This window comes from Pipistrellus hanaki (assembly GCF_964339955.1).
Source record: "Pipistrellus hanaki genome assembly, chromosome: 12".
NCBI classification, from domain to species: Eukaryota; Metazoa; Chordata; class Mammalia; order Chiroptera; family Vespertilionidae; genus Pipistrellus; species Pipistrellus hanaki.
This window is the reverse complement of record NC_140514.1, coordinates 11,849,968-11,910,915: the sequence shown is the minus strand read 5'-3', so window position 1 is coordinate 11,910,915 and position 60,948 is coordinate 11,849,968. Positions and strand designations below refer to the sequence as shown.

Genomic DNA, 60,948 nt, shown 5'->3' with positions numbered 1-60,948 from the left:
TGAATCTCATCCCATTGTCCCATTAAGATTTTTTGTATATGAATTTGAGGTTATATGATGTTCATTGGTTCAAAGGAAAGGCTGCCTGAGGAAGGCACGTGGATTTGTCCAAGTTTCTGGAGGTTTGTGGGATTCTAGAAGGACAGACACTGTCAGCACGTGAGGTTATACCATCTGTCTAGTGAGTTGGGACATAGCACAAACACTTCCTGAATCTATTTAATCACATACATGATAAAGACAGACCTGAAAAGACCCTTTATTGTGGATTAGTCACTTGGGCCTTGGGCCTAATAGGTCTAAATTTGCTTATCATTATGTTTAAAAATAACATTTTTGATCAGATTTCTTCCAATGTATTCAGTGTTCTTCCAAACACCATTCTGATGAATCACAGTGTTGTCATCCTGTGGCTTTCATAGATTCCTGTTCTTCAGGGCATGTTCCATGCTTCATGTGAGAAGAGTCCCCTGAGGGCTTTCTCTTCAGACTCTCTGAGACCAGGGTTTACAGTTTCCTGGTACATCGGTGATGCACTGGAAAGAAAAAAACAGAGAACTCACTGCCAGGGTCTTCCCATAGCGTATGCCCCATCCAACCCTCTGAACATGCCACCTCCCACCACTGCCAGCCACCATTCTAAGCCCAAACACCACTCTGCGGTCCCAGCTGTTAGAGATGCCACCTGGCAGGACCCCTTAATTTCCTAGTCATTCCCTTCTTTCTACTGAGCACTTTTCATGTGGCAGGCACTCTAGGAGGCTCTGGAGGTACAGGGATGACCAAATTCAGAAGTAGACCTTCTAGGACACAGTTTTTCCAATGCATAGAACCAACTGCTCAGTCAATTCCCCTGCAGGGACTAAATTCCTGGTGAGTTATAAGATAGCAAAGGGGCTCATTAAGTCACTGAGTCGTGCATTAGATTGCTTGCAAAGAGCTAACTTAGCAACCTGTGCGGTTTATAGGGAGCCACCCAGCACTTGCCCTCTCAGGGAATGGGTTTGGGGACCTGTCACACTGGGGCCATGGTGGAAGTACTGAGCTGTGGGAAGGTTGCTGCCCACGTGTGGACATCCTCCCTGCCTCCTAACTCGCACCCCACAGCTAACGCTATTGGCAAACCTGAAGGATGACCAGACTACAACCGCATCAGCCTCTGGGATGGCAGATGTGCCTGCCCGAGGGGCTCTCCTTTCCCTCCTCATCCCTGGAACACTTTGGGTCCATAACTACCTTCTTCACCTCTAAACCCCAAGGGCCTATCAAATTTCCCAACAGATAACCCAGAAATACAACTTGGGGGTTGGGAAGAACCTGGTTCTGCTACCTCAACAGAGGCTGCCGTTGCAATTTCAGAGCCCAAGCTGCTTTGGATGGCCTAACAGGAGAAAACACTGCCCTAGCCTGGCCTCCTGATACCAGGCATTGTCCACTATGAGCGCCAGATAGGGCCTTCCCCAAATGATCCCAACTTCCATGGAATTCCTGTTCTATTCTGCTACAAACATCTCAAAGCTGGTAGCCCACATAATGAGATCACGTGGTTTCCTGAAAGGCTCAAAGGTTTTCAAGGGCACCAGTGTGTCTCCAGGATCTGCGTGGCACGTGGTAACCACAGAACAACTGTGGGACCTCACACAGTGTTTCTAATAAAGAAGGGTTAGGATTAGGATTAGGGTTAGGGTTAGGGTTAGGGTTAGGGTTAGCAAAACACATGCTAGTGGTGGACACTAGCAATTAGGGTCTTCTGAAGCTTTATCCATCACCCTCATCTTCATGGAAAATAATGAAATTCGTGGGTGTATAGACTGCCCTTCCTCCTCTAAGGAGGCCCAGCTATAAGCTGCAGCTTTAAGGGGAGTTATTATTCTTTTCCTGCAAGTTCAAGGGTGTGCCTCAACCAGAGTGTGGAGGGTAGCCTAGGCCGGTGTGTGGTTGTGTGGTTGAAAGAGAGCCTGATACCTCTGACCCCCTGCAGAACTTGCCCCTGCAGTTCACGGGCCTGTGCCCTGGCCTCCCCCACACTAAGTGGGTGCTCCAGAGCCATCCTACCAGGGTGGTGAACTTGTCCACGCAGGCATTGCGGATCTTCTCCGGGGTGGCAGGGCTGTCTAGCCGGAAGAGCTCCTTCGTATTATTGTCTCCATGCTGAGCTCGGGCTGCACGGATGGCATCCTTGATGGCAAAGAAGATGGAGGCGGCCAGGAAGAGAGGAGGCTCTCCGACAGCCTGGGGGGACAGCGTGGGGGACAGGAAATGAGGCTGAGAAGCCCCAACCTCCACAGCAGGAGGGCCAGTGATGCTGTAATGCCAGCCACTAGCAATGACAGGCCTCAATCAATCAGGGGCCCAGAACACTCACTCTAGTAAATGACTGGACCTTGTGGGCATATTTCTTTGAATTCTTACTCTGTGATTCCTTGATGACACCATGCAATTGTGAGATTATCCCTCCCCCCAACTGGTGGGCAGAGTTATGACATTGCTGGAATCTGTCACAGAGACATTCCCAAGACATTGAACCACCAATCAGCACGTGCCAAATTGCCCTGGAGCCCACCCATTCCTGTTCAGCTCTGGGTCCCTTTCCTGTTCCTCCCCTTAAAAAGACCCCCAGACCAGCCACATATTGCTTTTTCCTCCATGTCCATCTGGAGTCAGCCCAGCTGGGTCCCTCTCCCTTCCCCACTCCTTCAATCCTGATTTCTCTACCTTCATAATGAGTCCCACTCAAATTACTGGGGAATAAACTTTACTTTAAAATGTCTTGGTGGTCAGTTTTCTGCGCTTCAAACCTTACAAATTTAATGTGCCATGAAATGTAATATTCAATAGTTACAGTTTATAAACAAACAAAACCCGACACAAATTTTAACCCTTTCCTCACAGTGATGAGCTTAGGGAAATAATCAATCTGCAACTCTGACCCCACCACGTACCAGCATCATAATTATATGCACAGCATATATGAAAATATAGGCACCATGACAAACATGAATTAAAACACTTTCTAGCAGATGTGGTTTTGTCCCCTAAAGCACAGATCAGAGACTGTGTATCAAAATCGCTGGGAACACTTGTTAAAAATGCATGTTCCAGGGCCTGAGCCCAGATCTACAGAATCAAAAATTCTAGGGGTGGGCCACCCAGAACTGATTTTTGAAAATATTTTTAATTGATTTCAGAGAGGAAGGGAGAGGGAGAGAGAAATAGATATATGAATGATGAGTCTCATTGACCATCTGCCTCCTGTACACCCCACACTGGGGATCAAGCCCATAACCCTGGCATGTGCCCTGACCGGGAATCGAACTGTGACCTCCTGGTTCATAGGTCAATGCTCAGCCACTGAGCCATACCAGCTGGGCCAGAACTGCATTTTTATCATGAGCCAGTGGCAGGGATTGCAAAGTGTCCCAGATGCTCCCATGGTAACAATGCCCATGAGATGAGCAAATGGGTGGATTTCATTGCTTTCAAATGATCAACTGTCCTCCTTAGAACTAGGACTAGATCAATCAGCTTGATTAATTTTCAACCATTTTTTCATATATATTGAGGAGGATGGTTATCATCCTTCAGGCATGTTAGTCAAGTCTTAAAGTCACGAGGCAGCCCCTGAAGGAGATGATGGGGTGCACAGAGGGACTGCCCCGTCTTCAGTGAAAGTGCTGGTTCTCATAGGAGACAGAGGTACTGTATCTGTGAGATTGTGTCTAGGACCAAACCTCAAGGATGGATACCTGAGATGAGAATGTAGGTCAGGGTTTGGTCCATAGGATTGGGTTAAGGAACTCCTCATTGAACCCAAAGCAGCGGGCTTCTACCACACAGAGGAGCTGTCATGTTCAATCCAGTTCCTGGGTTTTCAGGCAGGACTGCCCACCCCTCCAGCATCATCACCAAAGCCAATATCAAGCCCTCTTCTCAGAGGAGCCCCCTTCACACCCACATGGTTGGGGGTGGAGGAGAGAAGGGGGACGGTCTGTCACCATCTGGGGCCTCCCACAGTGCAGACACGAAGGCAGCCCAAGCCCGGGGCACCAGTACCTTGGATGCGTAGATGGCCTTCTTGTTGGGAGAGTCACGGAGCAGGGACACCCTGAACTCCGAGGGGATGCTACCAAATGCTGGGATCTTGTAGGTGCCGGGGCCGCGGGTGAGCAGGGTCCCCTCTGGGGAATAGTGCAGCTCCTCCAGTGTGAAGAGGCCCAGACCCTGGACAAATGCGCCTTCCACCTGCAGGGCAGATGGACATCGTGGACACACCGCCTCCCCACTCCCCAGGCACAGGTCCTGCTTCCACCGTGGAGACCAGACCACATGAAGTGGGGCCTGGAATGATTCTGGAAACAGCCCTGCACTGCTTACCTGGCCCCCGACCACCCGGGACCACCTCTCTGGGCCTCCACCAGGCATGGGCACTGAAGCTCAGATTTGGAACTCGGTGGTGATTCTGGAAGCCCATGCAGTGGTAGCACAATCTCACGTGAAAACCTGCCACAGGGCAGTGCAGATGCCCCTCCTTGTCACTGGCTAATGAGTGCTGAGTGTCCCTCGGGGCCCACGCTCCTCTCTATGCTAAGTGGGACCTGCACTTCTGAGCAGCCCCGGGAGAGAGGAGGAGATTTTTGATAGTAGAGTGCAGGCTTTTTGAACTCCCAGCCCCGCCTGCCCTCTGGGAAAAGGAGTGCCTCTGCTCTAGCTTACAGGTCTGTTTGGGGATACCTGCCTCGTTCTACTGGCCCACAGAGCCTCACTCTCATAGTCAGGTAGTGCCATGTAACCAAACAAGAGTGTTTAAGGTAGACCAGGTGCTAACCATCTTTGTGTTTGTGCAGTGCCCAGCTCAGCACCTGTGCAGAGCAGGGGCACCCCTCTCCCCATGGTTGTTCAATGAATGAATGAAATGACTGACTAGTGATGAGGTTTCTGTATACTAAGTAATTGTCCATTCTAGAGAGATATTCATTCACATTTTCTACCAGGTGCTCAGTACTTCTGGTCCTGATTCCTCCCTCATTCTCCTCCTGTTCCACCTCCTCTGTCCAATGTTCTTATATTTTCCAAAAGTGTTTTCCTTGGCCATCCCTTTACCCCTCTTGCTCAAACCCAGGCTTCGACACATTGCTGTCCTGGGTAGGAGAGAAAGGAGGAGGGGAAAGCTCACTAACCTCAGACCTCACTGCCTGCACATCGATCCCAAATCCAGATCCATCTGTGCATGTGTGTGTGACTGTGTGTGCATGTGTATGTGGCTGTATGTGAATGTGTGTGTGCATGCATGTGCATACCGGTGTTTTTCCCATTCATCTTGTTCTCGAGGTGTGAGAGCCCTTTCTAGATCCATCCACTAATTTGCCTCTGCCTTTTCTAGATCCATATAAGCATCAGTCTATGGAAGACACTCCTGGTCACATGTTCAGACCCATGTAACATCAACATTGGACAAGATACTGTGGCTAGTGGCCCTGGGAAGGGGATGGGGCACATCAGTAGCCGAGTCCATCACCACCCAGGTTCCCTGTGAGTCTTACCTGCCCTATGTCGATGGCAGGGTTCAGACTGCAGCCAACATCCATGACGATGTCTGTGCGAAGGTTCTACGGTGGACAGGGAAGTAAAAGCAGCTTGAGAAGAAGGGGATGTGTGGAATGACAGGTGGGTCTCGATGAATCTTAGACTATGAAGTGCCAACCCAGATGGTACTTCCACAAGCAGCGTGCTTTGAGCACACTCAGGCAGTCCCCAGTCTCCACTGCAACCATCACTGCTGAAGTCTGAGTTCTTAGGAGCAGCTGGGGAAGGGGTGTGAGTGACCAGGGGCTCGGTAATCCAAAATAACTGCACACACACTCACATAGGAGTGGGAGGGACAGGTTTGCAGGTTCCTGGGACTTTGAATCTAAGTGAGGGTAGTTCATGTGAGGAAGGAATCAACACACTACGTTCCATGGGCTGAGGCCAGCTGGCCCCCTGACTTTGTACAGCCTGTGAGCTAGTAATGTTTTTACATCATTAACTAGCAGACAGAAGTAAGAAGAATATGTGGTGATGTGAACACTGCATGAAACCCACTCAGTGTGCATCAGTAACACTTTAGGGGCCCACAGCCTCGCTCGTTTGTTTCCATAGGTCTTGGCTGTTGCTGTGCTGCAGAGATAGAGTTCAGGCAGTGTCTCTGTGGCCCCAAAAGCCTAAAGATTTACTCTCTGGTCCTTTAAAGGGAGTTTCCCATATCGTGATATAAGGCATTATTTTCCCAACCACAGAGTTTGTCCTTGGTATTCCAATTGAGTTGTTTCTCTTCTCTCTCCCCACCACCCTTAGTACTGAAGTTTTGCAAACATCTTACCTTATGGTCCCCTGTTAAGCAATCAATTTCCACTTCCGAGCAAGCCACCCCATAGCTGAAGTAGTGGAAGGGGGACCCTGAGTTGGTCTCAAAACTGTAGCCAAGATTGGGTGTTCTGGGAGAGAAAAGAGAAGATACTGCATGTGTATTAAAATAAATATGCCCCCCTCCCGCTCCCCAAACACACACAAATGGCTTGTCCCACTAAATCTTAAGACCCAAACGCTTTATTTGTTTCATTCAGCTGTTCTTCACAGTAGCCCATGCGCTTTGGACATTTTAACCTGTGAATGAAACCCAGGAATTCCAGAGCACTGATATCTTTTGCCAATGGCCCTCGGGTGAATCACTCCGTACAGCTGAGCGGTGATTAGAGTCAGTGTGCTAGTCTCTACATGGTGGAAACTGAGAGAGTCTCCCAGCTCATGAAGGATGAAAAAGTCACACTCCAGAGGACTGATGAGCTAGAATTCAAGATCTCAGAACCGAAGGCTCCTGAACTGACTGACTCCTGGGCTCTTCCCCTCAGGCTCACCTGCCCTTCTTCCTCAACGTGGAAGTTAACAAGATCAGTATCTCAGGCCAGCCTGGGTGCCTTTTTAAGCAGCCTCTTGCCTGCATTACTCTTCATCTATTGGTCCCTTCTAAATTTCAGCAAATGATTTGAGGAAAGTGTTATTAATAAAAGCAGATGGCCTCTTATATTTTTTTCTTCTTCAACCCTATCTTATATAATCCTATTTTGCATGAGTCCCATATACACGTGTGTGTGTGTATGTGTGTGTGTGTGTGTGTGTGTGTGTGTTTTCACACCAGAGTTCATAGTAGTACCTACAGTATTCTATACATCACACAGAAATCATGTGAGCTAATGTGATCAGAATCTGCATGAGAAGAACACCAATGCGGGGCTGAGGGAGAAGGCTTCTCTCAGGAGAAATGACCTCTGGCTTCCCCACCTTTATCTAGGTGTTTCTGTATAGAACCCATTTGTTAACTCCAAAAATGGAATGTGAATTTGTGAGAAAACCTGGACTAGCTTATGTTTGTGTATGCCAAATATTATGTAACCCAGGGAGCACTGTCAAAACATTACTTTGCCTACAAAATAAAAATATATATTTACAAAAAAGAACTTTGGAACTAAACATTGAACAGTTTGCCAAATCCATTGATTTATGAAAGGAAAGGTCCTGTTTAAACTTCCCAGAGAAAGCTAAAACCTTGTGGATGACAAGTTGATATGATCCTGTCTTTTTACAGCTTCCAAATCAGATGGGTCAGGTCTCTAACTCTTCATGCAGTTACTGAATTTTGAAGTCACAGAAGATATGTGGTCTTTTCTAAATCTCACTTTAAGTTCTATTGAATTCCACATCTTCTAACAAGACCATGTGCTCTAAATCTTCCTCTCATTCGCTTTTTTATGTTTTTTATCGATTTTTATAGAGAGAAGGAGAGAAATAGAGAGATGGAAACATTGATGAGAAACATCAATTTGCTGCCTCCTTCATGCCTCCTACTGTGTATTTAGGCCACAACCTGGGTATGTATCCAGATCAGGAATCAAACTGGTGATTTCTTGGTTCATGGGTTGATGCTCAATCACTGAACCACACCAGCCAGGCTTCCTCTCATTCTTTTGAAAAGAAAAGAAAAGAAAAGAAAAGAAAAGAAAAGAAAAGAAAAGAAAAGAAAAGAAAAGAAAAGAAAAGAAAAGAAAAGAAAAGAAAAGAAAAGAAAAGAAAAGAAAAGAAAAGAAAAGAAAAGAAAAGAAAAGAAAAGAAAAGAAAAGAAAAGAAAAGAAAAACCCAATGCATAGTACAAAGTAGCATGCGTAGGTAACTCAGAACATAGGACGCCTATGGTTGTGACAGGGAAGTGCTGATGGAGGAGTAGTTGGTAACTGTCCCATTCTGTCATAAAGGAGGTTACAGGTTCAGAGGGAATCACTGATTTCCCCAAGGGCAATAGTCCACTAAGACCAGAATTAGAATAGGACTCTGATATGGCAGCTCATGCTTTTGCCTCCTGAGCATATAGGTTGGTAATCCTACGTATTTTAGAGCACCTTTACATTGAAATGAGTGGAAGTACACTGAAGAGATCAGAGTTTTGGTAGAACTGTTCTCTCCTGACCATAGGATGATAGAATTCCAGATTAGGAAGGACCTGAGAGGCCAGAATGACAGTACATTGCGAGATGGGTGAGATCACACCATACATACTTGTAAAACCCAGTAGCAGACAAGCTCACTGCATCCTGGTAGGCAGCCGTGACCTGAGGAGAAGAAATGGCCATCAGGAAGGGGAAAGCATGGTTTCCAGTAACCTTGACCCAGCACTAAGCTTTTGTATGCTCATTCTCCTTATCTGGAAGTTGATCAACCCTTGACTAGTGACTCTCACTTCCACATCTCACCTCACAACACACCCTCACCGCCACCCCCTGCATTAGGACCTTGATCTTAAAGCCCTGGAGCTCTACAATGGTCTCCTAACTGGTCTTTCCACCTCAAGTTGCTTCCCCAACTGCTGTATAACCCAGCCCAGGTGAGTGATCATCTTAGCATACTGCACTGCCCATGTCACTCTTCTATTCCATAGCTTTCAATGACTCCCCATTGCCTACAGAGCAAATACCTGACCTTAAGGACTCTAGTCTTCTCTGGAGTAGCAGACATGCCATTGCCACTCCTCTAATTGCCTTGCCTCGGTCTTTACAACAGCAACTCTCTACAATGTTTATTTGATACCTATATTCTTATGGGTACTTTCCTATTAATAAAGCTATCCATCTATCTAAGCATCCACCCTAATCTCCTTAACTACATACATTTTCTAGGGTATCCCTAACACTGGCACAGCACTAAGATTTAATTCATTGTTGATATAGTTTGCATCATGATTATTGTAAATAATCAAGCTCTTTACTATGTACAAGATGCTATTGAATAATTTATACACATCAGCTGATTTAATATTTAGTACAACCCTATAAAATCAGTATTATTATTATTATCTTTATTTTATAGATGAGAAAACAGAGGCTTAGAAAGGATCTTTAGGATCCTTACCATATGTATATGGAATCAAATATATGCATATATAGTGGTAGTGGTAGTAATAGCTTATTTTCAATACAGTACAGACACTGAACAGATTTGGAGCCTATCATTCCTGATCATGTCTTTTTGATCATGGCCTTTTTTGAGTTCATCTGCTTATAAAGAACACTGGGCTACGCAGCTAATGGTTGAGGACAAAGCTCAGGTCAACAGATTGTAAAGGCTGTTGTTGAAAACATTAACATCACCTTCCAAATCTACACTAAAACCTAAACTACCCAAATCAACCTACCTCCGTGAGGTATTTATGTGTGTGGTGTTATGAGTGTGGGAAGGGAAGGAGAGGTTATAGGAGGCTGAGTAAGATGAAAAACACCAATCAGCTGCCTCCTGCACGCCCCCTATTGGGGATGTCAGAAAGAGTTCATTTTTTGAACATATTGTACTATCTGAGCTGGTTCGTGTGCAGTCACATATTATGTTACTGCTGTGACCAGTTCTCCCATTCTGACACTGGGGGTGGTAAAGCAGGTCCATATTAATAGTTCTGCCTCTTGGAGAAGCTGAAGTCTCCCACCTGAGAGCCTTCCTGCAGCTTCCCTCCCAGGGTTACTTAAATGCAGTCCTCCCAACCAGAAATCAGAGAACTGGGTTCATTCTTATTAGGAGTGCTTGTTGTGTGACTCCCTAAGCCACAGGAATATATAACCCTTCTACAATGTCTTCCTCCGGCTCCTTCACAGATGGAATCTCAGTGGACCCGGACTGCAAAGCTGGGTAAGAGGAGAGGCTGGTAGGGGTAGACCTCTGAGAGAAGGAATTTGAAGAAAACCCAGCTGATCAAGCCTGTGGACAAATGAGGTGTGGGACCAGGCAGAGAGAAGAATTCTCAGTGAGTTGTGTTCACTGAGCCTGTCTTCTCAGGATCAGGGTAGACAAACCCCCAATTCCCACAGAGCTGTCACAATCCTGGATCAAACATTTTCCTCAGTGACTTCCCTCAATGGACACCAATGAGCAATGGAACCCAGCAAGGGTAAGCATCTATTTGTCCTGTGAAAGCATGCAGACTCCCTCAACTTCTCCCTGCTATGTGACTATTCCTGCTCTTCATTTCACTCTCATTTGCAAAAGCAACTTGGAGAAGCTCAGACTTACCCAGTCTTCCCAGGAGCCACTGGGATTCTTTCTCTTGAAGGGCTCCAGCCTCTTCAGGATCGTCTGACAAGCTTCCTAAAGAACACATACACCACACACCAGACCCGTCAGCCCTCTGCATGCCCCGGCACAAGGAAAGCCTGACAGCTTCCACAGAGCCACCTCCCAGGAATGCTGTGCCCAGGGCACCACTCAAACAGCCTCGTCACCATCTAAGACAGCGGTCGCCAACTGGTGGTCCATGCACCACTGGTGGTCCGTCAGGTCCGAAAGCTTGGCAACTGCTGGTCTAAGACATCACCAAGGCTAGGGTGAAAACCACTAGACCCTTCCCAAGAAACCACAGTTCGCCTATGCTTGGAGAACACTTCCTGAGCCAGTTCTCACATTGACAACAGATAAAATTCTTGAGGGATCTCTAAAGAGGTACTTTCTCACATTTGATTGATGACATCCCCCACATGGGAGAAGACGCAGGTAGGTCTGACCTGGCCAACTTTATTTCAATTTCAGCCCATTGTCAGTTGGCCAGTTTTCACACCAATAATATGTCTTCCCAGAATCCCCTGTGTTTCCTCAACTCTCCTCCCCTTCCTCCCCTCATCCTTCCTGTCTCTGATGGAAGTGGTGGTGGTTCTCTCTTTCAGCTTAGCATTTGGAGGAGCTGGGTTCTCCTCAGTAAGAGAGCCCAAGGCATGGTCACAGCCAAGAGCCTGCAAGGACCACTCCAGCTCCCACCCCAGGGACTCTCTGGGCCCAAAACCCTGGTCTGGCCCTCAGTTCCACTGGTTCCTGAGGCTCCTTACATAGACGGCCTGTCCATTGATGTCAGTGCTGACAGAGGCGGCCGTGGGAGAGGTGTTGGGCACCGTGTTAGTGCTTGTCTCGCTGATGTAAATCTTAGAGATGGGGATTTTCAGAGCTTTGCTGGCCACCTGTGAAGAAAGACAACATAAATAGGGTAGAGAAGATTCTTTGAGAATGTTCCTTTAGGGAAAGTGAGAGCATGGGGCTTGGCTGCCTTTCCCCCAAGACAGGATTCGGGTTCACAGGTACAGGCAAGGAACCAATTCTGTAAACTATAATTCTGCTGAGGCTGGAATGTTCCCATGTCTGCCTGAACTTGAAGCAGCACTTTATGGAATGGTTTGGATGGAGAAAAAATTTTAAACCTCATGGTGAATAAAGTGCCTTTTAACAAGTTGGTAGTTACAGTAGAGTGCTGGGGATGTAAATTACAGCTTAGGGAATATGGTAAATAGCATTGTCATAACTATGTATGGTGCCAGGTGGATATTGGGAAAATCGGAGGGAACACTTTGTAAAGTATATGATTGTCTAACGACTATGCTGGACACCTGAAACTATTACAAAATGACATTGAATGTAAAGTGCAATTGAAAAATAAAATTTTTGTCAAGTGCCATTTAAAGTTAACCCTTATATTTAAAAAAAAATCCCATTTGGCCAGTCCCCAGGAGCCTAGCAGGTTTGCCCACTCTAATCCAGCTCTACCATCCATCTCCACTGCAAGGCATCTCACATGTGCAAAACTAGCTACACTCAACACCCACCTAACACATAGTCACAGAACCCTAGCATGTTGGTGACAGAAGTGACCTCAGATAGCACATGAGGAAACCCTTACTCAAGGTCACATTTAAATGGGCAGCAGAGCCAGGGCCAGTGCCTAGGCCTGATTCTGTTCCCAGAATATCCCATCCCTCAGTTTCTCCCAGCATCTCCCCTACACAGACACCACAGACCACTCACCTGGACCATCTTGGTGTGGAGGCCCTGGCCCATCTCAGTGCCCCCATGGGTCAGCAACACGGAGCCATCTGTGTACACATGAATCAGGGCTCCTGCCTGAAGGGAGAGAAGAATGCCAGCCACAAAGGTAGTCAACTTAAGTTCAGCTTAAGACTTGAAACAAAAGGTACTGCAGCCCAGGGAAAAGGGAACCAGCAGCAACATTTTGGATTTAAACCCCTGACAAAAATTAAAGCAGTATAATTCTCATGGTTTAATTAGGCAGCCCTTCCACACTTTGCAATTTTTTTTTTTTAATATCTCTCTCTACCTCCCATCTTCAGAGGGAAGGAGTTTAAATATCTTTGTCCTCCCTCTGTAAATGAAGAAAGGGGATCAGAAAGCTGAGTAACTGTCCATGGTCCTGCAATCAGGAAGGGTAAGAACTATTATAGAATATGGCCCCATGTCTCTGAGTCTCATGCTGTCTCGTGGCATGCTGGACAAATAAAGGATATGCAAAGTTATTTACACAGCAAAGAGCTCCTCCAGTCAGCTCTGTTACGAGAGGCAGTTGGCTTTTCCTTTCAAAGAATGGGAAATGGGGCCCCAGTCTCCTGGAGGTGGACAGAATTATATAAAGTAATTACCTGATTCAGAAAAGAAAGAGTGAAGGCTATTCCAAACTTGGTAGGAATTATGCACAGACCTCTCTTTTTCCAACAATTCTCCCTGGAGAAAAAGAGAACATTCTCATAGAATCTTTTCTATCATATTTTCATCTGGTGGAGCACGTTTTCTGCCAATAACTTAAAATTGACATCAGGCATCCTCAGAGCTGCCCAGATAGTCACTGTGATATCTGCATTGTATAGACAGCATGAGAAAGGCAGGGATTTGGGTTCTGGGTCCTTCAGTGCAGCCGGAGCCAGCCCAGCCCTGAGCATCTGACATGAAGTATCATCACTCTTCTTCCCCGAGGGGAATTCAGATTGGGTCAGACTGTCCTGGTGACCTTGAACTGTGATCATCCAAGGGAGGGACTGTGGCTCATGGATGATAATGATAGCACCTCCTCTGTGCTTTATATTTGGTTTTCCCAATAATTTAGTAAAGAAGACAGAGCCAGCCTAATTACCCCCACTTTGTATATGATGAGGCCCAAGGAGGTGGAGTGACTGTCAAGGTGACATTTATAGATCAGTGTTAGAGGCAGGTGCATAACTGTGGCATTCTCAGTCCTGGGCTGGTGTCTAGAGAATGTGGTATGACCAGGAGGGAAACAAACATGTAAAGACACCACACTGAGGGATTATGACATTGGATGCAGGCTGAGCTCACCTGCCCCGGGCTAAGATCACTTCACAACCTTAAAGGAGTGGCTATGGGTGATTTGGCAAATACAGCAACCTCATAAGTTATTCATTAAATTATTAGCTTTGTATTCTGAGTTCAGCAAAAAGGCTGTAGAATATAAAACTCCTCCCCTCCCAGCACTTACTTGTTGAACTTGTCCACCTCACTCCTCCGAGCATGATACTGAGAGATTGCTAGACATTCATCCCAGCACCTGGGCAAGGTGAACCCCTCAAGCTTCTGGTTGAAGTGTGTCAGGTCCCCTTCTTTGTACATGTTCTTCATCCGCACCTTCCCAAGGAGAGAGACACTGAGGCCTTGTTGGCACAAATCCTACAGGTAAGCTTCTGGCTCCTCTCTTCAGCCCCTGTCTGTCCTCTGCCCCCAAGAGAAATACCCAAAACACAAAGTCCCTGTCCCCCGAAAAGTAGGCTAGCCCACTCTGACCTGTGCCACCAAATTCCCAGCTTACTTCCTCAGCAGGCAGCCCGCAGGTCACTGCGACTTCACTCATCCAGTGCTCGGCAACGAGCAACCCCTGCGGCCCCCCGAAACCCCGGAAGGCCGTGTTGGAGGACAGGTTGGTCTTGCACAGCCGTCCAGTGCCCCGGATGTTGGGGATTTTGTAGGCGTTGTCCATATGGAATAGAGCTCGTTCCATTATCTGAAGCAGAGGAAGCCAACATGGGAGAGAACAGCTTTTTTATTTTTTATTTTTGCATTGCAAAAAGTTTTATTGGACAGCATTGTTACAGACAAATAAAAATGAGCAATCTGGGTATGCATGTTTCAAATATATGATCTCAAAAATATAAGCTTGATAGGAAAAAGGAAGTAAGTTGTAGGAGGACAATTGGAGTATCCTCCCATTTAAATAGGATGAAAAGGATGGATTACAGTTGCCTTCAGGAAGGGAAGTATGTGGTGAGAGATGAAGTGGCTGGGGGACTTCTCATATATGTCCTTTGCATCCTTTAAATTTCAAACCATGCAATTGTATCATATATTTAAATATAGTGAGAGAGCCCTAACTGGTTTGGCTCAGTGGATAGAGTGCCTGAGAACTAAAAGGTCCCAGGTTAGATTCCGGTCAAGGGCATGTACCTTGGTTGTGGGCACATACCCAGTAGGGAGTGTGTAGAAGGCAGCTGATCGATCTTTCTCTCTCATCCCTAAACAGGGATGTCTCTAACTCTCTATCCCTCTCCCTTCCTCTCTGTAAAAAATCAATAAAATATATTTTTTAAAAAATAAATAAATATAGTAAGAGAATTCTCCTGGCCCCCAACCAATTCAAGATAAAGGTCCAATGTACGTACGGTCTGTTTGGACTTTGGCAAAACCATATGTATTAGTTATTTATTGACATCTTCCCATCAGGTTATCTATAAAAAAGCAATCCTATGTTTCTTCTCTGTGATATTCTTATCAGCTATTTAATGAACATGTGCTGATATTGCCATCCCTATCCTTTCCAGTTGTACACTTTTGAGGAGTTAATTTCCACCAACCACACTTTCCCTGAATACATACCTACTTTCTGTTCCCCGTCCTTCCCATATAGTTAAATTTCTATCTATATTTTAATGTTCTGATTACTTCTCTTGCTTGTTAATATTTCCCCTGGAGTTTATAAATTTTGTCTTTATTTTTCCATTTGCTTAGTCCTCTGGGCATTTATTATTAACTTAAACTTAAAATATGCTCATCAGTTGGGGGAAACTGCTCTAATTACTTCTCTCTTTTTTTCCATTCTTCCCTTTTGAAATTCTACTATATGGATCTTCTGGACTGGTTTTCAAATTTTGTTGTATTTTCTCTCCTACTTTTCCACATTATTTTCTCTTGGGGGGGGGGGGGGGGCAGAGCTCCTCCATGTTCTTTCAAAACTTCTGCTTCCACAGTTATGATTCACAAGAGTTCAATTTTATTCTCTGACTGGTCCATTTTTATAGCATACTGTTCTGCCCTTAAGGTGTAATAACTCATCTCTCTGAAGCCATAAATGGTAGCTTTTATTTGTTTCATTTAGGTGTGGGTTTTATTAGGTTTTTTAATATAAATATTTTTTTTATTTCAGAGAGGAAGAAAGAGAGAGAGATTAGTAATGAGAGAATATCACTTATTGGCTGCCTGTTGCATGGCCACACTGGGGATCAAGCCTGCAACTCAGGCATGTGCAGTGACCATGACCGGGAATCAAACGATGACCTCCTGGCTCATAGATAGATGCTCAACCACTGAGCCACACTGGCCAGGCTATTTCACTTGGGTTTTAGCTTACTTCCTCATGCATAGTTTCTGTTTCCCACAGGTTACTTTTTGTGTCTAATTACTTCAGTCCTAGCCATCCTAAACAATTTTTGTATGTCTCAGTTCCCTCTTTGCTTTTCCTTTGCATGCTATCAAATTGCACTTTTATTTCCTCTTGTCCATCATTATCTGTCTCCCTCGCCATGCCGGGAATTTCCTGAGGGCAGAAACAATGCTATATGCTTTTTCATGTTGCCACCCTAGGCAGTTGATAAATATTTGCTGGGTTGAATATGAAAGCTTGTAAAATCTTTGGGGACAAGTACTACATCTTTTTCTACCTGGTTTTTCTACAACCAAGAAGCCAGTGTTATGAATTGTAAGAACACTAAAAATGTTTCCTTTTTGAACAATCTTTACAGCAGAGCTGAAGTGTGAAGTTTCCTAATTGAGCAGATTAGAGAGTCCCCAGCAGGGAGGGGTTGGGGAGCTAGTAAGAAACTTCTGCTTTTCCTGAAATGTTTGACTTTTTCTCTTTTTAAAAATATTTTTTATTGATTTCAGAGAGGAAGGATGAGAGAATAGAAACATCTCTCTGAAAGAGAATCATTGATTGACTGCCTCCTGCACACCCCCTACTGGGGATGGATCCTGCAACCCAGGCATGTGCCCTTGACCTGAATTGAACCCAGGACTCTTCAGTCTGCAGGCCAGTACTCTCTCCATTGAGCCAAACCAGGTAGGGTTGACTTTTCTTTACAACAAGAATCTATGCACATGTAACTAATATGGTTATAAAATTAAGGTTTAAAAAAAAAACTTTAAAAGGAGTACCACCAAGGTAACTTAGTTTTCAAGGCTGACAAAAATATGTCTGTACAAGACTCTTAGGAGAACGCTCAAAGCAGCTTTAAACACAAAAGCTGAAAACTGGAAATAACCCAAATGTCCATCAAGTAGTGAACAGAAAACCAAATATGGTCTATATCAAGAAATATTGTTCGCCAATAAAAATGAATGGAGGAATGATGCATGCTGTAACATAGATGAACTTAAAAACATTATTCTGAGAGAAAAGCCAGATACAAAGGACTGCATGGTGCATTATTCCAGTTATTTGAAAAGGAAAACCTACAAAGACTGAAAGTGGATTAGTGGACATCTGGACCTGAGCAGGGGAACAAGAATAACCTCAGATGGGCAGAAGAGGTCATTGGGAGGTGATAGAAATGTTCAACACCTGGATGGTGATAATGGTGCATGACTTTAAAACCATGAAATTATATCATTCAAATGGATGAACTCTGTGGTATGTAAGCTATTTTTCAATAAGTTGTTTTTTAAAAAATAACAACTCCTTATTTAAAATTCAAATAACCCATCCAATCACTGTTTGGTGTGTCTTCCTTCAGACTTTTCCATGCATATCACTAGACATACGTGCACACACAGACAATGTCACCATACTATATATGAAGTTTTGTAACTAACTTTGCTTGCTTGTTAGAATATCTTGCACAAGAAGGATGAGTTTCCAATCAGAGAAGAAAGGTGATCATTTCTGTGCTTTAGAAATTAACCAAGGATGGAGAATCTGAAGGCAGGAACCAATTGGGAAGCTTTATAGCATAAAAGGCAAAAATGGAGGACGTGTGTGCCTGGCTGTATGAATAGGTTGGTATGGGGAGAGGGGCATGCCCTTAACCTTCTAGTCACCCCAAAGTGCAGGAAGAGGCCCTACTTACACTCTGAGAGAGATCCAGGGAGTTCCCGGCATTGCTGTAGTGCTCCACCTCCAGGGCCACAATCTTCCCTGTCTTCATGAAGCCAACCTGATGAGAAGAAGAGTGGTTTCCCAACAGTCCCTTTGCTCCATCTATCTCTACCTCCCCCCTCCCACCCACGCTTCCTGGAGGAAACAGAAAGAGTAAGACACCACACCATGAAAGAGGGGGCACATAAGACATCATCAAAACCAGAAGAAAGAAACTAATATCTACCCAGGGATGGACCCAGGGCTCAACCCTGAAACACCTTCTTCCCACCTTCTCTCCTTTCCACCTGCACCTGGCTTCTAGTCCTACCCCTGTCAATCTCTCCCTCTTATCTCCCACTTTTGCTACCTGGAGGATAGAAAATACAGTGTGGGTAATGGCAGGGCAGGCAGGGAGGGCTGGGAAAGTGACTGGAGTCTCTCCTCAGAGCTTTTGGCCAGCAAACAATAAAACCTACAATTTTACAAGAGCTTCAACATGCTCTGACACCCCTCACTTAACGCAATCATCGAAACAAACTCTTAAGGGTCATTTGATAAGTGAAGAAACTGGGACCCCCAAAGACCAAGTGACTTTCTTTAAGCCCATAAGAATTAAGAGAAATATAATCCCTTTGTGGAAGTTCCATCATGAAACAATGAGAAGAGTTCAAAGTGTGGGGTTCAAAGCCAGCTTGTGGAGAGAGAAGACGCCCAGGTTCACAGAGATAGACTGCAACCTGAAAGTTGGCACTGGTATGCAAGGGGACTGGATGCAGGGTGAGAATAGGAAGTTGTCATCCACGGAAGCCTAGAAAAGGCCCGTCTTACAGGGAAATTGGGCAATGCCCAGCCACACGTGATCTGGCAGAGCAGGTGCCCACTCTAACAACTGGTGTCTCTAACAACTTGTGCCCGTCCAGGCCCTGGGAAGTTTTGTTTCTTGTTGTGAAATACTAACTAGTCATTCTGGTTTCCACAACCAGCTGTGAGCATGTTAACACTAGGCCATCCTGCAGGAAGATTTCCCTAGGTCTGCTGATCAGTCATGTTTCTGAACCTGAGTGGACAAAGACTGAATTCTTGAAAGCTGTGACCACTACCACCACCACCACCCTGTGACACGGGCAGGCCTGCCAGCGTCCACAGCATCACCCCTCAATGTTGGCCAATAGGAATGTCTCCTGGGGCTCTTTCTCCTTGGAACTTTTATAGTTAGTCCTAAGAAAAGTGAGAGTCACTCCTAAGGAGATGGCATTGCGCGCCCTGGCACAACCCCAGCATCTGGAACCTTGTATCTGGCCAGGAAGGGATGTCTGCCTCCGGTGATCAGCATGTCCTCATCGCGATCCAGCATGCAGCGTACAGGGCGGCCAGTCCTGAAGGAGACACCGGAGGGTAAGAAAACTGGGGTCCCCGCAACAGCCCAGCCCTGTGAGTTTCTGGGGTGAAAACAGCAAGGAAGTCTTCTTTTTCCACCTGGCACACTAAGCACACTTGGGCAGGGCTGCTTTGCTGTCTAGACACTTGACAAGGTGGGAAAAGGTAGGATGTGAGCTGTGTCCTTGCCCTCAGGGCTCTCACACCCTCACAGCCAGGTGGAGAGATCAGGACACAGGCACCAGAACAAAAAGAATCACTTGATGTTATCTTCTCCTCTATGCTCCAAAGTTCTAAAAACAGCAAAGTAAGGAGAATCTACTTCCCACAGAGGAGAATCCAGGAAGCCTTCATGGCAGAGGCAGCCTTCTTCTTCCCAGAGCCCATGGGGAGGACTCACTTGTATGCAGCCATGGCCACTGCCGTGGACACAAGGGTGCTCCGGGTCTCCTTCCCTCCAAATCCTCCTCCCATTCTCTTCACTCGGACCAGAATCCGGTTGTCTGGAACCCCCAACATCTTTGCAACAAAGCTCTGTGGGCAAAAGGAAACACACTTGCTCAGAATACATCATCTGGACTTACTTCAGTCTTGACCCAGAGCCTGCCTAATAAGAACAGGCCGAATTACTGCTGTGTATCTGAAATTCCCAGATTCCAGAGTCCACCCTTCTCCCAGTGCTGACCCTTGGGGTCCAACACTAATGAACCTAAGCGGTTCAGACTGAATTCAGACTCTTGCTTTTAACCGAAGGGGCAAGCAGCTAGTCCCAGCTACTTTCAGAGCAAAACTCATTCCACTGAGCCAGGAACTGGTGGGTCATGAGGGTAGAACCAGCTGCCAAAAATGCTGGCATCTGCTGTCACATAATAGGCAGTAGAGAAATGAGGATTATTCAAGCTGCTGCAGATAATTTAGTGGTCCCTGAATCTATCACTTACCCAACACCTTCATTCTATAGGCTAGGAAGCATAGGCCAGTTACGATGTGACCAAGGCCATATAGCACTGGAATCACAATAGCTAACACTAGGCTCTATCCATTTATTAAGACCCATCTAATCCAACCCTCTTATAGTAGAGAATGGTTTTGCAACAAGCTCAGTTACACCAGCTTGTTGGTGACAGGGTCTGGTCCAGGACCACTACCCTCTAATTCCCTTTGGGACCAACCCAAGTCTCCCTCTTCCCATTTCCCACAATTCCAGGAGCTCCCTGGTGTCCTTGCCAGGCCCCTGAGCTGACCTGGGTCTTCATGGTGTTCTGTGTGGACACAAAGAGCTCCATCTCCCCTGCCTCGCCTTTTGGGACAGCGATGGTGCAGTGAGTCTCCAGGTAGAAGTGCTCTTGGCCACCAATGTACAGCTCACCTGGGGAAGCAACAAGACACCACTGCAGAGGGGACACGTTTGCTTAAGAAGAGTGTGTACTTGCCAAGTACCCAAGGCAAGAACCAAGTGCTCAAAGGTAACCTCTAGGTTCCCCAACTGGTGTGGAAAGGGGTCTCAGTCTCAGCAATCTGGGAGCTGAACCCCCACCTCAAAAAGAAACCAGAATGACACTGAAATGCATCAGGCATGAAGCTCTCTTCATGCTGCAGCCAGTGGAAATCGAAGAGATTCAAAGTATTACTGTAAAATGTTGGAAAAGATAAAGAAAGAATCAAAGAGGTAATTGAAAAGCTAAAAATACCTTCCAGAATGAAGGCTATCAGGCCAGTTAGTGAGGTAACTTACCAGTGACTTAGCGAAGCACAATAGAAACATAGAAAATTCCAAAAGGGGCCTGTCTGCTCAGCAGCTTTGCCCTGGGGTTGGAGCTATGCACCTGATTTCACAGTGTGGATGGTAGAGGAGAAGAAGGCGGGGGGGGGGGGGGAGGTAGGGGACTCGAGAGTTGAAGATGGGTGAGAAAGGCCTTTACAGGGGAGGACCAGGAGTCCATGTGGCTAAAGGCCTGGCAAACCCAAGGCTGACCAGGCATCTGAGGCTGTTATCTTCCCCAGACAGTCTTCCAAATCCATCACACTGATCTCTCTAGATCATTCAGGTGTCTCCAGCCCACAGTCAGAAGAGTGGAGATGACTGAAGGTCTTTCCCAGCCAACTGTCAACTATTTCCTTACAAACACCAGAGGAACTCTTCTGTTCAGAAATGATAGGAAATCACTTCCCTGCCCCAGGACTCTTGAATTTCATTCACAAGCCAGGGCCGGCCCAACCCCACTGCTGCACGTGCAGCTCTACCTGAAACAACGTTGTCTGCTTCCGAAAACCCCTTCTTGAGGTTTCCTTTCTCGATCTTCAGCTCCTGTCCCCAGAAGGAGTTGTTTTTTATCGCATCCTGAGGATCAAAAAGAAGTTTCAGCAACTTGACTTTCAGAGGGAGGAAGGTGGTTTCTGAGTGCAGAAGAGAAGCTCCCAGAATGGTTGCCCCTCTCTTCTCACATGGGAATCTCTGCAATCTTCTCATACAGATTTAAAGTAAGCTCACGTCAGAGAAAGATAAATATCACATGATCTCACTCATTTATGGAATATAATGAACAGCATAAACTGGTGAACAAAAACAGATCCAGAGGCAGAGAAACATCGATCAGACCATCAAATCTCAGAGGGAAGGTAGGGGAGGGAAGGGGTAAGGGGGAGAGATCAACCAAAGGACTTGTATGCATGCATATAAGCCTAACCAATGAACACAGACAACAGGGGGGTGAGGGCATGAGTGTTGGAGGGGAGCATGGGAGGGTACTGGGGGGATAAGGACACATATGTAATACCTTAATCAATAAAGAACTTTAAAAAAAATAATAAAGTAGCCCAGAAAGCCATATCCCTCCCTTTCCTCCGACAGAGGTAAACTACCTTAGATCTTGAGGAAAAGCAAAGAATCCCTCAAGGACCCAAATGGAGCTGAAATTGGGTAGGAGGGACTCAGTGACTGAGTGCAGGATGACAATGGGGAAGTTTTCACAGGACCACTCAATCCCAGGGCCGGAAGAGATTTAAAAACCCATCTAGCCAATTCCCACCTGCTGCTCCAATCTCCACTAGAGGATCCTAAACAGTGTGCTTCCAGAGACAGGGAGCTCAGCCCTCTCACAGGCAGCGCATTCTCATTACCTCAATGGAGATAATGGCTGGAAGTTCTTCATAGGTGATTTTCACTCCTTGAGCTGCTCTCTGTGCGTGCTCTGGGGTGTCGCTGACCACGGCGCCAATGATGTGCCCAACGCAAGTCACCTAGGAGTAGAGCCAGACTACTGAAAAACACCACAAAACTCCTCAAAAAGCCAATTATTTTGAATTGCTCAAAAGGGCAAAAAGCAAGTCCCCTGTCCCCACAATTTCCTATTAATGCAACATGTTAGGAATGCCCTGCGGCCTTTTCATGTCCTTATTCTATGATTTGAGTTGTGTGCTCCTTCATAAGTGTTTAGAATCTGTGGGAGTAGAATGGAACTTGGAGGTGACTGGTATTAGAATGGCAAATTTAGTTTATCTCGAGGGCCAATTCTGATGCTTTAGCACTCACAGCCTGTTGAGAAGCTGCCCAGGATAGAATGTGGTGATTGATTAGTGATGTTTGCCTTGAGCAGCAGAATGGGAGATATGGGCAGCAGGACCTGAATCTGACAACTCTTATCTACCACAGCCCCCTTGTTCTTCTTACAAAGACATGGAGACCCAGATAGCAAGATCACAATTGGCTTGTTACCAGCCCATGATTAAATCTTAGGCCCTGACTCCCAGTTTTATTTTCCTTCCACCACCCACTCTCTTCTGTTTGCCAGATTTATACCAACAGCTCCTCAAATGCAGCCATCACGTCTTATGCCCAGAAGCAGTAATTTCCAAATGCTAGATCTTAGACTTGATGATTCATAAACTAGTTTTTTGTTAGATTTATAGAATAATTATTATTTTAAATTAATAGGTCAGTTCCTATAAAAGATTAATGAATCTCCTTTAGAGAGAATTTTCTTTTAACATGCCCCCCAAAATAAAACAACAAACAAAAAATTTGCCCAACTCATCTCTTTGGAAAATGAGGTTTCTGACAATAGGAACCAATCCTTAGTATGCCTGTCTTTGGTCATTATTTCTTGAGGACTCTGTTAAGTCATTGACTTAACTGGTTAGTGCAATGGTTGTTCAACCTGAATGACTCTCACTAACCATAATGCTATCCATGCTCCTGGGGTATTTGGAGTTTGTAAAGCAATTGGTTTTTCAAAAGCTCTCCCTCTGGAGTCCTTGTGTCTTGGGTCTACAGTTTTTCTTTTGCTTCTTCACTTTTTCAGCAATAAAAAGGCGAATGTGCCCTTTAGCAAGACCGATCCACTTCTAATTTGCAACATTTGGAATTCTAAAATGACTGTTTGAGAACTACTCTATAAGTATATGGATTTTGTAGCAGCTGTTTTGAATGTTTGGAAACTTGTTTTTTTGGCAAGAGTCCATATATAGTTGGAATCAATATATGGACTTTCATATAAGTGAATCATCACTATACACAGAATGGTGGTATTATGATTATTATTTGGTTAGTTTATTTAATGTATTTTTATTTTCTTTTAGTAAAGGAACTCGAATACCTTAAGAACCTGATTGCTAGTCCAAATACAATCACCAGCTTCTTTTTTAATGCCATGTTGGCATGGAGTCATTCTACTATGTACAAACAGCAGCCATCAGTTAAATAAGCAAATAAACATTAAGTGGAAATAAAAAGTGCTACCTAGCATATTCTCTCCCTTTACTGACTGTCCTGAATATTGGCCCATGGAATGATGCCAACATATAAAAATGTCTAGTCTTTTCAATATGAGGGTTTTGGAGGAATGTGCACAAGTTAAAACTTAAATACTCATTTCACTAACTTCATATTTTAAAAATGCAAGCCATACCTTATCCTTCGCAAAGATTGTTTCGTCATTACCAATTCCAGTTTTGTTACTTCCAGGAATATCATCAGCAGAGATAAAGCAAACAAACCCCGGCACCTTCTGAGCTTCTGAAATATCTATGGACCTGCAAGAGTGAGCAGCATGAGGGGCCAGCAGGAAAACCAAAGTGAGAGACCCGCCATTCAACTGTCCTCATTTTGGTGGTTTTACTCCACCCTAACTTCTCCCTTCTCTACATGCTATTCTAGTCTAGTCTAGTCTAGTTTAGTCTAGTCTATCCTGTCTTATTTTATTAGGCAAGTGTTGATTAAATGTTTACTATATGAATGCTACTATACTGAATCCTGTTGGGAAGATAAGATGAGTAGGATAGTCCTGCCCTCATGGACTTATTCCGATGCCCTGTTCCAATGTCAAGGGAACCCAATCATAGTGATCAGCAATCTAAATGCTGACTAAAACCCATCTCACAGCTAATACCCATCCAGAATGAGAATGTTAGGGCCCTTGCTGTACTCATCTAATGGACCTGAGCATCGTCACACAGACAAATTTCTCTCCCCACATTCACAGAGCTATCCCAGAATGGTAGGGCACACCGGGTATAATTAGACAATTCAGGCCTCCAAGGGAGAAAGCATGGAGAGTCCATCAGTTATAACAATCTGAAGTGTGTCCTGCTCACTCTGGCCCATGACCCCATGTGGACATACAGCAGAGGCACCTCAGAGAAAGGTATGGGAATTGCTCTGTATCAACTACTTTTCAAATAGGTAATCCTCTCCAGAGCTCCAGAAAGTCACTGTCATTGTCCCCACTTTACATTTGGTGGAACTCAGGCTCAGGACAGTTAAAGAGCTTGTCCAAAGCCACTCAGCCAAAGAGCAGTGTAGCGAGAATAGGACCGGGGTTGAGTTGTGAAGAGCGCCAATGTCAGGTCCACTTATGCTCCACTGCACTCCCTTCCAGGTGCCGGCAGTGGGGAGAGCACCATCACTGCATTACCTCAGAGTCCCCTACCTCACCCTCCCATGCCCATTCAGACATGGCTGAAACAGAGCAAAGCTGTTTTGAGTGGAGACAGTGCATGTCATGGTATTCTCAATATGGGCTCAAGACAAGTGCAAAGGCAAATGAATTTACTCCACAGCTGGCAACCATATCATCTTAAACAAACTTTTTTCAGGGATCTGGAAGAGTTTCCCATTTCTGCAATCTTTCTCTAAGCTAGGAGTGCAAGCAGAGGAAAGACCAATGACAAGAAGCCCCGATCCCACATCCATGCCGTGGTAAGACCCAAGGAGGCCTCCTCTCCAGGCTATAGTTTTAAGATGATCCCCATTTTCCCCTCTGGACTGACAAGGGAACCTCTCCAGTACCGCTCCCAGCGCCCCCCTCTCCTAGTGTATTTACTACACTCACTTGATCTTGGCGTGTGCCTGGGTGCTGGTGACGAGCCGGAGGGTCAGCTCATTCTCGTAGCGAGGGATGTCGTCACAGTACACGGCCTCCCCAGAGGCCTGCATGGCCGAGGCCAGGTGGGGCAGAGGCCGGCCCACCATGTCCTCCTCAGACTGACCCTTGGGCACTTCCTGAAATGGCATGGCCAGAAGTCAGGCTGAGCTTGGGGGCAGGGAGGAGACACTGTTCTCTCACAGGCCCAGGGAAACTATGGGGAGTCTCAGGCCAGGTGGCAAAGCAACCCTAAGGAGTGAGAACAGAGGGGCAGGAGGAGAGCAGGAGAAGGAAACAAAAATGTACACACTAAGTCGTCATCATGGTCACAGGCTCACCCCATATAGGACCAGAAAAAAAAAATAAATAAGAGAGGAACCTAAGTGTCCTTTCACTGGGGATTGGGTACAATGAATAATATGCAAATGTGAAAATATACTTTTGAAGAATTTTCATCAGAAGGAAGGAAGAGCATGTTAAGTGTAACAGGGCATAAAGATTGTGTATGTGTATATGTAACAATGATTTGAATTTCATACTAAAAAAAAAAAAAAAAAAAAAAAAAGAGCATGGACAGAAGCCCTCCTAGCTGAGACACTGCTGATCTTCACAGCCAATTGGCTTGGAGATCAACGCTTCCCAGTGATACCAACAATTAGCAAGGCTTAACAACAAGACTGCACACACAGCCCACAAAGGGCTATACCAAGACTGTCCACCACAGGTAACTGGGAAGGCTGTGCTACTGGGCTCTACCAGAACACCTAGCACACAAAACTATTCCATCAAATCAGGGAAACAACTAAAATGCAGACAAGAGGAAGGACACAAAGGAAGGAGATGGAGGAAACGAAAAGATTGGACACTGAGTTCAAAACTACAGTTATAAGGTTATTCAAGAATATCCTTAAAAAGGCCGATAAAATAAATGAGACCTACGAGGATATGAAAAGGTAGCAACTAGAAATAATAAGGGATCAACTAGAAATGAAGAAAACATTGTCTGAAATAAAAAAAAAAATATTACACAGAGTCCTAAAAACAGACTGGAAGATCGCAAGAATCAAGACAAAGATTTAGAACACAAAGAGCCAGAGGACACTCCTCCACAGAAGCAAAAAGATAAGAAAATCCAGAAAGGTGAAGATAGTGTAAGAAACCTCTGGGACAATTTCAAGCGAACCAACATCAGAATTATGGGGATCCCAGAAGAAGAGAGAGAGCAAGATACCGAAAGAATACTGGAAGAAATAGTGACAGAAAACTTCCCCCACTTGGTGAAAGAAATAGACTTACAAGTCCAGGAAGCACACAGAACCCCAAACAAAAGGAATCCAAGGAGGACCACACCAAGACACATCATAATTAAAATTCCAAGAGCAAAAGACAAAGAGAGAATATTAAAAGCAGCAAGAGAAAAGCAGGTAGTTACCTATAAAGGAGCACCCATACAATTGTCAGCTGATTTCTCAACAGAAACCATGCAGGCCAGATGGGAATGGCAAGAAATATTCAAGGTGATGATTAGCAAGAACCTACAGCCAAAAATATTCTACCCAGCAAAGCTATCACTCAGAATTGAAGGCCAGATAAAGACCTTCACAAATAAAAAAAAGCTAAAAGAGTTCATCACCACCAAACCAGAATTATATGAATTGCTGAAGGTGGTTATTTAGGAAGAGGAAGAAGATAAAGAAAAAATTATGAACAACAAATACGTAACTATCAACAAGTGAATCTAAAAACCAAGGGAATTAAAAAAATCTGATGAACAATATTAACTGATGAATATAATAGAATCAGAGGTATGGAAGGGTAGTGGATTGACGATTCTCGGGGAAAAGGGGAGTGGGGTTGCGGGAAGAGACTGAACAAAATTGTTTACCTATGGATGAGGACAATGAGGATGGGGAAAGGAAAGAGGTGGGGTGGGAACCTGGTGGAAGAGAGTAATGGCGGGGGCGGGGGGAGAGGAACACATTTGCAATAATCTGAACAATAAAGATTTATTTTTTAAAAAGAGCATGTGTTATCAATATAGCATATACATGTGCATATATACATAAAAATGGTATGTATACAAAAATATAATAATGATTTTTCTCTTAGAGGTAAGATTTGGGGTGAATTTTATTTTCTTCTTTAGTCTTTTCTAAATTTTTCAAAGTGTTCTAACATGAGTTCATTTCATAATAAAATTCTGTTTCATGTTTTAAGTAAAACTGGTAATGGCCAATATTTATTGAATGTTTACTATATGCCAGGAACTACCTAAGCTATTTACTTTTACAGATACATTCAATCCTCAAAACTATCCCATGAAAGAGGTACCATCATTATCCAGATCGTGGGAATAATTGGCTTACCCAAAGACAGAGGAATTGAGAATCCTGTCTAAGCTTCCAAAGTGATGAAATGGCAGAGTTGGATTCCAGTCCAGGCTTCCGGGCCCCAGAGTTCACACACTGCATTCTAGTGCAGGGGGTGATGCACTGTGGCCTGTGGGCCAAATCTGACCCACTGCCTGTTTTTATAATTAAAGTGTTATTGGAACACTACACATTCATCTATGTATTGCCTCTGGCTGTGCCACAATGACAGAGCTGAGGAGTTACAACACAGACTAAATGGCCCACAGAATCCAAAATGTTTCTAGGAAAATTGACCCTTTACCCAGTACCTCTCAAAAAACTTCTGCTGATAGAATGTTGGTTTTGTTGTTCTGTTTTGTTTGCTTATATGATCCAGAGAACTCCTGACTCTGCATATTAGTCCCACAGAGGGGCCAGAAAAGATAAAATGGGAGGGAAATTTCCCTTTAAGGAGCAGGTGAAGATGAAAGTAATCCCAGGAGAGAAATTTAGATGAGTAAAGGGGGAAATAGATTCACTAACTTAACATAGTTCTCATTTTCTTCCCTGGATACTTATGCACAATAGTACGGAGCTTTCAGCACCTACGTGCAATTCAAGTAGTAAGTCATTTGCCGATAGTCAGCGTCATCTGATGAACTCTGCAAGGGCCCCTGATGTTAGCCACACACTGTCTCCACTCACCTGGAAGAGCTGGACGTTGGCCGGAGGGTCTTTTTGAAAGAGGAAGGTGGCACTGGCAAAGGTGGGGTCTAGTTGGCCACATTTCTGTGGAGGCAAGATAACAGAGATGACCTTGACTATTTCCATCATTGACCCCAACCTTGGTTGTCCCCCAACTGGTAAAGGTAACAACTGTTCCCCTCATCTCCTCATTGGACACTCTTTCTCACACTGGCTGGATCTGTCTCAACATCTGACCGTGGGCTCTGGGAGCGCAGTATTCACTCACAGCCTCTGCCTCTCTGCCCCCATGGTGCCCCCTGTGTAATGAGTGGCACATACTTCCGCCCACACACCTAATGCCTTTAAGCATGCTACCCTCCTTCCTGCCTTTAAGCATGCTACCCTCTGTTGGCTATCCTCCTCCTGGCCTTCCTGGAAAAGTCTTCCTTTCCTCCTCAATTCTGTGGGAAATAATTAACGATACAGTAAATGTTCATAATATAATCCCAATGGACTCAAGGGGGAAATAAAACTGCATGCAGCATGACCTCAAATTTATTTAGAAAATGATATATCCAGATAAAAAGATCTAAGATGATAGATATATTGATGGATAGAAGGAGAGAGAGAGAGAGAGAGAGAGAGAGAGAGAGAGAGAGAGAGAGAGGGAGAGAGAGAGAGAGAGGGAGAGAGAACAAACAGAATGAGAGAAAATGGACAGATAAATGTAGGGGAAAGTTCAGAAGCAGCAGCAAAACTCTTAGCAGTGATTTTCTCTGGGATTTGAGAGTGATTTTTTTTATATATAATTCTGTATTTTTAAAGTTTTCTACAATAAGTCTTTATTACTTAATTAATCTGAAAACATAGCCTCGTGAGGATTTTCAAAAGAGGAATTTGGCTCTGCTGTCCCCACACTTGTGAAGCCCCACCTCCTTTGCTCCTCAGGCTCCATCTCAGCAGTTATCATGCTAGACTGGCCTTCACTGATCATGCTCTCTCCACGCTTGGCTGCCCCCTGGTGCCCAGTGCAATCTTACTGTCTAAAAGGTGCAAAGTAAGTGCTTGTTGGTGAACCCATCCTGGGAGCTGGGTCCACATCAGCCAGCACCCTCTCCTGAATGCACATCCTTGCAGTGGCTGGAGAAGCCCCACTTTGAATTCTCCTTCCACGCTCCACATTCTATAATTCTCTGTACTCCCATTCCAACTACAAACCACAGTTGTATCAGCTGTATAGCTAAAGGATCATCTGGTCTACCCACCCCCCTTTTGCAGATTTTCTAACTGAAACCTGAAGTTGTGAGCTATGTAGGTTCCCACGTGAGATAATGACACAGATGGAACAAGAACCCATGCCCCTGACTCCCAGCCAAGGGCTCTGCCTCTCAGCCACCCAGTTGGATCCCATCTCCATGTGACACCCTGGGCTATGTCCCCAGTCCTTGCTCCTCTGCCCTTTCATGTCCACAGGAAAGAAGCAAGTTCACGACCTGGTCCACAGCACTGTCTCACCCACACCAGCTACCCAACTCCCAAACAAAAGTGCTGCAGAGAGTCCGTGCTTTGCCCGGGCTCCACACTCACATCTTCTGGGTGCTCTTTGCCCAGCTTCTGAAGCACCGTCAGGTAGAACTTGAAGAAGAAGCTGAGGGTGAGTGTGCGCCGGAAGTCCACCATGCCACCCGGGGCATCAGGGGGCAGATGCAGCTCCTCCGCCAGGCTTGCACACACCTCGTGCAGCAGCTTCTCGTTCCAGAAACTGCCGGAGAGCAGGTGTGAGAGAGCGCTCCCATCCTGCCCCCAGAATCATTGTGCAGGCGGTGAGCACAGAATCATGTCAATCTCGGTTTGAAATCTGGCTCAGAGACTCATGGCTGTGTGACTTTAGGCAAGTTGCTTACTTCCTAGAGCCTCAGCTCTCTCCTCTTTAAAAACAGATCCAATTTTAAAAGACCACAAAAACAATAATTAAGTCTATAAAGTTCTTACACTGTCCTAGGTGTTTTTTATGAAACATCATTTTAAATTTAAATTAAAATATATAGTAGGGAAATTTTTATACTCATTTTGCCAGTGAGAAAACTAAGGCATGGTGACTTATTTTATACCCATCTGGTAAGTGTTGGAGCCAAGAATTGGAACCAAACTCCAACATTAAGATCTACCTATGCATAAAAATATGGAAAGGATTACATAGGACAGTGCCAGTGACGTGCTTGGTTCAGTTGCCCCCATATAGTACCTATAGTGATAGTAGTAGCCATAGTAATAGTATAGCACTAGTAATAGCATTAATAGCAATACCAGCATTAGCGGCAGCAACAATACTGGTAGTAGTAATACTAGCATTAGCAGATGCAGTGCTAGTAGTAGTACTGGTGGAAGCAATAGTAATAGTAGTAGTAGAAACAGAAGTAATATAGAAGTTGTAAAAGAAGCAGTAGTAGTAACAGTAATAGCAAAAGCACTAGTAGTAATAGTAGTAGTAGAAGTAATAGTAGCCACAACAGCAGTGATATCTACAGTGATACAACTACTAGGTGTAGGAGCACTAGAAGCAACAATCCAATAAAATAAAGGGGTAATATGCAAATTAACCCTCACTCCCTCATAAGAAGGCTGCCTATGACCAGACTGGAGAAAGGTTAATGAGGAACAACCAAATGACTGAACAAGCAGGCTGAATGGAGTGACCAGACAGGCAGGGGGGTTAGTGTGGGATGACCAAATGACTGAACAGCAGGCTGCATGGGGCGACCAGGCTCAGGCTGGTGGAGAGGTTGTGAGGGGTGACCAGGCTGGCAGTGGGGGGAGTTGGGGGCAACCAGGCCGGTGGGGGGTGGGCAGTAGGAGGAATAAGGCTGGTGTGAAAGGGGGGCAGTTAGTGGCGACTAGACCAGCAGTTGGGGGCAACTAGGCAGGCAGGCAAGTAAGCAATTAGGAGCCAGCAGTCCAGGGTTGTGAGAGGGATGTCTGCCTGTCTATTTAGGCCTGATCCCAGGGATCGACAGTCAGCAGTCAGACATCCCCCAAAGGGTCCTGGATTGGAGAGGGTGTAGGCTGGGGTGAGGGGATTCCCCGCTCCATGCACGAATTTTGTGCACTGGGCCTCTAGTAGTAATAATAGTTGTAGCTGTGTAGTACTAGTAATAGCAGTTAAAAATGGTAGCAGCAGAAGCAGAAATGGTAATAGTACAGTAGCAGCAATACTATTGGTCATTATGCTACTAGTAATAGCAGTAAATCACAGTAGTAATAACCATGTTAATAGTAGTAGTAGCAGCAATAGTAATACTGCTATAGGCACAGGAGAGGAGCAGTAGCAAATATCAGCAGCAGGGCTGTTTTGCTGTAAGCTCTTACTTCGACAGCTGCTTCCGAGTAGTCTTAAAGGCTGAGATGGTTCTGTCAGCCATTCCGCCATAGCAAAGGGCCAGCTCCTTCACCTGTGTGGTTCCTGGCTGGAATAGAACTCTCATGCCACAGGTCACCTTGGCTATGTCATCTTCTCTCCGGGAGGCCTGCTTAAATGCTGAGAAAAACTCGTCCTGAAAGAGAACAGGAAGGCAAGAGTTTCCCACACTGTTTTGCAAGGACTGCAAATGGTGAGCATGAAACACGGGATATGAGGTGAGGTAAGATGAGGTGAGGTAAGGTGAGGAGAAAATACCATGGCACATCAGCAAGGAGCTGGTGACAGGGATCAATGATTGAGGCCTAACCATCACATTTTCAGAAGTTCCAGATAGCATTCCCCAAAACTGGGAGAGTCAGGGCTTCTCTCTATTAGTCAGGAAACAAAGTCAGGGACAAAGAAGAACGGGTGCTCTCAATCCAACAGTGGAAAGAAGTAAGAGTGTTTTCACCAAGTCTTCTCCAAGAACCCTCAGGCCCGAGAACCTTCCTCATTCTGGTGACAAATATCAGAGCACACAGCCTCTCAGGGGCTGTGCCGAAACCTCTGTTGGCCGGACTACCTCTCAAGCAGATACAGAGAAATGCCCAGAAGTGTTTGAAACAGCCTGCAGCTTGCAGCCTCCTCACTGGCTCCCTAACCGGCTCTTCCACCAGCCTACGGGCAGTGCTTAGAAATCTGGTCTTCTGGCCAAAAGAACGAACCACACTATGAGGCAGTGGCTGCCTCTGTGCTTTGATCACCCATGTCCTGGGTCTAAGCCAGCTCTGTCTTTGGGGACAGGAGGAAAGCGTGAGTTGCTTTCCAGGTAAGGACCCTGTGCTATCCAGCCCTCTCTGTGTCAGGTTCTGCTTGAGGTTCGAACTCACCCTGGGAGCACAAACTCGGATCCACCTCCCAGCGGGAAGGTGTAAGGGAAGGGCTGTTGGAGAAAGCAGGAGACCCACTGCTGAGGTCCGAAATGACCTCAGGCTTTTGTTTGAAGAAGCCATAGAGGCCCCTCCTGATGCTAAAGCTGATTCCACGTCCTGGTGTCAGACAGGCCCTGGGGCCATGAGCCCAGTCCTTGAACTTGGTCCTGGGACACAGGTTCCAGCTGTTCATGTCCAGGGTTGTGCCAGTCCCCTGTGACGTTTTCACTGGGCTGCCAGGAAATGTCAGTGTCAGCTCAATTGTTCCTTCTTGAGAAATTCCTCCTAATCCTGGGTGTTAACATGTCCTTTCCTTAAGGAGAGATATTTTATGTCCCTTGTCTGGCAAAATAAACACTGAACGGTTCTATGCCTATTCTTGCCTCCTTTCCCAACTGCATAATTTAACATTTTTTTAACCGATCTATGAAATACAAAACTCTGGGAATCACTGCTCAAAATGGTCTATAAGGAGGACCTAAAGCACCATTAAGAAAGCAGGGATGTAATTGCTCTAATTTAATCAGCATTTTTATTAAAGAGGTTAAAATTAGCCAGGGTGAAACACACCTTGTAACACTCAAACACTAGCTGTGGAAAACCCTTAATATGCTCTCTTATCGCTGGTTTCCCCAGCCTCTCACTTTCTACAAGGCCCATTACGGAATGATGTGCTGCTGAGAGAGGCGAAAGTCATGCCAGGTGAAGCCACCACAGGTCCCAAGGAACAAGAGCAAGGCGGCCAGAGGCGCCCGGATCTGCTGAACAAGCTGGAACCGTCATCTACCCAGAGTAAGGTCAGTGAGCAAACCCTTGTCAAGCCCAAGGTTGGCATGTGAAGGTCTGACTGACAGGCAGCTGCTTCCCTTAGCAAACCAGCCCCACACTTCACCTGACCAAATCGAGTCTCCTCTGACCTGGGGAGAATACTCGCCAGCAGGTTGTATCCTTAAACTGTGTTGCTAGTTACCAGCTGGTGATCTCCACCGGCTCCACCAGGAACCTACAGAATTATTTTTCAGTCCTCACAATCACCCTCCCAGTAGGTAACATCATGCCCACTGCACAGGTAAGAAAACTGGGGCTCAGAAAGGTAAACTTTCTCACTTAGGATCACACATCTAGCTTCTGTCCATGAGGAATGCTCCCTACCCTAAAACTTCTCATTGTCCAGAGAGGAATACGGCCGGTCAAAGGCAAAGTTCAGAGACAAGTGCATCAGTGTTACAGTTGAGAGATGCTAAGGTTGGTCCTAAGGCCAACTCTGCTCTCCTTGTCTGGAGCCTGGTGGGTGTAGGAGTGATTCGGGCCCAGCATCTTACCTCCCTGCTATAGGGGATCTCAATGGAAAGCAGTATCTCTTCTGGACTTAGCAGTGTCTTTCTGTAGGCAGGGAAGAAGGTGTGGTCCATCGGAACCGTTCTCCTGGTGCCTGTACAGAGGCAAGATGAAGAGGGACTGATGTGAGAAGGCCCAGGACAATCCGCCAGTGGGCTTCTGCATCCGGGTCTCTGATGCCCACAGTCAAAGGGAATGGATGGCTCAGCTGGGGTCAAGGCCCTCCATCTGAAATCCTTCAGCAATGGTGCGCTGGTGAATGGTTAACCATCAGCTGCTGGGGTGTAACCTTGGTTTGCTATTGTCTATGGTATAAATACTCCCACTAGAGCCCATTTCAAACTACCAGAATGACATTAATGATGTGGAGCTAGAAAGTGTGGCAGAGTTGAGTCAGCAGGCCCTCTGCAAGGCCTGTTTACAAGGTGAGCCACTGGTGTCCTCTGGGTACGTGGGTCTGCAGAGGGTTCCTAGCATTCCCTGATAAGAATGGCTCCCAGTTTGTAAAAACAACATGGTTTATGCAGAACACCTGCTTTCCTTCTGGGCCTCTGAACTTTGGTATGACCTGTGCGGCCAGCCCCCAGTGCTGAGCCCCTAACGAGTTCTCTGGCTGCCTGCACTTCTCATGGGGAGCTTGCTGCGGGGGGAGTCAAGAGCCTCCTGTGTGATCCGCTGGGAGGCCCTGGCAGCTATGTCAGATTTCCACTGGACTTTGCTCCGTGTGCCTTTCCCTGTGCTGATTTTACTGATTCCTCCTTCTGTAGTGAGTCTTAGCCATGAGCATGACTATACACTGAGCCTGTGCGTCCTCCTGGCAAGTCATCAACCCAGGGGAGATGCTGGGGCCCCTCTGACAAGGAAGGATGCATATTAGCACCACTACATAGCATCTCCGCTGCAGACAGATAGATGGAAGGAGCCTCAACAGCACAGACAATAGTAAAATAATTAGCAAGTGGTGAATTTTGAGTGTTCATTCCCTATGTCATTAACATAATCTGTCTTATATAACTTGCACCCTTATATAGCTTGATTTTTTATAACAGCCATGTTTCACAAACACTGACAACCCACCGATCCACTGTGGTGAGCTGGTGCATTCTGGCTCCAGCATCTCACTAGGTAAGGCATCTGGACAGAGCCTGCTGTGAATTCTTAATAGAGAAGTGGCCCAGCTCTCCTAGCCCCCAGCATGAGTGATCCCTTGTAGCTTCCAGGAATCTAAACCATAGGAAAGTGGGGTCATAGGTCCTTGGACTCTGTCTCTCCAGGAGTAACCCATCTTGTGAGACTTTTCTCCCCCAGGACCCTCTATACGAGGCAACTCACCTCTAGACACGATGGTCAGCTTGGCCCCACTGGCCATGAACACCGGGTTGAGGTCGGAGATGGGGCTGGCGTTAATGATGTTCCCTCCGATGGACTAGGACAAGCAGAGAGTGTGCGTTAGAGCCCAGCTCAGAAACCTGTGCTCACCCAGCTGGCTCCCAAATGCAGAGCAGGAGGATGACAGGTGTCATCTGTGGAGGGAGGCCCGACCTCCAGCCCCTGGAGACACAGCCCGGTGCAGTGAGAGCTCTGCAGTCAGAACATCGAACATCGTGCTAAACATGAGATCTGACCGCCTGGCATTGGGGCCCAGCTCTGGAATGTAGCAGTCAGTGCACCACCCTCAGTTAACCCAAGTCAACACCATGTCACCCAACCTTTTTCTGAAAGGGCTAAGGTGGCTTATCACAGAAGCCATAGTACAGCAGAAATAGAAGTTAAAGTTCAAGGACAAAGAGGAGGAAGATTTGAGGATTAATGATTTGTTCTAATTGGATCTGAGCTTCCTGGCAACTTGGCAAAGAATGTTGGGGGAACCAGACCCAGGGTGCTCACTACGGGAAAGAGGGAGAAAACAGCTGCAGGAAGAAAACAAGTCCTCCCTGGGAGTAGATGCCCGCTGAGCTGGGGCCTCAATAGAGATTGCTTGTTTATATCTCCTCATCTACACCCAGAAGTTGTCAGGGCTTCGGGTAAGGTGTAGAGAATGGAGTGGGTTATTCTGCTTTTTTTTTTTTTTTTAAACCATTTTTTAAAAAATAGAATAGAAGGGATAGCTTTCCTCCCAACAACATCAATAATCATGAGCCTCACTCAAATGGCACTGTGTGGGAACAAGGCTTGCAAACTGGGAGACTGAGGTTTACTCAGAAGGCTGACTGTGACAGCCTCCTTTCAGGGGTTCTACCTCTGGTTCTAACCCCAGGGCAGAAAGGCTGTGCCCCTCCCTGGTTTGGCTTTTCTCTAACTCAGGGGTCTTTAAACTTTTTAAAGTGGGGGCCAGATCACGGTCCCTCAGAGAGCTGGAGGGCCGGACTATATGAACTACTAATTCCTACTGTAACACCTAGGCTGTGCTCACTGCCCAAAAAACCTGGCGGGCAGGATCAGACTCCCCTGGGGGCTGCATGTGGCCCGCGGGCCGTAGTTTGAAGACCCCTGCTCTAACTTATCTCTCCTCCACCTGCTGAGAGCCTGGGCAAATCAGAAAGGAAAAGGGGGTGGGCAGGAGGCCCCATCTCTCCAACCTCATGGAGAAGACTGAGTCCAAGTGAGTGTCACCTGGAGTGGCCCACAGACCACCTGCATCAGCAGCACCTGCAGGCTCCACCCAGCCCTTCCAGGCCAACATCTGGGAGGCAGGGCTCAGGAATCTGCATCTTTAAGAAACACTCAGGCAGTTCTACCCATTCTAGTGTGAGGCTCCTGGTGTGATGAAAGGCCCTGTCCCCTGGGCCTGGAGACCCCTGGGCGGGGACTCACCGCCACAGACTTGACCTGCTTCCCAGCGAACCAGCGCAGCTGCTCCAGGACACCTCTGAACACCTCTGTCTTGTGGGCAGGAAGCTCGGCAACAGCATCTTTCAGGGTCTTTTCCACAGAGTCCAGAGAACAAGCGGCTCCAAAGGAGATACCTGGGAACATGTGCTCAGAATAAGCGACCCACTGCCCAGTGCAGAAAACACCTTCAGACACAGAGTCTCAAGCTTTGCAGCAACCTAGTGAGGCTGCACCAGGACTCTCATCTTTAACCCGATGAAGAAAAGTTGGCCCAGAGAGGTAAGGGACTCGCCCAATACGACACAGCTATTGAAAGATCCCAGACTCAACCCCAGGCCTCTTGTCCTACAACCAGAGTGCTCTTTCACTAAGCCAGTGGTTCTCCACTCAATAAAATCAGGTTTCTGTGGGCAAAGTCCTGGAATATATTTTTTCTAAAGCACCCAAGCACACCTGCCCACCCCAGGCCCCTGACCCCGTGAGTGATTTTAAGGTGTAGCCAGGATTGAGAATACTATTGGAGATCTCACAGCCTTCGCCCATTGATGCCTACCATGATGGAGAGAGGTGGTGAAGGTTGCCCCTTCCTCCCTGTGCAGATTGGCTTCAGGATAAGTAGGTGGCAACCAGATCCAAAGGGGAGGTTGACCCATCCCAGCCCCTCTGGGGACCCGAGTGAACCTCCCTTACCCTCCGGGCCGCGCTCCACCAAATTCAGCTCAGGGATCCAGGCTGGGCTGATGATCACAGGAAACAGCTTGTTCTTAAACTTCATCTCAATGCCTCGAGGGAAACAGAAAGCCTGAAGTTAGGGGTGTGTGTGTGTGTGTGTGTGTGTGTGTGTGTGTGTGTGTTTAGGAACAATATTAGAAAACACGGGACATTAAAGTATGTCAGTAACTCTCCTAAGCACTACGTATTTTAACTCATTTAACCTCACAGCAGGCCTGGAGGATGCTCTGATTTTCTGATTATCGATGAAGAATCGGAGGCACAGGGAGATTAAGTTTCTTGCCCAAGTTACAGAGCTAGGCATGGGCAGATTTCAGTACTTGAGCTATTATTAGCGCTGGGATATAACTAATAATGACACGAACGTTTAGCATTCAGAGAAAAAGGAAAATTATCTGAGAGAAAAACTTCAAATCTGCTAATCAAGGTAGAAACTCTATGGACAGAATGGCCCCATTCCTCAGACTCAGTTACACAGCACCTCCCCCAGCCTCGCCCACAGGGCAATAGAGGGAAAGGGTAAAAAGGAAATGCCTTTGCATCGTCCCAAGTCCTTACCGATCTCCGTGTTCCCCACCACCAGCTTGGCCTCCGGGTACTGCGCCTTGAGGTCCAGTAGCTCCTTCAGGGTGGAGACCTGGATCCAGGTTACACGCTCCCCTTCAAAACGCATCTGCTTCTGAGGCGCATCCTTCAGCCTCTGGAAAATACCATTTTCCAATGAGCCATCTCCTTCTCTCCACTCCATTCCTACCGCCATTCCCATGGCCCTCGCTTCAGGGCCACCATGGGATCAACTCTTCTGTGGATTAGTTTATTACTGACTTCAGAATGAAAATACTTGTCAAAGACAAGGGAAGAAAACTTCATGAATGGAGGCAGAAATTAGGTTGCAGCTCTTACTCAGTGACATTAGTTCACTGAGCCATCCGAAGATTCAGTGAAAGAGACGTTGTAAACCACCTCTTGTACTGATGAGGGAGAAACCTAAGGAAGTCATGTGACCTGCCAAAGGTCACTAGCCACAAGGTAACCTGGACTGTCCCCACTGTCTCCATGAGGAGAGCGGACAAGGTGTGGGTGGAGCCAGGGTAGCAAAGGAAGGGTGGTCAAAGGGAATGCAATGCAGAGTTGGTCCCAGTGCATGAGGGAGGGGTGATACTGGGGAAGAAAACCCTAAATCACATTGATGGTCTCAAGGTTGCACAATCTAGAGGAGGATATGCTGGCAGCCTGCTGCACAGCCCTTCTCTCTGACCCTTGAACTTAGGAAGTCCTCATGTGTCAACAGCCCCAGGGAAATCTGTACTTTCCTCTCCTTACATGTTGGAGCGAAGGAGAAGAAAGGTGGTGTGAGAGGTGTCCTTAAAGCAGAGCTGAAGGCATTGGGTGTGTCTTTTGAATCCAGCTTTGTTTGTTTGTTTGTTTGTTTCTTTGTTTGTTTGTTTAATGGACTATTTGCTTGGGTGCTTATGCATTATATTTAGCCAAGAGGCCAGCAGATACTTCTGTAGCAAGTCAGATAAACACGGCACCAGAGAGATCCACTTCCTGTCCTCAGAGTGACACGTGTGAAAAGGAGAGAAATGTGGGTTCCTGAGGGAGCACATGAAAGAGGGACTTGACCCCTGGGTGTCAGAGAAAACAAGGCAAATTCAGGCTGAGACCTAAAGGACAAGGAGAAGACAACGTTCCCAGGGGGTATGAAATAAAGCAGGTCTCCAGGGGCTTTTGGCAGAGAGCCTTGATGGGCCTTCCCTTGGGGCATCACCTACCAGCAACTCGGGTGGGAAGATGGGCTCCTGGGTAGGATCCAAGGGCATGAACTCCTCTGGGTTGAATAAACACGGAGAGGAGGTGATCTGCTGGAAAAGGGAACAGAGGTGTGGTACAGTATATCCCCATTGAAATGCCCCATAGCACCAATGCAGCCCTTGGTCCAAGCAAGCTCGCTCACAACCCCCAGGCAGCTCCTGGATGCAGGAACCAGAAGGTCTTGCCAGAGGACCCAAAGCAAAGTGCATAGTCACCACCCTCTCAGTCTAGGCTTAGGTAACTGTTTCCTCTTCCAGCCACCCTTGCCAAGAGTGTGGAGCAAGACCACAGGCTCCTTTGAAGTGCGATTGGCCTCCAGATTTCCAGGGAGAGAAGGATCCACTTACTGTGTGGTCTTTCTTCTGGTTCATGCAGCAGTTTGGGTTGTCTGCATTCCCTCCACAGCACCCACCATCCTATAGAGATGACCAACATTCACACACAAATATTTGCAAAGAGTTTCACAGAAGCTGAAGAACGTACATTGTTAATTTCCAGTTAAATCCAGCTCTGATACCTACTCAGCATCAATGGTATTAGTAAAAAGCCTATCCCATCCATTTGCCTTTCCATAGAGGTGAGACCTCTGCTTTACCTACTTCATCTTGCTTGGTTAATGTCGATTAAATAACTTGTGAATAAACAAATAAGATCTCTCCTAGAAACAGCAGGGAAACTTAATGTTAAGAACATTTCTCCATAAAGATAGGTCCTCCTATTTTATCAAAGCACTAGAGGCCCTGTGTCCCTCAGCCCAGCTTGCACCCTCTCCAATCTGGGATTCCTCTCACATTCTAGGACTTCTGGCTCCCAATTGCTCCCCTGCCTGACTGCCTGCCTACCTGCCAGCCTGATCACCCTCTAACCACTCACCTGCCAGCCTGATTGATGCCTAATTGCTCCCTTGCTGGACCGATTGCCCCTAACTGCCCTACCCCACTGGCCTGATAGCCCCTAACTGCCCTTCCCTGAAGGCCTGATCACCCTAACTGCCATTCCCTGCAGGCCTGGTGGCCCCTAACTATCCTCCCCTCCAAGGCCTGGACCCTCCCAATTGCCCTCCCCTGGTGGCCATCTTGTGGCGGTCATCTTGTGTCCACATGGGGGCAGCCATCTTTGACAACATGGGGGCCATCTTGTGTGTTGGAATGACAGTCAGTTTGCATATTACCTCTTTATTATATAGGATTTCTTTATGCCCATTTCCCTCTTCAATGCTGCTCCCTTAGGAGCCTCTAAGACAGAAATTCCCTTGGTTCTCTCAGCACTCAAGAGCCCCTCTTTTAGATCCAACCAATTCTTGTCTGGGCACCTCCAAGGTTGGAGTCTTTGTTGGGCTTCCAACAAGAATGTCCAACTCTGTTTGCTGGGTCCAGAGCTGTGTCCAGCAAGTGTGTCTGGGCATCACCCCAGCTGATTAGACACTGCTTGCCAGAAAGCTAAGCTCTCTTTATTCCTCATCGTGGGCCTGTTCTGGGGGGAGTGCACAGGTCTGATGACCCATTAACGATGGGGAAAGGACTTTCCCAGGACCTCTTGGCATGCCAATAGCACAGCACAGAGGAGAGCCCAGCTTGCTGCCTCCCACCTCACTGCTGTGTCCCCAAAAAAAGCAGGACTCCCAGCTCAGGACCCCAGGAGACACTCCTGAATCATGGACTTGTGCTGAGAGGCCAAGTGGGGGAAACTTTCAGGCACAGCCCGGGCATATTTTCAGGGCAACCAATTACTGGATGAGCTGACTGGGGAAGGGAAGGGAAGGGAAGGGAAGGGAAGGGAAGGGAAGGGAAGGGAAGGGAAGGGAAGGGAAGGGAAGGGAAGGGAAGGGAAGGGAAGGGAAGGGAAGGGAAGGGAAGGGAAGGGAAGGGAAGGGAAGGGAAGGGAAGGGAAGGGAAGGGAAGGGAAGGGAAGGGAAGGGAAGGGAAGGGAAGGGAAGGGAAGGGAAGGGAAGGGAAGGGAAGGGAAGGGAAGGGAAGGGAAGGGAAGGGAAGGGAAGGGAAGGGAAGGGAAGGGAAGGGAAGGGAAGGGAAGGTTTCTATAGTGCCCTATCTCATCTTTCTTCTTGGAGAAGGAATGATACAGGGAGTCACCAGGTCCCAAGTGAAGTGAGGGGCACCAGCCACACTCACCCAGTGCTGGTGGGAAGGATGTATTTCACAGACACACATTTTCCCAGGGCATTGAATGCCAACATGTTCTTACTTAAATCTTTGCTCTTGATAATTCATTGACGTGTTTATGACATAAACTATTGTGATGGACAATGTTGCTCTGGACAGGGTGTGAGCAAGAGACAACCAATCAATATGTCTCTCTCATGTCAAAGTTTCTTTCTCTCTCTCTCTCTCTCTCTCTCTCTCTCTCTCTCTCTCTCTCTCTCTCTCTCTCTCTTTCTTTCTCTCCCTTCCCATCCACCCTTCCCCTCACTCTAAACATCCAAGGAAAAAATACCCTCATTCCTCAGGTGAGAACATTTGTTTAAAGAGTGAAAGGCTCTGAATACTGGCTGGGGGTCTCTAATGAGTCATGGACATGAGCTTCCAAGGACACTATGCAGGACGTGTCAGCTGACCAGAGAACTCAGCTCTGCTCAGCTCCACACTGACAGAGGGAAGTGTCACCAAACAACGGAGTGAGGACACAGTTCCACCCTCAGAAGGAGCATAATTATCAGCTACGTTCAGAAGCCCTTCTCTTTTGCGAAACTAGGAGGCTGGTTAAATTGTTTCTCTGTGAGCAGCCTCCTATGAAATGCACTCATGGACAAGATTAATGATTCCTGATTCTCAGGGAAGTCTGCACCATTTATAGAGATCAAGCATTAAGTCATGGAAGAAATGGACCAGCATCATGATTCAGAGTTGTCACTTACTGAATACTTAAGATACGCCCAGGCTTGTTCTGATGACTTTGCAAGAAGTACTTTCAACATTCATGATAAGGCAGGCATTATTATGGTCTGCAGACTCTAAGTCTGAGCTTTCAATCGTTTTTCTCTAAATTCACACTTCCTATTTTCCTCATCAGAGCGTGATGTCTTCCATTTTATGAGCCCCACTTCCATCCCCAACCTTGAGAATTATTTGCATGAAACACTCATTTTTTTAATGCACTTACAAAAAGCTGACTCTGTCAGCAACCCTGAATCATCCTGAGAGGAGGTGTGAGAATTAGATAAAATCTGAGGAGATTAAGCCAAGAAAAGAGAGTCCTCCTAGCCAGGTGGCAGCTGTGTGCCTGTGTTTCTATAAGCGATGCCCACACACCTGGCTGTGGCTTCTCACTCAGCATGCTGGGAACACTGCAGGACTTCGAAAACTGGTGATTTGATCAGCAGTTTAATCAGCCCAGCAGAGCACCAACTGCAGAAGGCAGCCAGGAGAGGAAAGGATGAGGCGCCTGGGTGCTGAGTCAGTCAGTACTTGTGGCATGGCCTGAGCAGGCCAGTCTCCAAGACAGGCTGCCAAGCCTAAATGCCCTGAAGGTAATTAGCTTTGGGGCACCAGGTCACTTCCAGGAACCAGTTCCCCAGGCTCTTCCTGGAGAAAAAGTCCCAGTGCTATTGATGAAAACCCATCTCTGAATAAGAATGGCAGAGTCTACTGCTCATGCCAGGTAGCCGCAGGGGGGGGACCAGCCACCTGGCCATCTTCTCTCTCTTTTCTGTCATGCAGAGGCCCTTGGCATCCCTCCCAACTGTGATTGCAGGGTGTGGCTGCTTTAGGAGCAGGGCCACTGATGTCCTGGGGCGCCCCCTTACCTTGGTAAAGGTGCGGAAGCCCTGGAGGATGGGTCTGTAGCCTGTGCAGCGGCACAGGTTTCCTGTGGGACAAGGAACAGGGGCAATGTCAGTGCAGGCTCCAGGGCAGGTGAGGGGCTCTGGCTGAGCCCGAGCATCAGACACCTTCTGAATATTCTGTTTTCTCTTCCTAGAATGCCCCTCCTCTTCCCTTGTGCTACTGGCTTCAAAACATCTACCACTTCTTCCAGGAAGACTTTCTGAAATGATAGGTGCTTCCATGGTGCCTATTCCTCGTGTTATGAGTAAATCTCTCTCTCTCCCTCAGAGTACAAACTCCCTGAAGCAAGGATCGTGTCTTTTACCCCCATGTCCCTTATTCCTTGTGTGGTGCCTGGCTCATGATAGGACTCTATATAACTGGTTGAATAAATGATGGACTGAAATGGTGAATAGATGGGGAGTCTTCTCTGTTCAGTTCAGATAAACAGACATCTGGCCCAGGCTCCTAGGCCCCTGCACTGAGGGAATGTGGGAAGCCATCCCTGCCGGAGCTCAGGATCCTAGCTGCCTTCTCAGATGGGCCTTTGCTCTGCAGAGTCCTGTCCTGGTGGAAGCTGAGATGGAAGGAAGTGATATCACTAGGCCCTGTGGAGTTTCCAAATGGTCTCCCCACTGCCACCCACCCCAGTGCAGAGGGAGGGCAGGAAGGCATCTTGGGAAGATCAACACCAAGGCAAGCTGTCTCCAACCCACCTGTGTGTCCCTCAAACTAAGAGAGGCCAATCCTCTAACAGATTTTCGCCAACACATGTAGGTAGGCTGAGCTTCTTCTCCTAAGGCAGTGCCTCGGACTCCTGGCCCATCCCCAGCTTCCACTTGGGCCCCACAGTGACTCCCTCAGAGCCCCATCTGCCACCCTATCTCCTGGGCTGTGTTCTGGACCCGTACCGTGGAAGGCATCCTCGATCTCCTCCATGGTGGGCTCGGGCTGGTTCCGGAGCAGCGTGTACATGCTCATGACGATGCCAGGGGTGCAAAACCCACACTGGGAACCGTGGCTTTTGGCAATTCTCTCCTAAAAGGGACAGATGACATGGACATCTGTGTTGGCAGAACCCCTCTCAGACTTGCTGTGACTCAACTGAAGCCAGGCCACATCGACAGGCAGTGTGGGCAACAGGTGATGCACAGAGTCAAATCCCAGTGCCACCACTTGCCAACTGTGGCCTTGGGCACATCACCGAGCCTCTCTGAGCTGCAGGTCCTTCGTCCTGGTACTTATGTCTAGAGGATTCAATAAGATAATTCACAAAAACTCTTACCCCTATACCTGGCATAGAGTGGGAATTCAAGCAGTGTTCATTATTAGTAGGAGAGTTACTATTAGAACCAGAAGCATCTTCTCTCCCTCTGTTCCCTTCCCTGAGCAGAGGAGGAAGCAGGTCCAGAAATTAAGAGATTTATCCAGAGACACATACAGTAAATGGAAGAGCTGTGTCACCTTCTACAATATTACATACACTGCCCCATAGTCCATCTCAACCAGCCTTTGTTCAGAGCTAACTGAATGTATCTTATTCCAAACTAGAATACCATTGTCGAGTGGTAACCCTCCACATCCATAAGAGTTGAGAAATGGATCATATAGAACATGTGAGGCCTAATGGTTTGGCTCAGTGGATAGAGCATTGGCCTGCAGACTGAGGGGTTTCAGGTGTGATTATGGTCAAGGTCATGTACTTTGGTCCGGGGTACATTCCCAGTAGAGGGTGTGCAGGAAGCCGCTGATCAATGTTTCTCTCTCATCTATGTTTCTAACTCTCCATCCCTCTCCCTTCCTCTCTGAAAAAAAAAAAATCAATAAAGCACATTTTAAAAAAATAAATGGAACATGTGATATGAAATAATTATCACAAAACTTTCATTCAAACCTGCAAAATTTTTCATTATAAGGAGATTTTCCACACACTATTATTATCATAATTACTATGTTTCTTAAGAGTATCTCTTGGCACTTACATTAAGTAAAATTATTAGAATATTGTATCCCCAATGCCTAGCATATCTATTCATTCATTTTATAAATAATTACTGAGAAACTATAATGCACGAGGCATGGTAGGTAACCAGACAGTGAGGAAGAGAGATAAGGTCTCTGGTCTCATGAAGCTTAAGTCCTAGTCGGAAAAATATTGACACACCAAAAAAAAAAAATCCAGGAGATAAGAGGTATGTAAAAATTAGTTCAAGATGACAGGACCCTGAGTGACCATGACTCCTCGAAGTGGTCAGAAGTGGTGGCTTTGAAATGGTGACTTTTAAGTTGAATTTAATAACAATTTGGACCAGGGAAGAGTGTATTCCAGGCAGAGGAACAGCACGTGCAAAGCCTGACGTGCTAGAGTGTCTAAAGCACATGTGTCAAACACAAGGCCCGCGGGCCAAATCCAGCCCGCCAGGCCTTGCAATGTGGCCTGCACCGCGCTGTCATCACTGCACTCCGCTGTCAGTTTATGACATTGTCAGTTTATGACTGTTCAGTAAACCATTCGGCCCGCGATTTAGGCTGGATTTTAGATTTTGGCCCCTTCTCTGATTGAGTTCAACACCCCTAGTCTAAAGGGTCAGTGTGGATAGAACCCCCTGGGACAAGAGAAATTCTGGTAGAGATCATGCAGTTCCTCATAAGCCAGGGTCAGGACCCAGATTTTTATTCTGGGTCTAATGTGACAGAAAGCCATATTGGGTGTGATGGAAAGCCATATTGGGATAAGATCTAATTTATGTTTTTAAAGACTCTTCTGGCTGTTGGGTGAGGAATGGGTGGTAGGGGGCAACACTAGAAACAGATGATCAGGCAGGAGAGGATGGTGGCTCAGTAATAGGGAAACTGAGAGAAAAAGGAGGTGTCACTGTAGGATTGGGAGGTAGACACTACTTCTGGATGGAGTGGGGGTGGCATAAAAGAGAAGGCACCAAAGGTGATGCCTAGATGTGTGTGTTGATCAAGTGGATTGATGCTCTTGGCATCGACTCAGATGGAGACAGACTGGGGAGGAAAGGAGTAGGGAAAGGATGGGCTTTTGTTACATTTGAGACTAGACACCATGTAGTGATGCCAAGTAGGCAGCTAGAAGTCTGAACCTAACCTCTGAGGAGAGGTCAAAGCTGAAGGTATAAATATGCATACTGTTCACATGTAGACGGTGTTAAACTCACACGGAAAGGGTGTGAAGATGGAGAAGGGAAGGACCTGGGTGGGAGCCCTAGGGAGCTGCAGCCACAGAGAGGACCAGTGCATGGAGGTAGGAGGAGAATGAGGGGAGTGTAGTGTCATAGAAACAAAGAGGGGGGGAAAACTGAGTAGACAAGGAAAAGTGGAATCTAGCTCTACAGCTTATCTGGGAGCCAAAATAAGAGCATGAGAATAAGGATTTGTGTCACTGGAGAGGCAAGGTTTTAGCCTAATTACACATATATGATCTCAGTATTTAAGCTGTTCATTCTTTCTTTCATCTATTTGTCTCAAGGATAATTATAAGAAACCCTAATGAACCTTCTCACATCTCCTTCAGGTTGGACAAGTTGCAATTTTCCCTTTTCCTGCCTAAGCTAAGAATGAAGTCACAGCGGTGAAGCAATACCATCTGCACCCCACCCTGGTTCATCTGGCTGGTCCCAGATACTCCTCCCAAGGAGTATAACCAGCTTGCTCCACGGGAGGCCCTGGCTCCCACATTCACGTCGGAGCCCAAGGAAGGCATGCTCTGGACAACTGGTCTCCCCGAATGGTCAAGGCAAGAGGAAGACCTGGGTGTGGCTCTGGCACCCTCCGTGATTGTAATCTCACAAAGACCTCCCTGCCTCAGTTTCCCAAAGCAAAAAGCACTGAAAATAATGGACTTTTCTTCCCACAGTGCTCTGCTCCCATGCATACTCCACTACACGTCACCCGAGAGCATCCTGCTTCTCTCCACAAACCCTGCCCACTCTAACCCAAAAGCATTCCCAGTTTCAATCTGTTCCCAGGGGGTCTGGTAAGATCATAAAGAAAGCCTTGGTCAGGTACTCAAATGTCTCCATTCTCTTATTCAGGCCTTGTTTACCTGCATTTAATGAAGATGGAGCAGCCCATATTTGTATTATCTGCGGGTGGCAGGTGAGAGATGCAATGGAATTGTCATTCGACGGGGCAGGGAGTAGGTGGGCTTTTTATCAAAGGACAGGGAGCATTTGGAATCTTGAATCTGGGAAGGAAGGGGGTTTCCCAAGCATATTCAAGCTCAAGGTGAGGAAGTTCTCCAACCTCTCCTCCCTGCAGCTGGACTGTCCAGCCACCAGATCCAGGTGACCTCTTGGTCCCCTTGGAGTCATGCAATGTTATGTTCACCCCGCCACAGGAGAGAGCGGCAGCATGGGCGCCTCTTCCTTTTCCTGCCTCACAGCCCACCCTTCACCCCTAAGGGGATGGGGAAGTGGCCTGGTCACACCTCCTTTGCCTAGAAGTGACAGCCCAACAACCCCAAGCAAGTTTGTAGCTTTGTCATTAATTCTCATTGCTCTGGTTACCTGCACAGGATGCAGCCTGGTCTTGGTGCTTCCTATCCCTTCCACAGTCGTCACGGCAACATGGTGCAAAGAGCAGATGGGGGCCAGGCAGGCATTGGCAGAAAAGTGGCTGCAGCCCCAGATTAAGGTCATTCCATTGTCCATTCAGGCCATCAGGATGGACCTGACTGAGTGCAGGGCCGGGGAGACTGCGATGCTGTGTCATTTCTTACCACTCTGCATTATATCCTTTTCTCTCCTACAGGTGTTCTTGACTCTCCACCCAAGACTCTGACCAAGGAACAAAGGACACTCCCACATACACACACACACACACACACACACACACACACACACACACACACACATACACTCCACGGTGAGGCCTGAACCCTCTTGCATTGGGGGTCAGGCAGCAGGGCACACTATGCCACCCAGCTAGAGCAAGGGAACCAGGGTCACTTTCAGACGCCTCTGACTCAGCCCGACCCTGGAGGCTGAGTTAGGGGGAAGTTTTCTGGCAGGTACCAGGCCCAACATGTGCTCCTCTCTCTGTAGGGCCCTTCCTTCACCTCTTCAATTTTCGTACCTCCAGGCACTTTTGCTTTCCTGTTTTCACTTACCTCTACCTCCCCCATTTCTCAGGAGACATGAGATACCAACCCTTTAGAGCTTGCTTACACCCATTCCTTTATCCATCTTTCGTTCACTTGATCTGTTACTGATCGCCAGCCATGTACTAGGCACTCTACTGAGGGCTGAGAAGTAAAGGTGAATAAGATGAAATCTCTGTTCTTTAATCCTTTGCAGTCAACCAGGGAAATAAAAGCCAGTGTGAAGGTGAAATTTAAATATCTTGTTATCGGTGCTCAGGAGGGCTGTGCACAGGGCACTATGGGACTAGCTCAGACAAAGGGCACCTAACACAGTTTAGGAGCTCAAGAAAGCCTTCCTGGAGGAGATGGTATTTTTCTGAGTCCTCAAGACAACAGTGCCTCCCAGAAGGAGCCATGTACAGAAGTCCTGGAAGAAAGGATATTCAAACAGACTTGGAATTCAGCTTACACAAAGACCAAGAAATTAATGGAAATGGAATGTTAGTTGTTCACAATTGTCCCTACAGAAGGGACTAGGATGCACTGATGAATGGAGTGCTAGGCCCATGGAGAGAGAGAAAACTGGAGAGGAAAGGTGGGGTGTATTGTAAAGGGTTTTGTGTGCTAAGCAAAGAGATTGGACTTTATCCTGGGGATGATGGAGACCTATTGAAGGATTTTATGGGATGTGAAATGTGATTGGATTTTAGAAAGGTCACATGTATTGTGCACACGTGCGCGCGCGCGCACACACACACACACACACACACACACACTCGCTCATTCACAAGCTGACTGCTACTTCATAGTCCTCACATGGGCAATCAGCCAGCAGGAAAAGGATACACAATCTTGTTCTGGAGACGATCATACTTGGAAATCATCACGGTGCAAGCTCCACAGCCCCCTTCTCCACATCCCAGCTTGGTCCCGCTCAGCCCCACTGAATAGTCATGGGTTAAGGAGCACGAACTCAGAGAAAAAGGGTCTTTGCTGGGCTGCTGGGAAATACTGGGCAGAGCTTTGAGTGTAGAGCCATCCACTGTCACACACAGGCCCCTCCACCAAGGAGGCAGCAGACCTACACAGCCTCCTCATCAGAGAGGCTGCACTGACCCAGAAGGCAGGGATGGGGCCTTGCACTGACTAGGACTTGAATACTAGAAACTTTTCTTGGTGTCAGGTCTTCCAGGCCATATAGCCCCCCAGTCCTGTGATCTCCTGAGTCAAGAGATTTGGGCACCTCAAAATATGACCATGTGGGCAGCTGTCACATCCACCCAGCAGAGATGCCATGAAGTCACTTGGACCAGAGAGAGATGTTGATCTGTTCTGGGATTTGCTGAGTCCCAGCTTTTTATCCTGTTGGAAGTATTGCAATGAGGACCAGTGAGGTAACCCACAGAAATCACCTTGAACTCCCCCTGGACATAGTAAGTACTCATTAAATGTCAGCTCCTGTTATATTTTTGTTATTGTTTTTGTTCCAGGGTCTCAGAATATTTTCCTACCCTAAAAGAACAAATATTTCAAGGGCTCAGTACAAAATATGGGGATATAAAGTACAGCATACGAAATACAGCCAATAAGCCTATCTAATAAAGAGGAAATATGCTAACTGACCCTCACACCATCACAAAGTTAGCAATGCCCATGGCCAATAAGGAGGGAATATGCTAATTGATTGCCCTGCCCTCAGAGACGGCAGAGCCCACAGCCACAAAATTATGGCACCCAGTCCCCTCAGCACTAGCGAGATACCTGCCTCTGAAGTCCCCCAGTCCCCTCAGCCCCCAGCCACCCAGGGCTGGCCCAAGGCTCGGGTAACCAGGGCCAGTTGAGACTTGCGTTGCCGGCAGAGGCAGCAACAGAAGTGTAATGGGGGCATCACCTTCCCCTGATTGCTGGGTCGCCTCCCACCCCTGAGGGCTCCTGGACTATGAGAGGGGGCAGGCATGGCTGAGGGATCCCCTCTCCAAAACATGAATTTTTATGTACCGGGCCTCTAGTATTGTAATAAGTATGAATGGTGCCAGGTAGACACTGAAAATATTAGGGGGGAGGGGAACACTTTATAAAGTATGTGATTGTATAACCACTATGCTGTACACCTGAAACCAAACCAAAATAATATTGAATGTCAACTGTAATTTAAAAATAAATAAATAAATAAATAAATAAATAAATAAATAAATAAAATCTTAATAAGGTTTGGGGACTCTAAAAGGCATCCTTCCCACACTGAATGAAGAGCAGAATCTAAAATCCCTGTTAGGTGACTCCTGCCCAAGCCTCCCAGCACTTTCATTTCCACAATGGGTGGCACCTCTACATAGTTTCCCACCTCAGGCTTCCCTTCTCCAACACATACTGTTTCCTCTGACTTTCTCTCCACCTTCTCTGAGCTGGAAACTTTCCCCAGGAAGCCCATTTAGGCCTCAGCCAGTGATGAGCTGAGGATAGTTCAGTTCCTCTGAGAGGGAATGACCTTAAAGCTGTCCAGGGCTAATGAGTGTCTTTGGGAGCTGCTTGCTGTTCAGGCCCAGGGTCAAATATTGGCTTCACTAGAGTCTTTGCTGGAAGAGATCTTAAGGAGCATCAAGAATGATCTTCCTATTCAATAGCTGAGAATTGCAGACCCAGAGCTCAAATGACTTCCCTGGGTCACACAGCTGCCAAGTGCAGTTAGAATAGAGGTGTCCAGGGCCCCAGTCCAGTGCTCCTTCTTCCACATGCCACAGCCTCCCCAGCAGTCACTACAAAATGACATGCAACCCAGAGAAGGAGTCCCACCGGCCCTCTCCCTTAGCCCACTCCAAAGTCAGGATACGCTTTCTTCTCAGGTAGGCCAAAAGGGTTGTTTCTGGGTCTGCATTTTTCTCCACCACCTAGAAAATAACAGAAAAATATATCATAGGTGTACTTAGCCATTTTCTTACTAAAAATAATTGGTAAAGTTAGTGAGGATGTGTTAAATATCTTACAAAAACTAGAGGGCTTTCTTTTGAAAATTCCATCAGAATGAACATATTCACTACAAGCCAAACTAAGTATGTGCTGACATCTTCAATCCTAAGGTTCCACAGTAGGACTCACCATGAGCACTTAGGTGTCGCAACTGCTGTGCTGGGCTGACTGAGGCAAAACCCTCTCTAAATCAAACATGTCACCTCATTTCCAGCTGCCCATGTGTGAATGCCAGGGACAGCTGAGGTGGCAGCGTGCAGGCTCTGGGTTTGCCTCCTGGGGTGTCCACACTCGGACAGCGGAGACCCAGTCCGTGGACCTGTGCTCACAGAGGAGTATTGTGCACACTGAGCTATCACAGTCAACAACACTAACACCTGTCAGAAAAGGAGAACTCTCCAAACAAAGGGCCACAAACGGGATCTCCAATAAAATGGAGGAGGTTGTCTACAGAGCGAAGTGCGAGTTCCCAGAGCAAATTTTCAGAGGAAATCCATGGAAAACCATTCCATGCCTCTTCACACATGATCAAGGATGAAAGGGTTTGGGTGAGTGGAGTGGTTAAAGGGAGAGAATTTGTAATGAGGGTTTCAATAGAGAGCCCTGTGGCATGGCTTCCACATCTTGCCAAAGTTGGGATTGGGATGCACTCCCAGAGTTAGGGAGAGCAAAGCAAAGCACGTGAAGTGTTGTTTGACCATGGACCTAATGGAGGCCATGCATATGAGAGAGACTTCTTGCTGCCCTCACCTCTGTCCTGACCTGAGATTGTGTTTGGCAACTCAGAAATGACCACAGGGTTTTTTAATTAACCAACAGTAGTCAAAGAGGTAACAAAATGCCAGAATTCACCTCTTGAAACAAGTTTGAGGGAAAGGGAAAGATAGGATGCTTTTTCTTTTTTTATTATACCCCACAGCTTATTCAAGGTCCTGATTACAAAGTTTACACAGAAACTATGCCTTTCCTCTTGGAGAAGAAATCATAAATGTACAAACTAAAGATCCCCAGCGCCTGTTCTGTAGACGGACGTGAGGGCCTTACCTACTGTCTTCTCCCCAAGTGGGTCCTTCCTCCTGCCCTCCAGCTCTACTTCCATCACATCACAGCGGTTCCCTGCTCTGCCTTCAGTGACCAGCAAGGTCTCCCATGTTCCTTAGGCTGTCTGATAAGGCCCTTTTCAATGTGTCCCACATCTTCATTTTCAGCCTCCCCACTCCCTACTTTCCCTGCCAAGCTGGTCTTTGTACTCCAGTGAAAACACACCATCTACCTTCTGACTCATAAGTCTTCAACCATTTCATTCCTCTTCCATCTGCGTCTTGACTTATCAGAAGACCCTGGACACCTCCCTGGGAAGGCTTTCCATATTATCCCAGCCACAAGCCCACATCCCTGAATTCCAACGAGAATGGCTGTACCACTCTCAGGGCCTGGCTGCAGGGTTTCCTCAAGAAAACCCCATGGAATCCTCTCTCAATGGGACACCAGTGGATATCCCACAGGAAAAACACTTTGTGGGGAAGGGAGCTTAGGAGACACTGCATTAGGCAGATTGTTTTAGAAAACTTCAATCACCAACACTAATAATGGCCAAAATGCATTTATAATCCATTAAGTAAAGTTAGAACTCATGAGTCTAAACTCATAATTAATAAAGAAACAAATATAAGAGAAGGTAAAGTTTTCTTGGAAGAATAAAATCAATTAATAACATGACCAGACATCATATAACCTGTCCCACAATTGATCCAGTTGAGAATGATTAACATTAACAGATAATAAAATGAGTGTCAGTGAAAGTTTGATAATGGAGATATTTACAGCCTCAGAGTACCTTCTCACAGATAATTTACTAAAGATAAAGGAAGTAAGAGTAACCTGACAGCGCAGAAACCTGAGCACCACCTCATCCAAGGAGCAAGTTCACACCCACTAACGTGGATGCTGACATGATGTCCTTCCAAGAAGGTCGCACCACTTCTCTGAAATTCCCGCCCACACTGCAGACTCTGGATGGAATTGTTAGAAAGCATGGCACAAACTCAAAATGAGGAACATTCTAAAAAGACAATTGACGTGTTCTCTTTATAAACATCAACATCCCAAAAGACAAGGAAAGCTATGGAGCTGTTCCAGATTAAAGGACACTAAAGAGAATTGACAATTAACTACAAGATGCAATCCTGGGCTGGAGCAGGATGGGGGGAGTCATGAAGGATGTCACTGGGAAAATTGAAATAATGTTGCATAAAATCCATAGATTTTAGATCATAGTATTCTGTCAACACTAAACTTCCTGATTTTTAAAATCGGTGGTTCTGTTAAAATATATTTTAGTTTAAGGGGTAAGAGGGTATGATGTCTGAAATTTACCCTCAGATGATTCAGAAATAAAATGTTATGCTTTATATAGTTCTATTATTTACATACATAATAAGTATATAATTGTATACTTATAATACATATACCTATATATCTATGTACATGCCTATAAATACATACATGTATGTATATGGAGAGAGAGAGAGAGAAATAAAATACAAATGTGGCAAAATGTTAACAGGTAGGAAAAAATCTATTTAATATTTTTTTGCAGCCTTCCTGTAACATTTCTGCAAACTTAAAATACAAAGTTTAAAAAATAAATTTCTTTGCCAGAGGATTTTTTTAGGGCTTTTACTATTCATCTATTCAGCCCACTCACATGAACTGGGCACCTACTTTGTGCCAGTGCTGGGCTGAGTGGTTTAAGAATATCTAAGAAGGGTATCTCATGGGGATGGTTTCCTGTGAAATACATTTTGAAATATATTACTTTGCGTAACCATAATCCACCTCTGCAACTAGTTCATAAACTCCTAAATGGCAATGCCTCCAGCCATATATATACACATGCCCAGGGCTGGGAGGAACTTGCAAAATGTCAATGATGTGAGGGAGGGAGAGAGAGGCTCGAGTCACTGACACTGACTTCTTGTGGGGGGATCACTATTGGACACCTTCAGCTGCACCCTACATGCTAAACCTCCCTAGCTTCCTCCAAATGTCACAGTCTCCAGGAAACAGAGAGTGATTGCTATGAATAGCAAGGATCCTACCCTCCCAAAGACTATCACTATAATAACAAAACCCTGGGCAGCTCTTTCTCTTCCACTCTGACTTTAAATCTATAGAAGACATGAAAACAATAGGCCCATCACCACCACAGAAGGCCCCCTGGGTACTTGATGGTTGGTATCTTACATCCATCCCAGCTAGTGAAGGACAGGGAGAGTAGAAGGCTCACACTGAAGAGTGAGTCACCAAGTTCTGGCCCCTTGTTTGATAACTTCTGTATATAATGTCCTGTAACAAATGGTCTAGAACATTTGGGACTCGACATGGGAACACGCTTACTCACACCTGCCTTAATTTGTTTGGGGATTCTTTGGCTGGGTCTTGTTTTTAGAGCACTGCTTTTACCTCACCACTCCTTGCACCGCCTGTCCTCTTCCCACTGGTTTCTCAAACATGGGTATTTATCACCAAAACTGGCCATAATAGATGGTAGGGTTTGATGTGCTAATACCATCTACAAATTTGAAGTTGCTTTCCTCAAGTGAAAATAAAACTCATGAGAAAGCAATTTCTTCCAAGCCGAATTTCCCTTCAAATACTCCAGTGCCTCAGGGCAAACAATTTGTAAAGAAGAACAGCAGCTTGTACTGACACACAGGAATTGATGGCTCAATAAAATAATCAACCTTGGGGGGGGGAGGGGTGGCCTTGGAAGTCATTAAGCCCAGCTGCTCATTCAAAGTAAAAATGTCTTAGAAAAATCCCACAGAAGACACCCTTCTAGAAAGCCAATTCAACAACTGTAATTGCTGAATGCAATAAAATTGTTGGATATGTTGGGTGCAAAAGTCACTACCACCAACGTGGAAGCTTCGCCCTACCTCTTGGTTTGCTGCCCGATGCCAATCCTGGAAAGAAACTGGCATGAAGAGACAACTTTGGACCCAGAAGGACTTGGCTGACCCCGCTCCCCCGTGCCTCCCGGGGACACCACTCACTGAATCCACAGCCTTTGGAGCACTGATGATACGGTAGCTCATGGAATTTTCTTGCTTGTCACTCAGATACACCCTAACACTTAAGCACTAGATGTCCTATGAAGCACATTTTAGTTCTTGAAAATTACCAGGAAAGCCACCCTATTTTTCTTCTCTAAACTGCCAATTCAACAAAACAAATAAAATTGCCTTTTGGGGGTTCCCTGTGGACATTATGCACCCACATGGTCACATGGCTCTTTTCAATGTGCAACAATCCCTCTTACTGTCCCATTCATTCCCAAAAGAGGGACTAAAGCAGATGCAAGCAAGGTGTAGGGAGGGCAAGATGAAGATGGAGACAATGTAATGTGCTTGCACCCTCTCTCTCTGCACCTGCATTACAATTTGCAAAGGTCCTCATCCTTCCAGTGCTGCAAGGACATGGTCCCCATGTAATAAGTCCCCCTCTGCCCCATCCCACCCTCACCTTCCTTACCTCCCTGGGCACCCATGAAGATAATCCAAATGATCCATTTTTATCAAGGGGATCTGCAATATTAATATAAGAACTAAGGGCAGGGGCAAGCCTGCCCTTCATGAAAATAAATGTGCCTGCCACAAAATGTCAGTATATGTACTCCCACAAGTTGGCTGCTATACTTCCATACATGAAATATTAGAAGCAAAGGGTGTGTACACCATATATCCTGATATTATCAAGAAAACGCATTCTTGTTTCTTCCCTCAGTAAAGAGATCAACAGAAGCCTTAGGACATATTTGACTAAATGCAGAAACAGAAGTGTGGGGGGTGACCTCTAGTCTCACCTAGAGGTCAGTGTTCTCCCTTCCTAGCCTCCTGCCAGTGTCTCTCCTGCTGTGGGGTGGGTGCAGTGTGGTGGGGGAAGCCCACAGATACTTCTCTCCTCGCTTTCCTTCCCCTCATTCCTTTGTCCCTTGAGTATCTATCTTGACTCTGTTCTAGCCCGGAGAAGGTCTGCTTTCCCCAAGGTCACCCCAAACACAGCCACACATTTAAAGGGAGACAGAGAGAAGAGAGCACGAAAGAGAGAGAACAGCCTCTTCCACAGGACACACAGCCCTTTCCAGGGAGCACGTAAGCCAAAGCAAAGGTCAGCTCCTGCTTACCTTTCTGCCATTCACAAAGAAAACCAACTCGTCCGCTGTCATTGTCAACAGGTGGGGCCCCTGAACTCCAGGTACCTCACTCTCAAGAGGCAAGGGCAGTTATCACGCCTCTGTCACTTGAAAAATACGCCTCCCAAAAATAATGAGACCAAGTAGGCCAATAGGAGGGAAAGAACATAGAGCCTCAGGGGGTAAAGTTCCTGGCAAAAGCCACCAGTTTGCATAATCAAGGAAAATGAAAGCAATCATTCACAAGCACATCACACCCCCAACACCTGTGTCATAGAACACAGAGGAAGGCGTGGAATCAACAAGGTTATCAGCCTTGGCAGTGTCACTATGGATCTTAGGCACTGCCCCATGGAACCTGCCTCATCCTCCCATTGGCTGACCAGAGAGAAGGAGGAGGGCCATTGTCAGAGTCAGGGCGGTAGGGCTGACTCACACCCTCCTTGTCTGTACTTGATGTTTCACCACTTATAGTTACAGCAACATAGACTAAGCACTTACATGCAGGAATATGGAGGTCACAGATGCGGTGCCCAGTGACCCTGATGCAAACCCTCTCATTGGACCTCAGCCCGTTACTTATCTCCCTCAGAACTCTGCTGTGCTCACCCTCTAAAGGGGCACACCAATGACACCAAAAGCAGAAGGCTGAGGGACATATGACATATTTTGGAAGTGCTTTGTCAATTTGCAAAGAACTAAAATACTGATTACTACTGCTGATATATACTCAACAGCATAACAAAAATAATGCTAATAATAAACCACGTCTTTTCTTTTACTTATGTATCTTAGGAACATGCCCTTAATATGTCATCAGAGTAACTCATAAAGATATTTTGTAATACCGAATAAATTGAAATGCGCACACTACCTAGTCATAGGCCAAGTTAGCTCGGAGTTGAAAACCTGCCCTCATCCAGTATTCATTAACTCCTAATGTAAACATACATACGCTTTGCCCACCCCGACAGCACCAATGAGCTCTCTGCAGTCCAGCACCCAAATGCCCCTCCCAGTCCACAGACACACACACACACACACACACACACACACACACACACACACACACCAGCATTCCCTCTGGTCTCCTTCCATCCTAAAAAGACCCGCACAGTTACTCAAACAGCCCTTGGAAACAGGTAACTTTCCCATATTCCTGGCAGGCTACATGGAATTGGGTGGAGAGAAAGGGCTATTAAGCAGAAGTGCCTGGCACAGCAGCAGCTTAGAAAAATGGAAGACTACAGGACAACCATGTTATCCACACAGGCGTCTCTCTCAACCACAGCCTTCATGTAAGCAGGAGATGGAATTCCATTTGTAGGGTGGCCAATCATCCCAGTTTGCCCCGCCTATCCTGGTTTTAGCACTGAACCCCTTGAGTCCTCGCAAACCATGTTGGTTGGTCACCAGAAACCAATGATTCTTAACTGGGGTGGCTGAGGATTCCCAACCTCAAAAGCCATTCGGCAATGTCTGGGGTTGAGTTTTATTGCTATGACCCGGAAGGGTTGCTACTGGTAGAGGCCAAGGATGCTACAAGACACTCTGTAATGCAGAGGACAGCCCCAACAACAAACAATTATCTGGTCTTACATGTCAATAGAGCCAAGATTGAGAAGCCCTGCTCTAAAAGAAAGAAGGAAAGAGGGGCTGAGCCTGGGTGGTGTTTGGTAATGGGTGACTTCTCCCTGACCTTTCGTCTCTGTGATGGAGCAGCTTTTCCTCTACTCACTGATCCACTCACTGATCCACCCAGCTATCCAAGCCCTTTACTTCCTAGCCAGTCTCTACCCAAAGTCCCAAGAAACTCTCTAAGGCAGGACCTCAGGTTTGATGTAGGTAAACTGGCTTGAATATTAGCTCCACCACTTCTGTGAGACCTTAGGCAAAAATCACTCTCTTGGCTTCGGTATACGTATCTATGGAATGGGATCGACTATAGCTACTTGGTGAGAATTAAATGGGACTTAGGTTAGGTGTGTGCTCAGTACATATGTAGTGATTTACTTGTCCCCCGTCTGCCAGTCTTCATTCTCCCAGAGGTGAAGTTCCCCTTTACCAGGAAGCACTGAAAAAAATGAGAGCAAAATACATTTTCAAAAAGGACTCATGCTGTCTCTCATACTTTATTTCTGTAATAATTATAATAATGTATTTCTATAATACTGAGATTTAACAAAAGAAAAACTAAATTACTATTACTTTTTCTTCAGCAAAATATCTGTGATCATTTTTTTCTCTGTGGTTTTTCCAGATGTTATAAATTCGGGGAAAACATTTTAAAATAAGTTTGTTGTTTTTTTTTTTTTTTCAAAGCAGATGGCCTTCTATATATGCTTTCAATGTTGAATGAATCCCCAAATTTGAGCTGAATTAATGGAATTTGTGGTCTGGGAATAGGCCAACTATAACTTATATTACATTCACTTACCACACTTTTCAAAAGAACATGTTGCTTTATAATTTGCACCGCGTTGGTAGATGAGGTCCCAAAGTCCATGAAAAAGTCAGGTAAGCCCTGAAGCCCTGAGGCTGCCTGGATACAAACAAGTCTTCCTCTTGGAACAATACTTTCAGGAAATCACAAGAGATAAGAGTAACAATGCTGGGAAGAGCCAAGTCATAACTTGTGGCTTAGTGAGCTATTTGGGTCAAGCATTCCCTGGAAGAAGTGATTCAGGAAAACACTTGAAGATTCTCTGAATGCCTGGTCAGGTCTGGTGCTCTGGCAGCTATTGCCCCAGCAGGTCTCACTTCCCATGGAGGTCTCAGGACCAGCCCTGAGTCTGCCTCTGAAGCAGCATCTCTGGGCTGCTCACTCCCTCTCTCTGCACCCAGATATGCATCTCTGTCTGTACCCTCCAGGTGTCCCCTGTTTACTTACAACAAACTTCACTTGAGCCCAGACGGCATGGCTCAGTGGTTAAGCATCGACCTCTGAACCAGGTCACAGTTTGATTCCTGGTCAGGGCACATGCCCGAGTTGCAGGCTCAATCCCCAGTGTAGAAGGCAGCTGATCAATGATTCTCTCGTTAATGACATCTCTCTCTCTCTCTCTCTCTCTCTCTCTCTTTCTCTCTCTCTCTCTCTCTCTCTCTCTCTCTCTCTCTCTCTCTCTCTCTCTCTCTCTCTCTCTCTCTCCCTTCCTCTATGAAATCAATAAAAAGATATTTTAGTTAAAAAAAAAAAAAACTTTACTTGAGAAGAAAAAAAAATCACATTTTATGGTTCAGACTTTTCTTAATTTTCTTGCCAAAGACCTGATTTTCCTCCTACATACGCCCATTCTGGACAAAAGATTTTGCCACATTCTCAGAGCATCACTGCCCACCACCCAAGTCCTCCCTTGTTCTCCAAACATCCAGATTATTAACCAGTCCTAATGATAGCCCTTGACGCCTGAAGAGCACTTCATTGTGCACAATGTAATTTCATTTGATCTTTATAAAAGCCCTGTGGGATGAGCCAGGAAGTTATTATTATCTTTCCTCTCCAGACATGAGAGGCAGAAAGTCTGACTTGCTGTCTACAAGCAAGTGAGTGTCAGTTTCTACATCTGTCACCCACTCCGCAGCAGAGAAGTCTTCTCCCTGGTGGCTCTTCACTAACTATGGACCATGAACCTCAGGACTGTGAGCATGGCACTCACAGCCCTTCTTAGTCCGGCTGAAATCCAGGCTTCTGGTTAGTGAAGTCTCTGAAACCAGGAGCAGAACCGTGTTTCCAACTATATTGCTGGTGCCCAGCAAAGGGCCAAGTCTATTAAAAAAAAAAAAAAAGATAAAAAATGCTTATGAGGTCGGCTGGTGTTGCTCAGTGGTTGAGGATTGACCTATGAACCAGGAGGTCAGAGCTTGATTCCCCTTCAGCGCACATGCACAGGGTTGCGGGCTTGATCCTCAGTAGGGGGCATGCAGGAGCCAGCTGATCAATGATTTTTATCATTGATGTTTCTATCCTTTTCTCTTCCTCTCTGAAATCAATAAAAAATATTTTTTTTAAATCAAATTTTTAAAAATGCTTGTGAGTTGAGCCCACAATACAAAGAACAAGTGGGTTTCAGAAATGTCTACGCCTCTGCCTTTTAACAAATGTGGAATTCTCTTTCATCATTCCATATATCAACACCATTGAACTTCCCTCACCAGCTCCTTTTCTTTTATCATTGACTAGAAGCATGGTGCACAGGGGGAGGGGAATGTCCCTCAGCCCAGCCTGCACCCTCTCCAATCTGGGACCCCTCAAGGGATGTCCAACTGCTTGTTTTGGCCTGATCCCTATAGGAGTGGGCCTAAACGAGCAGTCTCACAATCCAGAACTGCTGGCTCCCAACTGCTTCTGCCTGCCAGCCTGATCACCCCCTAACC

The 60,948-nt window shown here is 46.3% G+C and overlaps 1 protein-coding gene across 2 annotated transcripts; it reads right to left on the bottom strand.

Moving 5' to 3' along the window:
• Positions 1–243: 243 nt before the first annotated feature.
• On the bottom strand, positions 244–56,922 carry LOC311630980 (xanthine dehydrogenase/oxidase). Of its 2 annotated transcripts, none has more exons than XM_084900656.1 (36): positions 56,566–56,922; positions 51,241–51,298; positions 49,257–49,353; positions 47,836–47,944; positions 44,215–44,341; positions 43,285–43,346; positions 39,872–39,940; positions 39,485–39,571; positions 38,268–38,409; positions 37,668–37,760; positions 36,960–37,111; positions 35,478–35,571; positions 34,130–34,239; positions 31,845–32,029; positions 30,066–30,240; positions 28,497–28,580; positions 25,408–25,577; positions 23,986–24,109; positions 22,199–22,318; positions 21,323–21,419; positions 20,323–20,447; positions 19,479–19,612; positions 18,990–19,077; positions 17,691–17,777; positions 14,165–14,356; positions 13,838–13,983; positions 12,987–13,068; positions 12,358–12,453; positions 11,391–11,519; positions 10,585–10,659; positions 8,587–8,639; positions 6,359–6,473; positions 5,541–5,606; positions 4,054–4,242; positions 2,056–2,232; positions 244–536 (listed from the first exon to the last, which is right to left on the bottom strand). In XM_084900656.1, exons 1-36 carry the CDS (start codon positions 56,605–56,607, stop codon positions 486–488), a joined length of 4,002 nt encoding a protein of 1,333 aa, XP_084756782.1. In that variant the 5' UTR covers positions 56,608–56,922; the 3' UTR covers positions 244–485. The 2 variants fall into 2 exon arrangements, with proteins under 2 accessions (XP_084756782.1, XP_084756781.1); XM_084900655.1 differs by having other exon boundaries at positions 39,485–39,574; positions 56,566–56,898.
• Positions 56,923–60,948: the final 4,026 nt, after the last annotated feature.

Excerpts from the sequence above, each read along its gene's own strand:
- LOC311630980 (XM_084900655.1), bottom strand. The coding sequence starts at position 56,607 with ATGACAGCGGACGAGTTGGTTTTCTTTGTGAATGGCAGAAAG. Across the intron at positions 11,520-12,357 it reads TCCACACCAAGATGGTCCAG|GTGGCCAGCAAAGCTCTGAA; the intron begins GTGAGTGGTCTG and ends CTTTCTTCACAG. Across the intron at positions 537-2,055 it reads TGGACAAGTTCACCACCCTG|TGCATCACCGATGTACCAGG; the intron begins GTAGGATGGCTC and ends TTTTCTTTCCAG.